Source organism: Castor canadensis, chromosome 5 (genome assembly GCF_047511655.1).
Source record: "Castor canadensis chromosome 5, mCasCan1.hap1v2, whole genome shotgun sequence".
In the NCBI taxonomy this organism is placed as follows: domain Eukaryota; kingdom Metazoa; phylum Chordata; class Mammalia; order Rodentia; family Castoridae; genus Castor; species Castor canadensis.
Genome location: NC_133390.1, coordinates 155,701,156 through 155,773,244, shown reverse-complemented (window position 1 = coordinate 155,773,244; position 72,089 = coordinate 155,701,156). Strand labels below are relative to the sequence as shown.

Sequence of the window (72,089 nt, the reverse complement as noted above, 5' to 3'; positions counted from 1 at the left end):
CCAGATGCTCCACAACTGATGAATGGATTAAGAAAATAAGAAAATGTGATATATATATATATATATATATATATATATATATATATATATATACAATGTGATATATATATATATATGTATATACAATGTGATTTATTCAGTCATAAAGTAGAATGAAATTATGTTGTTTGCAGGTAAATGGATGGAACTGGAGGACAAAATGTTAAGTGAATAAGTCAGGCTCAAAAAGTCAAAGATCACATGTTTTGCCTCATATATGGAAGCTAGGCCTGTAAGTTAAAGTTAAATGTAAACATTAATACATATATGAAGGAAGGGGAGAGGAGGGAGAACAATGGAGTGGGGCAAATCTAAGATATTGTAAGCACATATGTAAATATCACAATGTATTCCCCCATGCAACTATTATATATATGCTAATTAAAAAGACTTTTGCTGCTTATTAATTGAGCTGTTTATCTATTTGCTACTCAGTAGTAGGAGTTTTAGTATTTTGTTTTTCACTTTCATTTATGTAGAGAAATTCTTAACTTTCTCTTCTGACTTCCTCCATGATACACTTTTCATTCAAAAGTGTACTGCTCAGTCTCCACCCATTTGTACAGTTACTAAAATTTCGTTTGTTGTTGCTGTTGACTTATTTTATTTCATTTTAATCAGAAAATATGCAGGACATGATTTAAGTTTTTTGAACTTACTAAGGCTTATTTTCTAGCTTAATAGAACTTTCTAGGGAAAGTTTGATATGCTAATGAAAAGAATGTGTATTCTGCAACTGTTTGATAAGTGTCTTTTAAGTCCATTTGAGCTATAGCATAAACTCTGACCTTCCTTCCTTGCTTCCTTCCTTCCTTCTTTCTTTCCTTTTCTTTCTACTGAGAATTGAACCCAGGGTCTCACATATGCTAGGCAAGTGCTCCTCCACTGAGCTATATCCCCAGCCCTTCTTATTTTTTAAAATTTTAATTTTGAGATAAGATCTTACTAAGTTGCCCAAGCTGGCCTTGATTTTATGATCCTCCTGTTTCCACCTCCCAAGCAGTCAGGATTACAGATATGTGTCACCATGATTGGATGATTCTGATGTGTTTTTTTTTTTTGATCTTTTTTGCCTGTATGATGCAGGGTGGTGATCAAAGTGGGGGTGTTGAAATCCTTCGCAGTTAATGTATTGGAGTCTATCTATCCCTTTAGGTCTATTAGTGGTTTTTTAATATATATAAAATTGAATGTTCTAGCAGGTCTCATGCCTATAATCCTAGCTTCTTGGGAGGCTGAGATGGGGAGGATTTGAGGCCAGCCAAGGCAAATAACTTGTGAGACCCCCATCTCCAAAATAACCAGAGCAAAATGAACTGGAGGTGTGGCTCAAACAGTAGAGTCCCTGCTTTGCAAACATGAAGCCCCGAGTTCAAACCCCAGAATCACAAAAAAAAAAAAGTAAAATTGGATGTTCCTACTTTAGGTGCATATAGACTTCCAATCATATCTACTTATTAAGTCAGTCCCTCGGTCATCACATAGTTCTGTTCTTTGTCTCTTCTTACACTTTTTTTTTTCATAGAGTTTATTTTCTTGGATATAAGTATAGCTACTCCAGCTTGCTTTAGGTTTTCATTTGCTTTGAATATCACTTTTTAATCCTTCTACTTTCAGTCTGTGTGTCTTTACAGCATATGGTTAGATCATATGTTTTTATCCATTCATCCAATCTGTTCTTTTTAATTGGATAATTTAGCTGCCAATTAAAGGTTGATAAAGGTCTGATAATTGATAGATGAGGACTTAACTCTTGTCATTTTGTCAATTTTCTTCCAGCTATTTTACATGCTTTGTTCTTTTCTTCCTCTCTTGTTCATCTTTGTGGTTTGATAGTTTACTGTATTAATAGTGTCTGATTCTTTTCTATTTCCCTTTTCTGTATCTGATCTTTTAGTGAGACTTATATTTTCCCCTGCTTTCATGATGGTAGCTATCTTTCTTTCATTTGTAGATGTAGGACTCCCTTAAGCATCTTTTGAGGCCATTGTGGTGGTCATGAATTCCTTTGGTTTTACTTATTTTGGAAGGTCTTTATTTCTTCTTCATTATTGAAAAATATCCTTTCTGTGTATAATGATCTTAGTTGGCAGTTATTTTCTTTCAGGACTTCAAATATGTCAATCTATTTCCTCCTGGCCTATAGAATTCTTGTTGAGATGCCTGATGTTAGTCTAATGGGAATACCTTTAAACACAAGTTGTTGCTTTTGTCTTGAAGATTAAATTTTTCTTTGTCTTATACTTTTGACATTTTGACTGTAATATGCTGTGGTGAAGACTTTCTGGTCATGTCTGTTCAGGGTTCTATTAGCTTTCTGCATAAGGGCACCCATATCTTTCTGAATATTAGGGAAGTTTTCCGCTCTTATTTCACTCAGTATTTTCCATGTCCTTAAGTTTATTCTCCTTGTCTTAGCTATACTAAAAGTGGAGATGTTTATTCTTTTAATGGTTTCCTGAAGGTCTTGAATAATCCATTCACTCATTTTTATTTTTTATCTTGTTATTTTCTTTTATCTGATTTTTGTCAAAAGGTATGTCTTCAATTTCAGATATTTTTTCTTCCATTTAATCTAATCTATTTTTGAAGATTTCACTGTATTTATTATTTGACTTGTTTATTATTGATTTATTTCTAATACTTCTGTTTGGTACTTTTTCAAAATCTCTCTGTTGAATTTGTCATTCATATTCTTCATGTCTTCATAGTTTCATTTACCAGCTTATCTGTATTCTCTTGGATCTCATGAGCTTTTTAATAATCATTTAAATATAAATCATCCAAATTATAATCTTTTAAATTTTTATTAGGCATTTCATCCATTTTTATTTCTTTGGGATCTGTTACTAAAGTTATTGTGTTCTTTTGGGAGAATCATATTACCTTTTTTCCATATTTCTTGTGCTCCAGTGTTCAGATTTTCACATCTGATGAATTGGGTAACTCTGCCACTTTTATGGGGTAGCCTTCTTAGTAAGCAACTTTGTCCTAAAGATGGGTCTTGTGGTTTTAATTTGCATTTCTTTGATGATTAGTGAATTGGACACCATTTTCTTATACCCATTTGACATCTGTATTTTTCCTTGGAAATTTGACCATTCAGGTCCAAAAGGGAAACCATCTGGCTTAAAGATTTCTTTCTTTATGCTATTGTGAAGGGAATCCTACATCTACAAGTGAATTAATTTGCCTTCTTGAATTAGGTGTATGGTTATTCAGGTTATCTACTTCACTGTCAGAGTGTTTGGATATCTTTCAAGGAATTGGTTTAATCTCATCTATTTAATAAATACTATGGGTATATAATCCATTGTATTCAATTATTCTCTGTTTAATGTTGATGGTATTGGTAGAAATAATCTCTCTTCAATTTTGATAGTGGCAATTTGAGTCTTCATTCTCTTATTATTGCTTAACATGACTACAGGTTTATTAATTTTGTTTTTCAATGAATCAACTTTGGGTTTTATTGGCTTTTCTCTATGGCTTTCCTATTTTTCAATGTCAATCATTGTGTTCTAAATTTTAACATTTCATTTCTTCTGCTTGTTTTATGTTTAATTTTCTCTTATTTCTCCAATTTTCTAAGGTAGATCTTAGATTACTGATTTTTTTCAGTGTTTCCTTTCTCCCAGTATTTCATCTGATTTATATTTCTGAATGGGATGAGAGGTGATGGGAAAGTGCAATGGGAAGATAAGAGTATAAATAAAACCTGTTTTCCTATTTTCACCCCATCTCCTAAATCTTTTCTATTTAATAATTGATGAAGTTTTATAAACCTACCAACTAAAAAAGTGTTTTCCTTCTTTCACAGGGATTCATATTGGGTTAAACACCCAGAACAAAAGACAAATACTTTACCGGAGGTCAGAAACTATTGGTTTGCCACAAATGGTAACTTTACACACTATTCTGCTGTCATTAGGTATGTATAAGGTGCTGCATGTGGACCAGTGGAAGCAACTGACTCCATCTAGGTTTAGGGAAGAATTATTTGGGGGCATAGTTCTTTCCATCAGACCCTACAGTTTTAAGAGATATATCTCATCTCATAAGACTTCCCTTTCCTTTAATAATTTCTAAAACTGTTTAGCATTGTGTCATTCACAGTCAGTGATGCAAATTAATGGTCTAGTGATCTGGGTAGCATAACATTCTTACCCTCTCTGGTTCATCACCCATGATAAACCAGTACAGGTGACCGTTTAGGGTCTTATCTATATAAAGAGCTCTGAGTTCCTTGGAACATACAGCTTCCTCTCTCCCAGGAGCCATGAATTTCCCAATGCTGACCTTCATTATCTGTGGGTTGCTAACTCAGGTGACCAAAGGTAATGGAGCCCTATAAAGTAGAGATGATGAAATTAGGATGAATTATTGCACACAGCCTCCCCCAGTGTCTTGAAGGAAAAGGCAAGTCTGACAAGAAATAAAGAGCAGCAGAATGGGTCTCATTTTGGCAGCTCCATGCTTCTATTCTCTGAGATTCTTTTTAAGAGGCCTCTGGTAAGCTGAGATATCCTCTGAGACATTTCTCTGAAAGGCAAGAAATGCTCTGAGTTGCCTTATCTATCTTTCTGTACAATTACCTAGTGTTGGCTTGCCCTCATATCACTTCTACTTTAACTATTTTATTGTGTCCCAATTAATCTAAATCTTCCTACCATCTTGAATTCTTCTTTGTCTTGAAAGTATGTTCATAGGAGGTCCTCATTTTTCATGTTCTTAGATACAGCAGACAAGGAGGATCTTCTGATTTTAGGGCAATATGAAGGGCTTATTCCATCATTTTAATAATCCTACTTTTGAAAATCGACTATTTCTATTGAAAAATAGTACTTACCATTGATTTATGTGTCAAGAAATTGATAGGATTACAAGAATTTAAGTAACAGGAAAATGCTCTCCAATTTAAGAACACTAGTTATCCAGTCTTCTCTTTCAGAATCAATCAATACCAGTTTCTTGTATGTACTAAGACATGTAAACATATATTTACACATTTATACTTTTTATGTTTTTAAATCTTTGTTTGTAAATGAGCCCTGTGGGTTCATTCAGCCTGTAGAGTAACATCTGTTAGAGACTTAAACATAAGCCAGCTTCATGTTTTTGATTGATAAATAAAACTTTCAGGGGATGAATGGATATCCTTGCTATTTAATTATGTCACTACTGCTGGAAAACAGCTTTTTAATGATTACAAACAATTCTGCAAGGAAAACTTGTAAACTAATGTACATATTTCTGTTTGTGACAGGAGCACACACACACACTACCAAACTACCCATTAAAAGGTTACACTGCTTTTTTGCTCCTATGACCATTTGTGAGTGTAATCTCTGCATATACTCACCAGGAATGTTTTCCTGTTATGTTTTTCCAAGTTTTACAGTCTTGTAAGAGGAAATGGAGCCCTCTCATTGCTTGAGTTTGGGGCACTTTTCAGTGTAAATGAACTTCAACTTTTATTCCACTAGATTCCCAAACTCCCTGTTACTGATTTTTATGTACTTAGAAAAATGACATGTTAAATTTGAAGGTGATATAATTTTCTTAGAAAGATGTTTTTCACTTCCATGAGGTGGCTATGAATAGGCCTGTTCTTTATATGTTGTTCACAGGGAGACATAATAAGTATGCTAAAGAGTTAGTGTCTGTATTCATTTCTAATTATTAACTATTTGTTGAAGTTTTTAAAAATTTTGAAATTGTAAGGAAGTAAAAATAAAGTTTTTCTTCATTGTTCTCCCTTAGTGTCCTTAGTTATCATTTGAATAAAAATCTGTAGTTAATTTGTAAATTTCTTATTATATCATTAATATTTTCCCACTTAGCAAATATTTTTCAAAAACCTTATTTTTTGTGATTTTATAAATTTCCATAAAATGAATGTTTTGTAATTTACTTATCCAAATTATTTTGCATAAATAAGTGTATATTTTAAATACAAGGATAGTTAACAAAAATTTTCTTATATGTAAATCATTCAATACAAAATTCTTAGAAATGATTCTTCTTGTTTGCTTAATCTACTGTCAACTTTTAAACATTTGCAGATACTATAAATGAAAGATTATATTGGACTAGTCAATTTTCATTTATGTCTGAGAAATGGACAAGTCAAACTTCAAAAACAATTAATTATGTATTTCAACTTTTCTACAAATCACTTATGCCTATTTTTCTCTTTTGCTTTGAAGGGCTGGTTTTAATTCCTCTTGATTTATGGTTTTCTTTTTGTTTTCTCTTATAGGTTCGGTCTTAAAATTTTGACTATTTAGTCTCTCGGCTTTATTTTAAGTGCTTTTAGGTGACATAGCATCTGATGATTTGTTAAGTAACTTTTCATCATGCCAAACTGTCCATCAATAGATTGTTATCAACTAATGTATTTAATATTAGCTGATTCTGCGTCTGATAATTTTTTGGCTGCTTGACTTTCCTGCCTGAAAAGACACAATTGTTCTTAGTATCTTCTAATATTTAAATTTTAAAATATTGATGATAAAAATCACATGTCCAAATGACATGAATTTTGGACTATTGAAGAGCTTTGAGGAAAATGACTGTTGTTTCTCTGAAAAAATCCATTGCTTAAGCCAAATTCTTGAAATTGTCTTTGACTTTTCTATTTCTGTGTCCCTCATATCTATCAAGAAGTCTATGTCAGCTATCTGAAAGTTACTGAAAGTTAGCTATTCCCACTGTCTTATTGTTATCTCCATCATCTAATGTCAAGCTAGCACTGTATGTGATCTTATATGGGAAGTCAGATCATAACGTTTTCTGCTCCAAACTTTGTGAAACTCAGACCAATATCCTGAGTCCTTGCAGTGATCCACCTGGCCTTACATATTCTGGCCCTTACGACCTCTCTCACCTTTTCATCTACGATTCTAATGCTTATTCAGTTCACTACAGCCACACTGGCCCTAATGCTCTTCCTCAAATATGCCATACTCATGCAACCCATAGAGTTCTGTGTCCTCTGTACTTGCCTCACACACTGGCTTGGCTAATTCCTTCACTTTCTTAAGTGCCTAATACCTTGTCATATAGACCTATATATTCCTATATATATATATATATATATATTCCTATATATTCCTGTTTAATGAACTGTGCCATGTACTCCAATTACCCTTAAGTCTGTTCTTTCTTCTTTCTGCAAACTATTTATCACCCCCTTATTACTTACTTTTTATTGTCTTTTGTCCCCTGCTTGAAAGTAAGTGCCATGCGATTTTGTATTTTTAGTTCACAAGTGGGACCAAGGGCTTTGTGGTGCCTGCACCATGCTAGGAGCTCACAACTTTGATAAGTGTATGGCTATAAACTAAATTTAAACCTGCAGGTAAGAAGAGATGGCAGTGAGAAGCAATTTTGAAGAAGAATTGGCAGAGCATAAGAAGGAAAGGAAAGTAGGACTGGTGGAGTGACTCAAGTGGTAGAGCACCTGCCTAGCAAGTGTGAGGTCCTAAGTTCAAACCCCAGGACTGCCAAAAAAAATTGAGGAAGGGAGGAAAATATAAGATGATTCAGAATTAAAATTTTGACATGCTGGGAGAAAAAAGAAAAGATGTAATCTTCACAGAAGTGAGAAATGAAGAAGCAAGGTTAGTTTGTCTTGGATTAAAGAAGTAGCAGAGCTAAACTTGAAACTTACAGGAAATTTCATAAAGTGCAAAGTAAAATGACAAAAGATAGAATAAGTTCACTGGAGAAGATGGGCCACAGCCAACATTTCCCAGGGGAAGAAATATGAACAAACCATTGTGAGCTTAAAATATGTTGGCATGTGTAACAGCTACTACATTAAATGCAAACAAGGTTGTTTTGAAATGACTTGCTCTTCTGCATGCATTCTAGGCTTTCTCCACTATGCAACTCCTGCTCTAGCTACCTCAGAATCCCTGGAGAATATAGCTTGAGAAAGATGATCCTATGGTTTGCTTGATCAATGAGCATACAATGGAGCATCCTAATCACACTTTAAATTCATATCCTCATCCTTCACCTGAATAACCATACTGCTTAGAAATCCTACATTTCCCTGATGACCTAAACTTTCCTTTCCTAAACAACTGCTTTATATTGACCTTTGATTGTCTTTAATTCTCCCGCTCATGGCTCTCCCTCTATGTTTATAACTTTATCCCACACTTTGGATTAAGCAGGTGTTTTCCTTCAATCTAAGTCCCTCAGAGTTCTGTCTGTGACTCTCCTGATGTGTTTGCTCAAGGTTCCCCTCTGGGCCTGGGGTGGCCCATGATCCTCTCCAGGTGCAGGTTGGGTAAGGTGCCCAGTGGTTGACTAAGGCTCTGGACCTGATGCAGTGGCTGGAAGGGTGGTATGGGGTGGCTGCAGGGAAGCAACAGCAGCTCAATGTGGGTAGGACAGGTCCCATAGCATAGCAACTCTAGTGGCTCAGAAGCAAGCCTGGGTACAGGGAAGCTCTGGCCTGCAGCAGCAGGGATGAGGGGCAGGTGGACCAGCACATGGCAGCAGCTAGGGTGTGAGTTAGTGGAGTGGCTTCTGTGATGCAAGGAGTCTCCACCCAAGAAAGCAGGATGATGTCTCCCAATTCAGGGTGGGTCTGGGTGTGCTGCCGTGTGCATGCTGTGCTGGATTATCCTGGGTGGGAGACTCAGGGCACAGGACAGTCCAGCTCATCCCACACAAGGAAAACACCTGCTTCCTTGGAGGAGTCCAGCCACTATACACCTTCCCATCAAGGAAGCACTGACTCTTCTTTCTTCTTTCTCTCTTTCTTGTTTATATATTTATTTTTCTGTTCTTATTTTTTCACTTTCCCTGACTGTATTGTCTTCCTTTGTAATAATTATATTGTGTTCTCATGCATTATTATTTCTTACATCTTCATCCCATACAGTTCTCCTCCTCCCTTGCCTATCTTCCTTCTTCTTTTCCCAAACCCTTCTTTTTACTATTTAATTTTTAATACCTATGCCTTTAATAATTTTTAAACTCCTAGTTTGTCCTGAAAGAACCCTGGTTCCTTTCTTCTGTAATCATTTTGGAGGTGTAGTTGGTGTTTCCAATTGTTTCTTACTACATTTAAATAACTGGTTTGGTTTTGAATTATAATTTCATTATTGCTGAATGCTTTTTCTCCTCTGAGTGGCAGTGAAAGAGATATTCAACCTGCCAGATGCACAAATTGTAATATAGAAATACAATAGGAAAAAGAAAGACAATATCACTCCTCCAAATGGTCACACTCCAATAACCAAATCCAAAGATACTGGAAGGGCTAAAATGCTAGACAAAGAACTTACAACTTTACTTTTGAAAATGATCAATGACCTCAAAAAGGATTTTACCAAATAGATAAATGAAGTAAGGAAATCAATATATGACCTGGACAAGAAAATCAGCAATATGGACAAGAAATTCAAAACAGTATTGAGATTTTCTGAGGAAAAAAAACAAATGGAAATATTGGAAATTAAAATTCTCAATAAGACAAATTTGACATGCAGTAGAGATTATCACCAGTAGGCTAGAACTAGCAGAAAAAAGAATATCAGGGATTGAATACAATATTGGAGAAATATTATACTCAATAAATAAAGAAAAAATAAGCATGACCACATCTTCAAGAACTCTGGGGCATGATCAAAAGACCCAACCTAAGAATCCATGGGGTAGGAGCTGAGATTAAAAAAAATAATAAAGGCATAGAAAACCTATTCAATGAAATTTTCATTGAAAACCTATTCAATGAAATTAGAAAATTTCCCAAATTTTGTGAAACATATGGACACTCACAAACAGGAGACATTTAGATTCCCAAATAGAAATCACCAGAAAAGAACCTCTCCATTCCACATTAGAGTTAATATACAAAAACTACAGAACAAAGAAGGGATATTAAAACTACAAGAGAAATATGTCAATACAGGTCAAGAAGTCAGAATTACCTCAGCTCTCCCAGCAGAAACTCTAAAAGCCAGGAAAGCATAGAATGATCTATTTCAAGCTCTGAAAGAATATAACTGTCAATCAAGATTATACATGCAGCAAAGATATCTTTTAAATTTAATGGAGAAATAAGGACTGTCCAAGATAAGCATAAGCTAAAGGAGCTCATGTCCACCAAGCCTGCGTTGCAAAAGATACTTAAAGGAATACTTATACAGATGAGGAAGAAAGACAGTCATAAGCATGAGAGGTCAGGAAAAAATACATTTCACAAGAGGAACAGATGAACACATGAACATTAGAAAAGAATCAAACATGTTCAACTCAACAAACCAGCAAAATCCCAAGATGAATAAGTATGAAAGAAAGGAATAAACAACACTTGAATTACTCTGGGAACAACAACAGAATCACAGGAAACAAAAAATTTCTCAACAATCACACTAAATGTAAATGGTCTTAATTATCCAATAAAAAGACATAGACTGTCTGAGGGGTTAAAAAAACAAAATCCAATTATTTGTGGTCTGTAAGAGACACACCTCCCTGGCAAAGACACACACAGACTGAAAGTGAGAGGATGGAAAATGATATACCAAGCAAATGGAAACTGAAAGCAAGCAGCAGTAGCTACACAGCAGATTTCAAGCCTGATTTTGCCAGAAGAGAAAAAGAAAGGCAATCCATCAAGAAGATACAATGATTGAATTTATACACACCAAATGTTGGTGCATCAAACTTCATTGCACATAAAAGGACAGGTGACAGATGGATAGAAAATAACTGCAGGTGGTATTCATCAAGTGATAGATCATCCAGCAAAAATCAAAAGAAAAACTTCAGAGTTAAACTGCATGATAGAGCAATTGGACTTATCAGACATCTACAGAATATTCCTGTCAACGACTGTGGAATACTTTATTTTCTCAGCAGCTTATGGAGCTTTTTCCAAACTACATCATATTTTAGCCTTAACAAATACAAAGAAATTGAAATACTTTCTTGTTATCTTTTCGGATCATAATGGGAAAAATTAGACATCAATAGCAAGAGAAACTAGAAACTACATAAGCACATGGAAATTGAAAAGTAAAGTTTTGAATGATTGGTGGGTCATTAACGAAATCAGGGAGGAAATTAAAAATCCTAGAATTGCTGGGTGCTGGTGGTTCAGGCCTATTATCCTAGTTACTTGGGAGGCTGAGATTGGGAGGCTCATGGTGCAAGGCCAGCCCAGGCAAACAGTTTGTGAGACCCCGCTCCAAAATAACCAGAGTAAAAATTGGAGGCATGGCTCAAATGGTAGAGTGTCTACTTGGCAAACATGAAGTCCTGAGTTCAAACCTCAGTCCCATCAAAAAAAAAAGTCTTAGAATAAAATGAAAATACAATTTAACCAGAATCTATGGGATACAGTAAAGGCAGTTTGAAGAGGGAAGTTTATACCTATGAGTGCCTAATTAAAAAATAAGAGAGATCTTAAGTAAATAACCTAATTATGTCCCTCACACTCAGAAAAATAAGAACAAGCCAAACCAAAAGCAGTACATGGAAAGAAACAATACAGATCAGAGCAGACATTAAGTAAATGGAGACAGAAAAACAACACAAAGAATCAATGAAACAAAGAGTTAGTTCTTTGAAAAGATAAGTAAGATTGACCAACCCTTAGCCAAACTAACCAAAAGAAGGAGGGATAAAGCCCAAATGAATAAAATTATACATAAAAATGGAAGATTATAAGGATACCAATGAAATTCAGAAGATCATCAGGGAATATTTTGAAAACTTACAGTCCAACAAATCAGAAAATCTAGAAGAAATGGATACAGTTCTAAACACGTATGATTCACATGATTTACCAAAATTGAACCAATAAAATATAAATAACTTTAAACAGATCTACAATGAGCAATGAAATCAAAGCAGTAATAAACATCCAACCAAGAAAATTCCAGGACTGAATAGATTAATCTTTAAAGAACTAACACCAATGCTCCTCATACTATTCCATAAATAGAACAGAAAAAAACACCCCCCAAATCATTCTATGAAGTCAGTATTACCCTAAGATCAAAGCCAGTCAAGAATACTACAACAAAAAAAGAAAACTATGTATCAATATCCTTGATGAATATAAATGCAAACAATCTCAATGAAATTCCTAGAATCCAAAATTCAACAGCACATCATAAAGATCATACACGACAAAGAAGCTGGTTCCATTCCAGGATGTAAGGATGGCTCAACAAATCAATACACATAATACAGCATAAATAAAATCAAGGACAAAATTCATATTATCATCAAACTTTAGTTTAGCTTCTTTTCTTCCTACCCCTCAGAAACTGCTCTTCGCGGGCGTACCAGTGACCTTCCTACCACTATATGCAAAGAACGCTTTTCTGCCTTCATCTTTCTCACCTCTCAGCAGAACTTGACCACTGGTGACCACTCCTTCCTGTAAGAAGCACTCTCTTCCCTTGCTTAGTCTGACTGTATCTAATACAACTCTCCTTATATGCTTTTGGTATTTGCTGTTTTCATGCCCACCATATCAGTCTGCCCCACAACTGTCATTGTCCCATTGCTTCACAGAGTGCTTGCAAAATTCTCCCATACAGGACATTCCAGAAATGCTAGAAAGTCATCATCTCACCCTGGGAGCATCTACCAATCCTGAGTCAGTGCTGGATAAACACTGTGGGTTCCTTTGGCCCTCCTTATGATCACTAGGCTTTTGGGGAAGCATGACTACCTGAGTTCCCCAGGGCATCATACTCTGGTCAGTTCCAGTGGTAACTGGCCTGATGACATATCTTTTTTTGATTCCTGACTTACCATTTCCCCACTTATTGGGGAGAGAGGTAATTGCCTTTCAACTAAACTATTATACTCAAATCTTTGCCCAGGGTCTGCCTTTGGGGAAACTCAAACTAAATTCTAGTATCTTTTTCCTGCTTGCTTCTGACTTATTGCCTTGTTTCATTTGAGTCTTCCTCCTGTCTGATCTCTTGATATTGAAACTCACTAGAATTTAATCCTACATTTTTTTCTAATATTATTCCACGGCTTTATTTGTGTAGGTGTAAATGTATCTATAAGCAATGGTTCCAAAATTTACACCTACAGTTGAAACCTCTTTTCTGAGATCCTTTAGGTATATTCAACTGCTTTCTTGATATCTTAGGATTATCATATTTTATATCCTTCCCAAGAAAATATTTGATCCCACCATTTCCTTTTCCCCAAAGTCTCACTCATCCCCTAGGTTTTACACTTCAATGAATGACAATATCTCTAACCACATTTATCCCAATTCAAATATCTGACAATTCACCTTGGTTTCTTCATATTTCTCTTGCATTGTATCCAAACACTTATTGTTTTACATCATTCTGTTTTTTCTACAATAACTTCTGAGTCCCCAGTCATAGCCACCAGTAGATCATAACTAGAAGAACTGTGTCTAGCACATATCCCCGATTTTAGTCCTTCTGGTCCTTCATCTAAGCTCCTGGAATCCTAACCAAACTAAAACAGAGTTTTAGTCAATACATTCACGTCATGTTCTGAAAAAAATTAAATCTATTACTTACCTAAAGGGACTGGGCTATCTGGCCCTGCCACTCCAGGCTCTTTTCCTCTTGTGATCCTTTGTTCTTTGAACATTACACTTCAGACTAGTCATCCATCCCCAAGTCTCTTAAGTACAGTAAAGGATTTCCTCAAGACTAAGACTGAACATTGCCGATCTTTCCTGAGCAATCTTTCCTCCTGTGTATGTGGTTGACTCACTTCACCTAAGTTCAAATATCATTCTTAAGTGTGTCTGTTCTCCCTACCTGTCTTCTTTTTCTCTTCTTCTTCTTTCTTCCTTCCCTCCACTACAATTTTTTGAGGGAACATACCACAGTTTTTAAATATGTTTTGTATTTTCTTGTTTATCTCTCTCAATGGCTTTTAGTATTTGTCATCATAATAGTGTAGATAGCAAAAGTAGTTGTTATAAATTTTTGATTGAATGAAGTTGTTATGTTGATGCTGGTTTAAAATTTGACCTACTCTTCACTCCTTGCAGCTGGCTGGTCTGAATCAAAATGCTGGAAGAATGATTTAGGGCACTGCAGAAGACGATGTTTAGATGATGAAAGGTACATACGTCTTTGTAAGAGCAAGGTATCATGTTGCATTCCCATAACTTCATCACCTGTATACACTCTCAAACCTCCACCTCCCTTGTTCCATCTAGAGAATATAACCATTGATTTGAGTGAATTGACACCTTTTCCTTTATCGCCAATGTCCGGGATAAATGATGCAGTAACATTTAATGAAAACAAGATTACAGAATCCCCAAATACTTTGACTGTTTCTTCCCAGTCTGTCCCATCACCTTCTAGGATACCTCTTGTTGATTAAATACCATTTCCTTCTGCACATGGGACAACTAGAAATACTGTTGGAAAGAAAATTCAAGATGCTGATCCTACCAATGCAATTTCACTGGGAGGATTCCATCAGAGATTGGACGGCCACAGGGATGGACATAAGTGCTAAAGCCAAGACACAAGCCAAGCCTTAAGTTAGAAATGTGTAGAAGATATGAGAATTCTCTTGATTGGGCTTAAATTCTTTATCTAGCTTCTTCTGACTTATTAAAATGTAGTGGGCTAGTTTTGGTCTCAGGTGAACATTGGTGTCTGTTTTATTATTATTTTAATCATACATATTTATGGGCTATCATGTAATAATTTGATGCATGTATACAATGTACAATGATCAAATCAGGTAGGTAACATATCCTTTTTTATAATTTTAAAATTTTTTGAAATGCATGTTGTATTCGTTACTTTTCTTGTCACTGTGACAAAATACTTAAGCAGCCTAAGGGAGGTAGGATTTATTTTGGCTCAGTTTCAGAGGTGTCAGTCTGTCATGGTGGGTAGAGTATGGTGGAGCAGAGCAGATCACATCATGGCAGCCAGGAAGAGGCCAGTGAAAGCTATTATCCCCAAAGAACTCCCCCCCAATGACTTCCTTCCTCCAACAGGCTTCATCTCCTGCGTTTCACCACCTCAATATAACATCCATTATGTTATGAACCCATCAAGGAGTTAATCCATCTACCATTTTAGAGTGCTCATGGTCCAATTATCTCTAGAATGCCGACACAGAGACACGCAAAAGGTGTATGTAATCTCTTACACATCTTTCTTTTTTTATTGTTTTATTATTCATATGTGCATACAATGCTTGGGTCATTTCTCCCCCCTGCCCCCACCCCCTCCCTTACCACCCACTCTGCTCCCTCCCTCTCTCCCCCACCCCCTCAATACCCAGCAGAAACTATTTTGCCCTTATCTCTAATTTTGTTGAAGAGAGAGTATAAGCAATAACAGGAAGGAACAAGGGCTTTTGCTGGTTGAGATAAGGATAGCTATACAGGGAGTTGACTCACATTAATTTCCTTTGCATGTGTGTTACCTTCTAGGTTAATTCTTTTTGATCTAAACTTTTCTCTAGTTCCTGGTCCCCTTTTCCTGTTGGCCTCAGTTGCTTTAAGGTATCTGCTTTAGTTTCTCTGTGTTGAGGGCAACAAATGCTAGCTAGTTTTTTAGGTGTCTTACCTATCCTCATACCTCCCTTGTGTGCTCTCGCTTTTGTCATGTGCTCAAAGTCCAATCCCTTTGTTGTGTTTGCCCTTGATCTAATGTCCACATATGAGGGAGAACATACGATTTTTGGTCTTTTGGGCCAGGCTAACCTCACTCAGAATGATGTTCTCCAATTCCATCCATTTACCAGCGAATGATAACATTTCGTTCTTCTTCATGGCTGCATAAAATTCCATTGTGTATAGATACCACATTTTCTTAATCCATTTGTCAGTGGTGGGGCATCTTGGCTGTTTCCATAACTTGGCTATTGTGAATAGTGCTGCAATAAACATGGTCTTACACATCTTTCAATCCAGTCAAACTGACAATGTCATACATGTACATGTACATGAGATACCTCATTGTGACACTTCAACACATGTACACAATGTATACTGATCAAATCGGGGAGGTTAATGTTTCCATCTCCTTATCATTACTTTGTGTTTGGAGGTTTTGAGCTCTCTTTTCTAGTTATTCAAAAAAATATTCTAGATCATTATAACTGTTATAATTATAACTGTTTTGGTGCCCATTATCCAACATCCCTCTATCTCCCCATCACCCATCCTTCCCAGCCCCTCCTAATTATTATTTAACATTCAGAGTGACCTTTTTTAGTATCTACCTGTGAGAAAGAATGTACAGTATTTGTCATTCTTTGTGACATTTCACTTAACATAATGCCATCCACTTCTATCCACTTTTCTGCAAATGATAGGATTTCATTCTTTTTAAGGCTGAATGTGTCATTATGTTTAGATAGCACATTTTCTTTAATGTGTCAAGCTTAAGTCCATGTAGTACCTATTGTGAATAAAGCAGCAATTAACATAGCGTGCAGGTATCTCATTAGTGTGCTCACTTCGTTTCTCTGGATGTATAGACAGAAGGTGGACAAATCATATGGTAGAGAGAGTTTCAGCTTTTTTTTTAGAGAGTTTTAGCTTTTTTTGAGAGAGTTTTAGCTTTTTTGAGAGAGTTTTAGCTTTTATGAGAGAGAGAGATCTCCATACTGCTCTTCATAATGGCTCTACTAATTTACATTTCTGCCAACAGTGTATGAGTGTTCATTTTTCTCCAAATTCTCTCTAGCATTTGTTATTTTTGTTATTGTTTAATAAAAGCCATTCTAACTGGGGTAAGATGATAGCTAATTATACTTTGATCTTCTATTCTATAATGTCTAATGATATTGTTTTTCATATTTTCATTTGCCATTTGTATTTCTTTTTGTTATTTTATTTAGGATTTATTAATGGTGTACAAGGAGGTTTCATGTAAAAAATGCTCACCATCTCTAACCATAAAGGAAATGCAAATCAAAACCACATTGATTCCACCTCACCCCTGTTAGAATAGCCATCATCAAAAACAATACCACCACCAACATGTGTTGGCGAGTATGTGGGGAAAAAAGGAACCCTCGTACACTGCTGGTGGGAATGCAAGCTGGTGCAACCACTCTGGAAAAAAATTTGGAGGCTTCTTAAAAATCTAAACATAGACCTGCCATATGATCCAGCAATATCACTCTTGGGGATATACCCAAAAGACTGTGACACAGGTTACTCCATAGGCACCTGCACACCCATATTTATTGCAGCACTATTCACAATAGCCAAGTTATGGAAACAACCAAGATGCCCTGCTACTGACGAATGGATCAAGAAAATGTGGTATTTATACACAATGGAATTTTACTCAGCCATGAATAAGAATGAAATCTTATCATTCGCAAGTAAATGAATGGAACTGGAGAACATCATTCTGAGCGAGGTTAGCCAGACTCAGAAGACCAAAATTCGTATATTCTCCCTCATATGCAGTCTTTAGATCTAAGGCAAATACAGCAATGTTGTAGGACTTGGGTTACATGACAAGGGAGAACATATACGGGAGGTACAGGATTAGATAGAAAACCCAAAACATGAAAGCATTTGATGTCCCCACTCCAAAGGAATTAATACAGAAACAAAGCGACAGAGGTCAACATGAGAAGGGGATCAGACCAGTTTAAAGATCAGTTAGAGATGAATCAACCTGGGTTGTAACATATTTGTACATGAAAGCAATGCTAGGAATCTCTCTGTATAGCTATCCTTATCTCAACTAGCAAAAATGCTATGTCTTTCTTATTATTGCTTATTTCTACTCTTCAACAGAACTAGAGAAAAGCACAGAACAGGTTCTGCCTGGAAGAGAGGGCAGGAGAGGGTGGGGTCGGAGGGCAGGGGGAGAAATGACCCAAACAATGTACACACATGTGAATAAATGAATAATAAAAAAGGAGCTTTCATGTGAAAAATCCATATATGCATACAGTGTATTTTCAGCAAGTTCACCTCCTCTATTATAGTCCGTAACTCCTCCCTCTCCCTTAAAAAATAATATTTGGTGGGTTTCTTTATGCTCTCTCCATACATATATAAGTAACATATTTTGATCATCTTCATGCCCAGGAACCCTCTCCATTTCTCTTTCCCCTCCCTTTAACTACCACAGTGACCCTTTTGCACTTGAGTCCCATTATTATTTTTCATCATTTTAGACCAGGATTCCACATACGAATGAAAACATGGGATGAGTGGCTTTTTGACCATGGCTTATTTCACTCAGTATTATGATCTCCAATTCCATCCATTTTCCTGCATACAGCATAATTTCAGTCTTCTTTATGGCTGAATAATAGTCCGTTGTGAATATATACCACATTTTCTTTATCCATCCACCAGATGTTGAGCACCTTGGCTGATTTCACACTTGTCTATTTGAATAATGCTGCAATGAACATGAATGTGCAAGTATCTCTCTTGTGCGCTGATTTATACTCTTTTGGATATATGCCCAAGAGTAGTATAGCAGGGTCATAATGTAGGTCTGTATTTATTTCCATAGTGGCTAGACAACTTACACTCCCACCAATAGTGTACTATAAAGACAGCCATTCTGACTGGGGTGAGATGGAATCTCAATGTAGTATTGATTTGAATTTCCTCTATGACTAAGGATGTTGAACTTTTCTTCACGTATTTATTATCCATTTGTACTTCTTATGAGAACATCTGCTTAATTCATTTGCCCATTTATTAATTTGATTATTTGTTCTTTTGGTGTTTAATTTTTTGAGCTCTTTGTATATTCTGGCAAAGATTTTCTCCCATTCTGTGGGTTGTCTCTTCAATGTGGTAATTCTTTGCTTTGATCTACAGAAGTTTAAAATTTGATGCAGTCCCATTTGTCAATTCCTGTTCTTATTTCCTGGGTGATTAGAGTTCTATTTAGAAAAGAATTGCCTATGCCTTTATCTTCAAGAGTTTTCCCATAATAGCTTCACAGTTTCAGATTTTAAGTTAAGATCTTTGATCGATTTTGAATTGATTTGTACAGGGTGAGAGATGGGGTCTAATTTTAGTCTTTTGTATATGGATAACCAGTTTTCCAGCAATATTTATTGAAGGTGCTGTCTTTAACATATGTCTTGGGCTTTGTTGTCAAAAATCAAATGAATATAGCTGTGTGGATTTATCCCTGGGTCTTCTATTATGTTCCATTGATCCTCATGTCTGCTTTTTAAAAATCATTTTAGGCCTAAATTCCACATATGAATGAAAGTATGTCTGGTTTTGTGCCAATACCAAGCTATCAAAAAAAAAACTATGGCTTTGTAGTATAATTTCAAGTCCAGCTATAGCAATACTCCTTTTCTCAAGATTGATTTGACTATTCGGAATTTTTTCTTTTTTTTTTTTTTGCTTCCATGTGAATTTTAGGATTTTTTTTTTTCTGTGAAGAATGACAGTGGGATTTTGCTGAGAATTGCTTTGAATTTGTAGATTGTTTTTTGGTAGTATAGCTATTTTCACAATATTAGTTTTGGCATTCCATGAGTATGGGAGGCCTTTCTATCTTCTTATGTCTTCTTCAATGTCTTTCTTCAAGGTTCTCATAGTAGAGGTCTTTCATCTCTTTAGTCAGGTTTATTTCTAGGTATTTTAGTTTTTGAGGCTATTGTGAGTGGAACTGTTTTCCTCATTTCTTTCTCAGACTGTTTATTTTTGGTATGTGGAAAAGTTACTGGTTTTTCTATGTTAAATTTGTAACCTACTACTTTTCCAAAGGTGTTGATTAGATAGAAGTTTTTAAGTGTAGCAATTAAGGTCTTTTAAGTATAGGATTATATCATCTGCAAATAGAGATAATTTGACTTCTTCATTCCCTATTTCCATCCCTTTTCTTTCTTTCTCTTGCCTTCTTGCTTTGATTAGGAATTCCAGTACTATATTGGTTAAAAGTAGAAAGAGTCAGACCCTGTCTCATTCCTGACTTTAGAGGAAATGATTTCAGTTTTTGCCCATTTAGTATGATGTTGGCTATAGGTTTGTCATATATACCCCCATTATGTTGATATCTGTTCCTTCTATTCCTAGTTTTTTCAGAGTTTTTATCATGAAAGGATGTTGAATTTTGTTAAAGACTTTTTCTGCATCTATTGCAATGATAATGTGATTTTCGTTCTTGATTCTGTTTATGTGCTGTATTACAGTTATTGATTTATGTATACTGAACCCCATCCTTGCATCACTGCAATGAAACTGACTTGATCATGGTGTATGATCTTTTTAATATGTTGTTGAATTCAGTTTGTAAGCATTTGCGAGTTACTGCATCTCTGTTTATCAAGGAAATTGGTGTACAATTTTTGTGTTGTGCTCTATCTGATTTGGGTATCAGGGTGGTACTGGCTCCATAGAATGAGTTTGGTAATGTTCCTTTTCTTTCCATTTCATGGAATAGTTTGAGGAGCATTGAAGTTAGTTCTTTTTTTAAAGTCTGGTAGAATTCAGCAGTGAATCCATCTAGTGCTGGGCTCTTCTTTATTGGGAGACTCTGTATTACTGCTTCTATCTTGTTGCTTGTCATGAGTGTGTTTGTTTTTAACCTCTTGGTTCAATTTTGGTAGATCAAGTGCCAATAGAAATTTGTTCATTTCTTCTAGATTTTCCAGTTTATTGGAATATAAATTTCAAACTGCTCCCTAATAATCCTTTGTATTTCATTGGTACTAATTGTGATATCAACTTTTTAATCTCTAATTTTATTGATTTGAGTTCTTTCCCTCTTTCTTTTGGTTAGTTTGGCTAAGAGTTTATCAATCTTACTTACCTTTTCAAAGAACCAACCTTTTGTTTTATGGATTCTTGGTATTGTTTTTTAGTCTCTATTTCATTAATTTCTGCCCTAGTCTATAATTTTTCTTTCTGGTTTTGGGTATGAATTGTTCTTGATTTTCTAAGAGCTTGAGGTATATCATTAGGTTATTTATTTCAGATCTTTCTGTATGTTTTTATGTATGTGCTTATAGCTATAAACTTTCACCTTAGCATTGCTTGTGTTGTATCCCAAAGGTTCTGGTAAGTAGTGTTTTCATTTTTATTAGATTCTAGGAACACTCTGCTTTATCTCTTCAATGACCCAGTAGGCTTCATCAATGTATTGTTTAGTCTCCAGGTATTTGAACATTTTCTATAGTTCCTTTTGCTGTTGACTTTTAATTTTATTCTATTGTGGTCTGACAGAATGGAGAGTGTTATTTTTATTTTCTTGTATTTGTTAAGATTTACTTTATGTCCTAAAATATGATCTATTTTGGAGAAAGTCCCATGGGCTACTGAAAAGAATGTGTATTGTGAAGTAGCTTGATGAAATATTCTGTAGATATCTGTTAAGTCCATTTGATCTATGGTGTTAATTTTGAGATTTTTTTTTTCAATTGTAAGTCTGGATGACCTATCTATTGCTGAGAATCGGATATTGAAGTCTCATATGATTATTGTGTTGGGGTCTAGCAGTGCTTGTAAGCCCAGAAGTATTCATTTAATGAAATTGGTGCTCCTACAGTTAACAACTGTTATCTCCTTTTGATGGATTGTTCTCTTTATTAGTATAAAGTAGCCTCATTTGTCTGTTCTGACTAATTTTAGTCTAAAGTATGTTTTATCAGATGTATCTTCTATGGATAGGATTCCTTTAAGTATCTTTTGTAGTGTTGGTTTAGTGGTCATGAATTCCTTTAGTTTTTATTTATCATGGAAGATTTTTCTCTCTCTTTTAATTGTGAAAGATAGCTTTGCTGGGTACACTAGTCTAGGTTGACAGTTGTTGTGTTGTTAAATCTGATATTATTCTAATGGGTTTGCCTTTATATGTGACTTGTCACTTCTTTTTTGTAGCTCTCAATATTCTTTATTTGTTCTGTATATTTTCTGTTTTAATTACACTATGTCTGTGTGTTTCTTTTCTGATCTTGTCTGATTTCAAATCTGTATGACCCTCTTTTTTTCAAGATTGGGGAAATTTTCTGCTATTATGTTATTGAATAAATTATTTATGCCCTTAGTCTGTATCTCTTATCCTCCTTCTGTATCCATGATTTGTAGGTTTGGTCTTTCAATGGTGTCCCAGAGGTCTTTCATATTCCATTCATATTTTTTAGTATTTTAGAATTTATTTTTACTAATCTAATTCTTCTACTTTATCTTCAATCTCTGACAGTCTATTTTCAATTTCTGTTCTGATAACTAAGGTTTCTATTGAGTTTTTATTTGGGTTATTGAGCTTTTCATTTCCAATATTTCTATTTGATTTTTTTCAAGATTTCTATAGATTTATTGAAATCCTCTTTAATATTCTGTACTGTCTTCTTTCATTCAGCTATTTGTTCAAGTTTTCTTTATTCTCATTGAGTTTGCTCAACAGCTTATACATTTTCTCCTTAATTTCACTTGTCATTTAAAATTGTTTTTGTTTGAAATTTCTTTCTCCTCACTATCATTTTAAGTCCTTTATTGTGGAGTTGTTGGCTTTTGAAGGAGACATGTTGACTTTTTTTATGTTATTTATGTGTCTATGTTAAGATTTATGCATCTAGAGTGAGGTTTTGATTGGAGACTTCATTCTCCTGTGACTTTTAACTTGAGAATTTCTCATAGATTATTTAAGACTTGGTAATTGCTGATTTGTGGTACATTTTCTTGTTCCTATATTGGGAAGGTGTCTCAGTAGTCAACTATTCAACTCCACTGCTCAAGGCGCTGTATGCATTCCCTTTATCCACTCAGGGAGATGAAGCTTAGCTGCAAAAGCTCTCAAGGCTGATAAACCACAACCTTAAGGGTATAGCAGTCCCTAATGAAGACTAGTCACTGCTAATAATTCAGTGTCTTAGAGAAATGTAGGAGCAGAGATGAACCTTTGTGATCTAGGAAGGCCTTAGTTAATAAGGGTGGTAATGAAAAGGAGATAGGGTGAATAACTCTAATGACTGATAAAATGTGTATGGTTTTATAATGCAGAAAGGGCTGGTGGCTAAGCTTAATAGAAGGATTAATGAAGAAGTGGGTAATATAGGTAGAAGAAATCTAGTTAATATTATGTTATGGAATAGAGTGGGAAGAAAAATGGAGAGAATTAAACAAAAAAGAAACAAAAAAACCAAAAGGTGATCTGGCAATCTAATTAACTGTTTAAAGTATAGATATCAAAGAAGGATTGGGGTGGGGGATAGAGATAGAAGAAAATATGTGCAAGAGAGCAGTTATAGTTGTAGATGAGAGGAAAGTTATAAATGGGGAAGGGTGTTAAGAGAGGGAAGGAGAAATTATGGTTAAAAACTGAATACTGGGGCTGGGATGTAGCTTGGTGGTACAGCACTTGCCTAGCATGCACGAAGCCCTGGGTTTGAGCCTAGCACCAAAAAAGAAAAGACAAAAAAAAAAAAACCTGAATACTGAAGGGCAAGTGTTATTGCTGTAGATTATTTCTAGGCTCTCTATTGTACTTCATTTGTCTGTATGTGTTTTTATACATGTATATACTCTTTTGGTTACTAAAGCTCTGCAATATGTCTTGAAATCAGGTATTATGATACTTCCAAATTTGTTCATTTTTCATATTATTGCCTTGGCTGTTTGGGGGTCTTTTGTGCTTCCATATGAATTTTTGAATTTTTTTCAGCTTCTAAGGATTGTCATACATATTTTGATGGGGAATTACATTGAATCTGAAAATATTTTAGGTATACGAGCATTTTAACAATATTTTTCCAGTCTATGAACACAAGAGGTCTTTGTGTGATGTGTCTGTGCATATATTCTTCAAAGTTTTTTATCAGTGCTTTGTAATTTTTCTTGTAGAGGTCTTTTACTTCATTGATTAAATTTATTCTTGGGGGGTTTGGTAGCTAATGTGAATGGGATTGCTTTTATGACTTCTTAGTGAACTCATTATTGGTGTATAAAAGTATTTGTTTCTTATGTTGGTTTTGTGCCCTACAATTTTGCTGGATTTTTTTTATCAATTCTAATAGTATTTTCATGTCTTTAGATTTTTCAATATATAGAATGATATCATCTCCAGACAGGGATAATTTTACTTCCTTCCTTCTTATTTGTATGCCTTTTATTATTTCTCTTGTCTAAGTGCTCTGCCTGAAACTTCTAGTACTATATTAGATAAGAAGAGTGAGTGGACATGCTTTTCTTGTTCTTGATCTTATAGAAAATGCTTTCAGCTTTTCCCCCACACATGATGTTGGCTGTGGGTTTGTTATATATTGCCTTTATTATTTTGAGGTACAACCTTTCTATACCCAATTTGTTCAAAGTTTTATCATGGAGGAATGAGGAATTTTATAAAATGATTTATCTGCATCTATTGAGATAATCATATGATTTCTATCCTTCATTCTGTTGATGTTATATACTACATCTATTGATTTGTGTATGTTGAACCATCTTTATAATGCCTATGATAAATTCGAATTGAACACAGTGAATGATCTTTTGATGTACTGTTAGATTTGATTTACCAGCCTTTTTTTGAGAATTTTTGCATCTGTGTTCATCCAGAATATTGATCCATAGTTTTCTTTTTGTTGATGTTGTTGGTGGTGGTGTATCCTTATGTGGTTTTGGTATCAGGGTAATGTTGGCATCATATAATGAGTTTTGAAGGGTTCCTTCCTTTATGATTCTTTGGACTACTCTGAGAATTGGCATTAGTTCTCTTTGAAGATTTGGTAAAATTCAGTAGAGAAAAATTCTGTACATGAAGGAGAAGGCAGGGCAAGATGCAGGTCAGAAGCTTCCTTCATCCAACTCCATGAGTGAGAAGAGTCAGTGTAAAAAAGAAGAGACTATAGTCTAAAGAGAGGAATAACATTATTAATCACAAAAGAGGGTCAGGATGACTGAAAAGCACAGAGAAAAAGAAAGCTAACAGAGAAAAGTAGGCAACAGTCTGCACCTCCAACTCTGTACTTCCAGGGAGAGGAGTAACTGAAGTCACAACCACAAGATAAGCCAGGTGGCCCCGATGACAAACTGGAAGATCTGGCCATGGAATAAGCCTATATTTCCTTCAAAACTTAAGCCCAGTGTGGGAATTTGGTGTGACATGGACTGCTCTCATGTGGCAGGCTAGTATTGGAGATGAAAGAAATTTTCTCGCTACCCATATCTCAGAGTGCTATAACCAGGTGCCATTTTGAAAAGGAGCCTACTGTTTGAGACTCAGCTACTCTGGGAATTTGAAAGCAAGGAACAATCACAGCTCAGGGAGCCTGGGGACAGTCTGTGACAGTGTCTGGTTGGTTAGAAGCAATAGGTGGGGCCATGGAGAGGAGGAGGGACTGATGTAGAGCCACTGAGAAGTTTAAATAGCAGGAATCTTGGTCAGTGAGAGGTGCAGTGGTCAGTGGCTCCACCATCTCTGGCAAAGAGAGATACCCATCACTTGGGGATCACTGCAGAAACAGCCAATAGCAGATTATTGCTCAACCACCCCCTTATGGCTCCATGGGGTTTGGTGCCAGGTGGGACTGTGAGCATTGAGGCCAAGTCCTGCAGATCACTCAATTTCCCTCCAACAATATAGAAAAATGTTGGAAGGGGTCTGAGACTGGAGGGCAGAATACTTGAATCTCTCAGTTTACCCCCTCCAGTGAGAACTCAGAGCTTTGTTTGCTCCCTACCACTCTCCAATGTATCTAGGGTACACTCATGGACTTGGATGCTTTATGTCTACAGGGAAACAAACTGGAGGATTTACAGAGAGAGTAGGAACCTACTCAAACCACAGGAAGCAACGCTCCTTGTGTGATCAGCAGCAGCTCAGTACACAAAGAAAGGGATTTTCTCAAGTGAAAGCAGCCAAACTTTAGAAAGTAATTTAGCCTACCTGTGTAAATTGTTTACTGAAACAAAACAGCAAAAGTGGCCTAGTTGAACTTTAGACCAGAGGAATGAACTGGGCAAAAGGTACCTTACATTAAAATATTTTAACTCTACTTTCTCACCAATAGTAACAGTGTGCCCTGGCCATATTATTATGTCCTAGAATGGCAGGCTTTTTGAGAATCCTCTAAGTAGACTGATATTACCTGTCAAAATCCTTCCACTGACTTAAGTCAGCACCAGTGGCCCCTGTCACTTATGAACAAAACTCTGCTATCTTCCACATCTTTAGCCTGGTCCTTTCATGGATGGAGGTATGAACATGCAGTTCTTCTCCTGAACCTCTGTGATGTTACACAAACCTTGTGATATGCCTGAAAGCTCAACACAACCAGATCTCAATGTTCCAAGAAAAGGATAATTAGTTTGACCCTACAGAATGTGCCAATTTTGTTGGAGAACTCAGTGTACCCTTTGAGATTTGCTGAGGCATAAATATGTTCTTGGAATTTTTATTTATTTGCACCTTATTATATTTTATTGTGTCCAAACGATAGTAAAGGAGCAGTAATATGCACATATAAACTACTTCTCCAGACCAATCAAACACACAGTTGTCAAATGTGACACAATCATTTAAGCAGTATATTTTTGGTGGGCTCTCTGGGAGGGAATCCTTTAAAGGAAAAGTGGAAGATTCAAGGATCCAAAGTAAGCACTCATTTGTCTTTGCCCATCTTGTATTAATAGTTTTAATACTAGGTGGATTAAGAATTAAAAATAAAATGTATACTAGATCCAAGATGGTAGAATAGAGGCCCCCAGAACTCATCTCTTCCACAAAGAATAACCAAAATAATAACTATACAAGGTACCCAATAAGTTCCCACTGCCATTTTCTCCTGTACCATGCTAAGATGCCTGTTAGTGACAGGACATGGAAGGAACACAGTTCCCATTGCTATTCACACACAAGGGCCTGCTGAGGGGACCTGAAGAAACTACATGGTTCTGGAGATTCCCCTGAAACTGTAAGAACAGCATAGCTTGTAAATTCGGGGGGAGAAAAATCCTTGAATCCAGCCATTACCCTACTTCTATATGTGTACAGCCAAAGAGAGCCAAGAGGAACTTTGCCCCACGCCAGCTACAGTCCCATTCCCAGGTGTGCGCTGCCACCAGCAAAGAGGAAGACCATGATTCCTGATGCCATCCCAGGGTTGTGGTTCCCAATCCTGCCTACACAGACTCTTTGTCTGACCACACACTCTGTTTGGACTGAGTATGAGCAGCATAAAGAGGGCACTATGGTTCCTGCCACAGTCTCACCTGGTGCAAAGCCTATGCCCAAACCACTGACTAGTCAGAGGACAAGTGCTTTAGGCCCCTCACCACCACTGTTGGGACTGCCAATGCCAGAGACTCTTGATGGTAGCAATAGTGTCAGAGAAAACCCTCATTGCCTGATAGGGGCCACCACATCCCTTGTAGAAGTGGCCACACATTGAGCACCTCACACTCACTGCTCTCTGCACCACACTTATGTGAATGCTACTATTGTGTGGTCTGCAGAGAGTGTATCTCTCCAGATCTGCCATATATGCTGTTATGCACTGTGTCCAAGTCATTAATCACAGTCAAAAAAAGCTACAGGGACACTATACTATGGTGCCCAGCTATAATCAAATCCAGCATTGCATAACAGACAACTGACACATTTTCAGAAAAAAAATAATTTACTCAGAAGCCCACCCCATAAAAGAGATAGTGATAAAGTCCATGAGATGTGAAATTTCACTGTAGGAGTACAAGAAATATGAAAAAAAAGACAATGTAATAAGATGCCTTCATAATAACTCTAGCAACAGATCCCTAAAAATTGATACAGATGAAACAACTGATAAGGAATTTAAAAGAATTACTATTTTTAAAAGTTAAATGAGATCAAAGGGAATACAGCTAAATAGTTACATAAAATTAGGAAGACAATGCAGGACATGAATGAAAAATTCAGCAAATACATAGAGTACCATGGTAGAGTTGGAAAGGCTCACCATCTCTGCACGTCACACAGGAGTGGAGACACTCCAACAGATGAAAAAGAACCAAAAAGAAATCTTATTAAAGCTTAATAAGTTAAAATTTAAAAATCAGTTGAAAGACTTAACAACAAACTAGATCAAGTGGAAGAAAGAATATTTGAACTTGAAGAGGTCTTTTGAAATACCCCAGTCAGACGATAGAGGAAAAAAAAATAGAAAAAAGTAAATGAAGATAGCATTCACGACCTATGAGACACCAAGAAAAGAAAAAACACCTGCATTTTTTGGAATACCTGAAAACAAAGAGGAACAGTAAAGGGCATAGGAAACCTATTCAATGAAATAGTAGCAGAAAACTTCCCTAGTCTTGGTAAAGATAATGGACACATGTATAGGAGACTTATAAAACCCCAAATTGACATGACCACAGAAGATGTTCACCATGACATAGTATAGTCATATTGTCAAAAGTACAAAACAAAGAAAGCATTCTAAAATCTGCACTAGAACAGCACCAATTCACATTTATGTGCCTCTCCATTAAACGAACAACAGATTTCTCAAGTCAGGATTACTACAGGCCAGGAGGAAATAGAATGAAATATTGCAAATCCTGAAAAAAAACCTGTCAACCAAGAATACTATACCTAGTAAGACTATATCCATCATAAACAAAGGAAAAGACCTTTCAAAATAAGCAAATAGTTGGAGAGAATACCCAGTATGTGTAGGGATGATTACTCTCATAGCAAATAATAAGAGCCAAGGGCAAAACAGGTTCCAGTCTGTGCAGACTATGGAGGGGTACCCCTATGGGAACAGGCTGGTCCAGAAATGTCTAAAGCAGCAGCAAAATTCACCCTTTGTTGCACTGCTGAGAGGTGGCCACCATCAGCACCTTTCTGTGTACTTAAAAAATAATTGGACTCATACTGTAAATATAACTTTAAATTCTGGTATTTTTCATCTAACAATATATCATAAGTATTTTCCAGTGTCATTAACACTTTGCATAAATGTTTTAATGCCACCATAATAATCCATAGTATAGAGGTAGCATAATTAACTTAAATATTTCAATACAGTTACCTCTTGAATCAAGTCCAAGTTCCTCTCCCCTCCCCTCCCCTTCCTCTTTCCTTCCTCCCTTCTTTTCTTTCCCCCCTTAGATAAACACTGAAATAAACATTTTTCTACAAAAAAAATAAGCAAATAGTGAGGGAATTCATGATGTCCAGACCAGACTTACAAAAAATGTTGAAGATATTCCCATATGCAGAAATGAAAGAAAACTAAATATCATTGTGAAAGTAAAAATCTCACTAGAAGAGCAGATACAAAAAAAAAATAGGAAAGAACCAAACATTATCAATACAGTAAACCATCAAACCATAAAGAGAAACAAGAGAGGAAGTAAAAACAAAATATGCAAAATAACTAGAAGAAAGTCAGGTAAATGACAAGGGTAAGTCCTTGTCTACCAATAATCTCCAATTAAAAGAAAAAGATTGAATGAGTGGACCTGAATTTTAAAAAATGGCCCAGCCATATGCTGTATACCAGAAACTCACCTCACCAGAGCAGACAAACATACACTGAATGTGAAAAGACAAAAAATAACATTCTAGGATAATGAAAACCTAAAGCAAGCAGGAGTAGCTGTACTTGTGTCTGACAAGATGAACTTTAAGACAAAAACTGTAAGATGAGATAAAGGTCACTAACTAGGGGTCAAGGGATCAATTCAATGAGAAGATATAATGATTTTAAGTCTATATGCACCTAATGTCAGGCCATCCCATTTATTAAGCACTATCAGACCTAAAGGGAGAGATAAGCTTCAATATAAAAATAGTGGGAGACTTCAATATTCTGTTCTTATCAATGAACAGATCATTCAGACAAAAAAGTCACAAATAAAAAATATCAGAAGAGGGTACCATAGCATGCAGCTGAAGTCTCAGCTACTTGGGAGGCTGAGGCGGGAGGATTGCCTGGAGCCCACAGGTTTGAGATCAGTCAAGACAACATAGTGAGACCTCATCTTAAAAGAAAAGAAAGAAAGAAGGAAACATAAGAATTAATACTATTGGTCAAATGAACTTAGCAGATGTTTATAGAACAACTATAGAATACACATTTTTTTTCTTAGCCTATGGAACTTTCTCCAGAATAGACCATATATTAGACCACAAAGTAACTCTTAACAAATTCCAAAAAATGAAATCATATTCTACATATTTTGTGATCACAATGAAATAAAAAGTCGATAACAAAAAAATTTAGTAATTGTACAAATACATGGAAGTTGTACAACTTATTTTTAAATGAACAATGAGTCACTGAAGACATTGAAAGAGAATTTTTTAAATTCTCAAAGCAATGAAAATAACATACAACATAACATAGCAAAACTTATGTGATACAGCAAATGGAGAACCAAGAGGGACGTCAACAGCAATAAGTGCCTACATCAAAAGAAATAAACAACCCAGCAATGCACAACGATTTATAAAAGCAAGATAAGTGGCTGGGTGTGGCTCAAGTGGTAAGAGTGCCTGCCTAGTAAGCTCAGAGCCCTGGGTTCAATCTCCAGAACCATAAGGAAAAGAAACAAGGAAAGAAGGAAGGGAGGGAGGAAGGAGAAAAGCAAGAAAAAACAAACTCAAAATCAATAGAAGGAAAGAAATACAAAAAATATAATAGAAATAAACAAAATGGAAACTGAAAAAGATTGGCTTTGGTTTTTGTTTTATTTTGTCTTTTTTGGTGTCAGGAATAGAACCCAGTGCTTTGTACATGCTAAGCAAATACTCTGCCACTAAACTACACCCGTGGCCCCAAGAGTTGGGTTTTTTGAAGAGATAAACAAAATTGACAAACTCTCAGCTAGACTAACCAAGAATAGCAGAATAAAGACCCTAATAAACAGAATCTGAGACTTTAAAGGAGTCATTACAAGCAATGCCACAGATGTTATTATGAACAACAATACTAACAAATTGTAAAACCTAGAAAAATGTGTAAATTTCTGGTCCCATGTGACCTACCAAAATTGAGCCATGAGGACACTTTAAAACATCCGAATAGACCTATTACAAGTAATAAAATTAAATCGATAATAAAAATCTCCCAAAAAAGAAAAGCCAAGCAATGGATAGGCCTCACTGTTAAATTTTACCAAACTTTTAAAGAACTAATGTTAATTCATCTCAAACTATTTTAATGAATTGTAAGGGAGAGAACCCTTCCAAACTCATTTTATGAGACCAAAACCAGAGAAGGACCCAACAAAAAAAAAGAAAGAAAAGTAATGCCAATATCCCTGATGAACATAGATCAAAATTCCTCAACAGAATAGTAGCAAATTGAATTGAAGAGCATCAAATAATCATTCGTCATTGTTAAGGGGGTTTCAGCCTAGTGATTTAAAGACAGTTCAATTTATGCAAATCAATATGTAATTGCATTATCACATCAACAGAATGAAGGATGAAAAATCAGATGATCTTCTCAATAAATGCATGAAAAGCATTTGATAAATTCAATGTTCTTCCATGGGTAAAATCTGTAAAAATTAGGAATAGAAGGAATGTACTTCAACATAATAAGTGACAAACCCAAAGCCAACATCAAACTGAAGGGAAACACTGAATACATTTCCTCCATGATCAGAAATAAGACACAGGTGTCCACTCCCACCACTCTTACTGAATATAGTCCTAGAAGTTGTAGTCAGATCACTTAGGCAAAAAAGGTAATAAAAAGTATACAGAGACAGAGGGAGAAATTCAAATTATTCCTGGTTGCAGGTGACATGATTCAATACACAGTAAACCTAAAGATTATTAAAACTGAGTTTAAAAATTCAGTAAACTAGCAGGATATAAAATCCATACACAAAAATCAGTAGCTTTTCTACATCTAAATAATGAATTTGCTGAGAAAAAAATAATGAAAGCAATCCTACAATAGCCACTCCAGAAAAAGGCTAGGAATAAATTTAAGTAAGGAAGCAAGAAACCTCTACAATGAAAAATATAAAACACTGATGAGTGAAACTGAGGAAGACACACACAAAATGGAAAGACCTCTCCTGTTCATGGATTGGAAGAATTAATGTTGTTAAAATGTCCATATACCCAAAATAATCTACAGATTCAATGCATCCCCATCAAAAAGGCAATGACATTCTTCACAGAACTGGAAAGGACAATCCTAAAATTCATATGGAAACACAAAACACCTCCAAATAGCAAAAGCAAGAATGAGGAAAAAGAACAAAACTGAGGGCCAGAATACATAAAGAACTCAAAAAAAAAAAGAGCAAATAATTTAATCAGTAAATGGGCAATGGAACTGAACAGACACTTTTCAAGTGAAGAGGGACAAATGACCAATAAGTACGTGAAAAAATGTTCAGCATTCTTAGCCATTGAAATGCTAATCAAACTGCACTGAGATTCCGATCATTTGGTTAGAATGACTGTCATCAAGAAGACAAATAACACAAAAACTTGTGAAGATGCGAGGGGCAAAGAACCCTTATACACTATTGGTGGGAACGTAAAATTATCCAGCCACTGTGGAAATCAATATGGTGGTTCTTCAAGCAATTAAAACTAGAACTTCCACATGATCCAGTCACACCACTTCTGGATATACACCCAAAACAATCAAAGTTAGTTTATTGACTACCTTTGTAGCGGTACCTACACACCCACATTTATCATGACACTGTTCACAATAACCAAGTTACAGAATCAGCCTAGGTGCCCAACAACAGAAGAATGGATAAAGAAAGTGTGGTGTATATACACAAAGGAGTTTTACTCAGCCATAAAGATCAGTGAAATTATGTCATTTGCTGGGAAATGGATGGAGCTGGAAATCATGTTAAATGAAATAAGTCAGTTCTCACAAGGACAAGTATTGCATATATTCTCTCATTTGTGGAATCTAGAGGATAAAAATAAAAGGTTGTGGAGTAAAAGAGGGACAACTAGTGATGTAGAAAAGGAAAGAGGAAAGGGGAAGGGAGAAGGAGGAATAAGAAAGTACACCAAAGTACATTATATGCATGCATGGAAATTCCATAAGGAACTCCTTGCTTTCTGCAATTCACATATACTTATGATAAGTTAATTTAAATAAAAAATCCTTTAGCAACACCAAGGCATGGTAGTTCTTGCCTGTAATTCCAGCCCTCAGTAGATGAAGGCAGGTGGATCACAAGTTTAAGGCCAATCTGTTGTAGAGTTGCGTGTTCTATACATGTATATTAGAGCCAGTGAGCTGAAAGTGTCATTCAGTTCTTTTATATTTTCCTTCATTGTGTCTGTTCCATTAATTCAAGAGTGAGTTACTGTAAACTCAGTCCATAATTGAAGATATGCCTATTTTTCCTTGAAGTAATAGTAGGTTATTTTTTAAAAATGTTTTAGCTAAGTGTAGTGGTGCACACCTATAATCCCACACTTAGAAGACTGAGGCAGAAGGATTGTAATTTCAGGCCAGCCTGGGCTACATAGTGAGACCCTGTCTCAAAAAAAATTTTATTAATACACATTAATTGTAATGTATTCTAATATTACAGTAATTGTAATATTAATAGGGTTCAGTATTATTTTTCTGTACATGCATATAGTGTATGCTGATCAAATCCAGTCTCCCTTTTCCTGCTCCCTATCCCTGACCTGCTCTAATAATCACTATTCTGCTTTTAGGTTGACTTTTTTAGTTTCCACACATGAGAAAGTACTTGTCCTTCTGTGTTTGGCTTATTTCACCTAACATAATGTGCTTCAATTCCATCCATTCTGCTGCAGGTGAGAGGACTTCATTCTTTTTTTATGGCTAAGTAATACTTCATTATGAATATATACCAAATTTTCTTTTTCTGTTGATGGGCACCTACGCTGATTCCATGCCTTAGCTATTGTGAATAGTGTCACAATAAACACGGTGTGCAAGTGTCTCATTGGTATGATGACTTCATATCACTTAATTTGGATATATACCCAGATGTGGGAGAGCTGGATCATAGGGTAGACCTATTTTTAGTTTTTGGGAAACACCAATACTGTTCTTTATAGTGGCTGTACATATTTACATTCTCACGAACAATGTACAAGCGCTTGTTTCTGTAAGTCTTCTCCTGAAAGTGTAGACAAATCAACATTTATCTGTTTTGGGTTTACCAACAACTTAACTGTGACACAAAGGCACAATCTCTAAAATATCAACAAATTGGATTTCATCAAAATAAAAGATAATTAGGAAAATGAAAAGACCAGTGATGCTCTGGGATAAAATATTTGAAAATCACATATTCAACAAAGTTCCTGGGTGTGTAGAAGAAGTAATGGAATTTAGTAAGAAGAATAGAAAATATAGGGGGAAGATTTAACAGATACTTCACCAAGATATGCAGATAGAAAATACTGTATGAAAAGGTGATCAGTATTTCTAGTCGCTAGAAAAATGCACATTGAAATTACAGTGAGATTCACGAAAATGGCAAAAATAAAAAAACTAACCATATCAAGTGTTAGTAATAGTAAGGAGAAAAATGAACTCTTAAATATTGCCAGTGGGTATATAAAATGACATAGCTACTTGGATAACAATTTGAAGATTTCTTTTCCTTTTTTTTCTTTTTTTTGCAGACCATAAAAAAGTATTCATGGGAACTGTGACACATAGGGTTATTACAGCTACATTTTATATGGAACAATTACTTATCAGCTTGATAACACTGCTGGAAACTCTTTGGACAGAAACGGCAATTTTCAAAAGAAAAACATGCTTAGTACACAAATGTTTAGTAAGTAAAACATGCACCTGCCTTATGTCTCAACCATTCTACTCCACGCTGGTTACCCCAAAAAATGAAAGTTATGTTCTAAGACTTATACACAAATATTCAGCAGCAGTTTTGTTTGTAATAGGTAATACGTGGAAACACTCAAAATTTCTATTAAGGGCTGATAGATAAAGTGTTCTAAACGCATAGTAAGAAATATTAACAACGGAAATAAATGACATATATGTGCATTTCAAAGTAATCACTTTAATGAAAAATGCCAGGCAGAGAAAACGTGTATGTTATATGACTTCATTTATATAACATTAAAGAAAATGCAAAAAAAAAGTTATAGGGGCGCAGCATGTCAGTGGTGACCTGCGTGTCACGGAAGTGGGGGAAGAGGGAGAAAGGAAGAAAAGGATACCAAGAGCCAGAGGAATCTATTGAGGAAACAGGACTTACGCATTACATTTGCTCTGGTGATGGTTTCCTCACATCATAATTTCAAACTCATCCAATTGTACATTTTAAATAGCACATTAGTGATAGCTCAATAATTTTTAAAAATGAAAAACTTCTCACAAAGGAAAAAATCCTCTAGGGCCTAGGAGCTTCCAGCCACAATCCAATAATCACTCAAATAATTTTTAACACAAATAAAATTCTCTTCGAATGCCTACCTAAAACTCTATCCAATTCAGAGAAAACAACCATTATTAGAATAATGTGTGCTTTGCACTCTTTTAGTTAATTCATTTACTTACCTGTACCTATATATAACTTTTTCACATAAAGTTACACTCATTACCATGCATCTGTTCTAAAATATTGCTTTTTTCTCTCTAAGGTGTGTTTAGAAAAACCTTTTTTAATAGAAACACAGTACTAAATCAATCATAGGGAGCCACCTGATTCTATGATGTTCTATAGAGAGACTCAGATGTGAACTTCAAGACATCTTTGTACACACCTTTGAGCACTGATTTAATTAGAAAAGAATTTCTAAATTCTGAGATTATCAGTAAAGTGTTAACTTGCTCAGTTAACAAACAATAGCTCAGATTCTTCCCTGAAGAGCATAATATGCAAAAAACAGATAGAAATTATATGCAGAAAAGAATAATAAGTGGTAAGTTTTCTGGAAGACATTATGTTTTAGTAGGAGACATGGACAGGTGAATAGATTGTTACAATGCAGTAAGATGAACACTCTGATAGAAACCAAGTAACTGTGAAAAAAAAAAAAAAAACAGGTCAGGGTACCCAGCCTTGGGAGATCAGCATAAATTCTCTCTGTAATTCTTCCTCTGCAAACTGCCATGCTCTTCAACAGGCTTACACCTTCTCTTCTCCATCTTTCTCCTTCCCTCCAGGCATGCCTAGCACAGGGCTCTTGGACAGCCATGCCTCAATCACAGTACTGGCCAATAGACTAAGGTTATGGTTGGGACAGCTGCCTAGATCCTCCTGTTCTCCGGGCTGGGTCCAACCCTCCCTCCTTAGGAGACAATAAAGATCTGTGTTCAGCGTCATCCTGCAGAAAGTTCTGGACTCCACAGAACCTACTGCCTACTGTGTTTTGGCAGTCATGAAGCGCCTATCATCCACCCTTGCAATCTTTATGCTCCTGGCCCAATTGGTTACAGGTAAACACAGGCTCTTGGGGAAGAAGAAATACTGGCCAGCCTAGAACAGGAGTCTGTCCAAGGAGCCCTGATATCAAATGTCTGTGGGAGTGGGGGCAGGGCTGTTACTGACAAGGGCTGAAATTTTGTCCTTCTTCGGAGCACCTCTGTCCCAAGGCACTTCAAGACTCTCAGCATAGAGCAGTGGGGGAGGGGAATGAGATCCAAGGGTAGAGGTGGATCTGACGTTCCAGGCTTCCCTCTGTTCTGTCACTTTAGGGCCAGACCAGTCATGCCTTTATAGGTCCGTAATATTACTTCCTCCAGTGTTCTTGGCCTCCTAGAACATCTCTGATTTTGTTCTTCGTTGTGGTTAACCAGGGGCAAGGAAGGCTGTTTCCACTTTTAGGACTGTAAGTTGGAAAAGAAAAGAAAAATATTGTGGGTGAGCATGTGAACGTATTGGAATTCTATAGAAGATTTCAGCTCTACCGCTGTAAACATTCCTTCTTTTTTTGTTTTAGTTTACTTTATTTTTTGAGACAGGGTCTAGTTACGCAGCCCAGGCTGGCCTTGAACTTTCATTCCTCTTGCCTCTGCTTCCTGAGTGCTGGGATTACAGACATATGCCACCACGCTTTATTTTATTTTTTGCAGTGCTGGGGATCAACCCCTTGCAGTTGCTAGGCATGTACTCTATCACTTAGCTACGTGGCTAGCACTATTTCATTTTTCATTGACACAGTATTGTGCATTATTTGTGGGTTATAAAATGATATACATATTCATTGTGTAATGATCAAATAAAGGATAACTGGCTTATCTACCCCTTAAACATTTATCATTTTTTTCTCATAGTGCTGGGGATTGTACACAGGGCCTCAAGCATGCTGAACACATGCCCTACCACTGAGCTATACCCCAGCCTTATCATTTCTTTATGGTAGGACTATTCAAGAGTCTCTCTTCTAGCTACTTTGTAACATACAATACACTATTGCTTATTACGGTAGCCCTCCTGTCCAATAGAACACTGGAACATATCCCTCTTATCTACCTCCAATTCCATACTTTATATTTATAAATCCTAAATGGGAACAATGGAAATGTTTTAGAAATAGAGAAATTGGTACAAAAACTTCATCACTGCTTACATTCTTTTTAAAATTGTAACCAACTAATATACAAGTTTGTAACCTACTGTTTATCTTTTTTAGGTGGACTTTTAAAAGCTTTTAAAACTTAAGATTGTATCAGGAAACTTTTCATAGATCTTTATTCCTTGAAAATACAATTTTCAGTAGATAAGTTTATGTTCTGTCTTATTTTTGTGCTAATATTCACTTGGAGAGTCCCTTATTGTGTGGGTTGGATCTTTTTTATCTAATATGTGATTATTATAAATAACATTGCACAACTTTATTGATGTATCATTGTGAGCCTTTCTATTCTGTAGGTAAAATTTAGAAGCTTCATTGGTCAGTCTGAGGGTATTATTTCTTTTAAGTTAAGTGGAATATATTGTCAATTTTCATTATTAGTGTATTTGTATTTTTAACAGTTGTATTTCTTGTTTCTTGCAAATATTCCTAATGTATTGGTTGCTTCTAAACTTTTATTTATTTAAGGCACAGAATTTTCATTTGCATGATGTCAAATCTATTAGGATTTCCTTTGCATTCTTCCATGAGCTTAGAAACAGTTCTTCTCCTTGAGAACAATTATTCACCTATGCTCACTGTTTTCCATGATTTTTTTTACATTGGATTCAATTCCATCTTTTATACAAGGTAAAAAGTAAGAAACTGACTCTTTTGAGTACAATTTCCTAATACAGAGTCGCATAACAACTCTGCGAGCTGCCTCTAGAGAGAATAGTGTGTGTTCCCTGAAGTTCACAGAACTACTACATTTGATAGTGGGTAAATGGATGCTAGTAACAGTGTGAAGGTTATCTCAAAAGGTGTTTCAAGCCAATTGCATTTTTGGAATTCTATAATTTTAGACTGCATTGGCAACGCACCTCACATACTTGCCATGATATCCTCTTTTTAAACTAAAGGGCCCTGAGAAAACTCCTCATGTCCCTTTCTAGACAAACACAAGTAATTTGGGATCATACTGTTGTTTAGCCAGGCCTACATCAAGGTTTAGAGGCACCATAAATGCATACATTTATCCCAGGGCCCAAGGTTAGAAAGGTAGTAAACTTAATCTGAGGTTTTCAGTTACTTTTCCCAGCTATAGAAAGCTAAAAAAAAACATTTGAATGTTATCTCCATAGAGATATAAGGGGCAGTGAGAAAGAAGGGGTGATAGAAGGAAGAGCTGGAGATAAGTTTAAGGGCAAAGACTGTCACGGAGGGCCTTTGAAGATATACAATAGTAGAGAGAGGAGACAGTGTAAGAAAAGTTGGTTAATCCTCAGAAATATCAAATTCTTGCCCTCTCCTGGCCTTTGCATATGCTGTTCCTTCTTCTTTGAACACTCTTCCTCTAGACTTCCATACAGCTGTATCCTTTCATCCTTTATGTCTAGATTTCAGGGTCATCATTTCCTCAGTGCTAATATCCTCAGTGGTGTCATGCAGAATATAATCTCGGGAGTGAGTGGTGTGTACTCTGTGTGTGCACATATTCACTTAATCCTCAGAAGGGAGCAAGCAGATGATAAGCAGTGTTAGTAGTGGTGACAATCAGCACTCAATAATGATTGCTTAATTCACTGACTGGCTGTTACCTCACACTATGTCTTTCATTTGTTGCACTTATCTCAATTTGTAGGTATTTTGTTTATTCAGGTCATTGTTCCTTTTCCTTCTCCCGCTCTCCAACGTAAGATTTTCAGACATTGTGTTCTTGTTCTTCTTTCATTTCCAGCATCTTGCAGAGTTCCCGACATAGTAGGCACCTGTAACATATTTGTTTATTGAATAGATTAGTGAGTTAGACAATGCAAGGAAGAGTTCCAGCATCTCTTCAGGGCCTCTGTGTGTTAGGACATGTGACGAGATATTTTATATCTGCATATAATACGGACACATGTATAGGCCCTTCCTGCACGACACCTTTTTAATGGACATAATCCTAACAGAGTAGAACTTATTTTTTATATTCAAAATGCTATAGAATGTACTTGTATCTCAACAGCAGATAGACATGTATAGAGAAGTAGATATAGACACTGAAAATTTTATATTTGCCTTTCCATAACTCAATCCATTTTTAGCAAGACAATATACAAGACAAGTCTAGAGTTACACTGTAAATACAATTTGTAGAACCTCAGAAACATGGAAAGACATTTTGAAAATCTCGCCAATTATCAACAAAAGCCATGTGTGTTTTTGGCAACGGTGAGAATGACAGCAATGCTTTGAGCACTTCCAATTTTAAAATGAAATTTTCACATAACTTCTAGTTAGGTGTTTATTTTAGGAGATTGGTTGTGGATTTTGTGTTCATGTGTAAAAGACAGATATTTTCCCATTTAAAATAAAGGGAACTAGGTGTCTGATTGAGCATTTGTATGCAGAATTCTAATTTCTGAAATGGGGGTCCATTCACATATAAACAATTCTGTATGTGTACGTATTTATAAAGTCTCATTTAATCTTCAGATCAGATTTTCATGATTTGGAAATATATATATATAAATAAAACTATATATATATATATATATATATATATATATAGTTTTATTTTTTGGTGATAAACATCTCAGGTGAACACTTGGTATAATTCCTTTATGCAGGTAATTGGTATGTGAGGAAGTGTGCAAACAAAACAGGAAATTGCAGGAAGGCGTGCAGAAGTGGAGAAGTGCCGATAGAGCCTGCTACGGGGATGTGCAGCAAACAAAAACAGTGCTGCATCTTGACAAGCCAGCTGTCTTCTTGTGGTGGGAGCACAAAGAGTACTGCAGCTGCTCCTGCAGCAGAGACTGCGGGGGACTCTGTTGCTGCCACCACTGGTGGCACCGCTGGTGGTGGTGATGGTGGTGCCACTGATGGTGGTGGTGGTGCTGCCACTGGTGGCGATGGTGGCACCACTGGTGGTGGCGGTGGTGCTGCTGCCGATGGTGGTGATGGTGGCGCCACTGTTGGTGGCGGTGGTGCTGCCACTGGTGACGGTGATGGAGCTACTGTTGCTGCCACCACTACTGCTACCACTACTACTGCTGCAGAATGAACACGGCAGCCTCTGTCTCCTGATTAAAACAAAGAGGCTTATGCTGGTGTTGATCTACTCTCTACACCCCTCCCACTGTGCCTCCACTCAACCATGTTTTCAGAGACCTGATGTCTCCATGCACCAGCACCTCCCAAATGAGACAAAGGTCAGGCACAAATAGAGGGTTAGTCTAAAACCCCCACTCGGGATAAAAGCAGCAGCATCGTTAACAGAGACAGCCCAACATTAATAATGGTAATTATCATTGAACTTTAGGGTGCATTGGAAGTATCTTGAGGGACTGCTGAAACACACGCCTGCCTCACTTCTGGTTCCTCATCCTATGGCTGAATCTGAGACTTTGCGTGGCTCACCAAGTCACAGGTGACGCTAGAATGACTGAAGGCCTCTTGGAGGTGTGATTTTCTATAGATCAAAGGCGATATTTCCTATATATTTTTGAAGCATTAGTACTACGACAGCATCCCACACAATGCTTTAATGATCATTTTCTAGACTTCTTACAACAACCACAGGCTATAGGTGTGATATTCTCCCTTCACAAAGTGGAAATTTGAGTTCTAATCATTAGAAACCAAGGACAGACTAAACTGACAATATCATGGTATTGTTCAATTTTCTCCTCTCCCCAGAAATCCTCAATTTTGGCTTCTAACTTGGATTAAAGGAAGGGATATCGTGAACTCTCTAGTTGGACCTGAATACTGGGATGGCACTCCCTTTATGAAATCAGATTTTTCCTTTAAGAGCTCTGCCCACACCAATAAGAGAACATGACTGGGTTTGTCACAGTCATCCCTCCATGCCTCAGGACTTGAGAGTTGGACCGGAGAACAGGAAATGTGGTGGCCTTCATTTTCTGGACACCTGCAATAATCATGCTTGCTTTTGTTGGTCTCAACCTGTCCATTTGTGAAATTGGCATGACAAGATTGGAATGAATATTTTGTTCTCTTCTCTTGTCAAACTGATATCCTTCTGATTCTAAAAACATGAAAGTAGCGTATGCCTTGTGGGGTCTTCACCTTTGACCTCATAAGAAGCCAAAAATTTAGAGACCTAAAGCTGGGAGAAAACTTTGGTGGAAGGGTCCTCTCCACTACAGACACAAGTCCTTGAGTGTCCCCATAGAATCCTCCTCCTTCTTCCTTGATTTCAGTCCAGTTACTAATAGATCCAGGAACATTCTACCATCTCTAATATGTACCATGATTCCTGACTCCACCGCCACTACACAGGTTCTGCTTTCAGCCCTTGCAGTAGCCTCCCCATTGATCATTCTGTATTCCATTCACACATACCCCTTTCTCCACAATGATAGCCAAAGTCAATTTTCTGAAACACGAATCTAACCTCCAGTCTGCCCTCTAGCTACTTTGCTCAAACATCCTAAGCCAACTTTTCAGTCCAGCCTTCATTGTTCCTTGTGTTCAGAACCTAGATTACATTGTAAGTTTTACCTTCTATCCCTCTCCCACAGGGCATCTTCCATTTCTGCCATACGTACTTATTTGACATTTACTTGAGCTTACCAGATTGCTTCTGGTATCGAACTTTTGTACATACTCTTCTCTCTCTGCTAACTCCTGCCTGGAGTGGTTTTTCGTCAATAACCACACCACTCTTCCCAAAACAGAGCTGCTGCCACTTCTTGGGCTCCATTATTATGGTTTATCCAGGATTTTATGTCATCACACACACACACACACACACACACACACTTTAGGGTCAGACATATCTGAGGTCATTTGTGGTCCCACCCATGTTCCTTCTCAGACTACAGAGTGATTTGCCATCTCTGAGCTTACATTTCTGAACATAAAGAAAAGAGAACATATCTACTCCCAATGAAGGTATTTTGAGGGTTACAACAGCGAATATTATGTTAATCACACCACAGAGACTTAAGTCAAAAGCAGGCTACTGATTCCTAGATGAGGGTCAACAAGACACATTTCCCTAGGGCCCTGCTCACAGGGCCATGGCTACCATCTAGGGGCATAAGTGATTATTAGATATGTTTCACCTGGGGGAAAACTCATTACCCTGTAAAAAAAAAGAGCAAGTGGGGTGGGGGTTGTGGGCTACCTTTGAATAACCAGATGGGGATTTAACAGCTCCTGTTGGTACTTGCTGTGCTTTCTCCTTTCTTGATCACTCTCTTGAAAGAATCTTAGAGCTGTGATCACTTTGATTATGGAGAGGGAATCTAATCTCAGTGCTGACATGTCGTCCTGTCCTCTTACCCTTCCTTCAGACCATGCTTGAACTTAGGGGGCAAATAACCTTTCCCTGCTTTGGGATTGACTCATGGAGTCTGGGTGTTAAGAAGAAAAGGAATGTTCACTGTGTGAGAACCCACAATGTGCTGAGTGCATTAATGCATCACTTTATTGAACAAAATAATGGTGCAATAAGTATGCTAACATGATCAAAACTGAGCAGCCAGGAGCAAAACACATCTAAGGTTGCATCTAGGTTTTATCCTTGCTATTCTTAGTCATCATTTGCTCTTTATCTAAATTTCTTTGTTGGTTAGACAGATATAATTACACACTTATCTCTTAGAATCACTCTAAAACTTAAACTAGGTAAGGCACATATGGCACCACTTTCTGGCACCCATGAAATGCTAATAAACTTTAAAAAGCAGGTGAGATACAGGCAATTCTCATTCAAAATTTAAAAATTAAGGTAAAATATAAATATGCTGAACTTCAGAGAAGAGGAGTTTGCACAAAAACAACTATATTTGGAAGCCAAATTTGTCTTGCTCCTAAGTCCACCTCTCTAGTGCATCTCCTACTAATCCTGAAGATGTTCTCAAAGCTGACTACTGCCCCTTTAGCCTGTCATTAGCTATAGCCATAGATTCCCCAAGAATGAGCTCTTTAAGTCATGCATTTGCATATCTGTGTGCATTCAGGACCTATGGTCTTTGAATTCATCTCTGCCTTAAATAAATTGTAAGACATTTGGATTTCAATGGCCATTAATACTTAATCTCAATGGGATATTCACTCAAAAATCTGAAGCCTTACGAGCCTCACCTTCACTGCTCAATTCCTGAAGGCATTCTGGTCTTATGAGCTCTTGCCAGAATTGCCCAGTAAGTTCTGCTTTCAACAGCATAAAGCTTCTCCAGCCTGCATCTCCACACTTTTCTAAATTCTTACCACAAACCAATTACAAAGACTTCTCAGCCACATCATCAGTAGTCAGAGCACTGACTCCCCTTCTCCGATACCAGCTTTCTGTATTAGTTGTTCTTCTCATCACTGTGACGAAATCCATGCAGAAACAACCTAAGGAAGGAAGGATTTATTTTGGCTCATAGTTTCAGGGATGTCAGTCCACCATAGTAAGGACAGCATAGCATAGAAAAGCATTTCACTTCACAGCCAATAGGGAGCACAGCAAGGGAACATGGGAAAGGCAAGACACAACCCCCAAGGGCATCCCCTCCCCAGTGACCCATCTCCTCCAATTCAACCCCACTCTTCACCACTCTTCACCACTTCCAATAACATGGTCATATTATGAATCCATCACGGATTAATCAATTCATTGGGTTAAAGCCCTCTTGATCTAATCCTCTCTGAAAACATTCTCACAGATGCATCCCGAATCCCCTGGGCATTTCTTAATCCAACCAAATTGGAAATCAAGATTCACCATCAAAACAGAGATAACAAATGCCCTTCCCTGCTGGTTCCATGTCAGTGAAAAACAAGTGGGGAGATTAGGTTTGTACCTTCAGTCACATCTAGTGGTAGAAAAGGTTTAGGGCAGCACTCTCCTTCTCAGCCACCTAGTTGTCATGATGACCAAGACATGGTCTCCACTTCATCCCCAGGGATTGGGGAAGGAATCAACCCTCTTTCCAGCTGGTGAGTGGAGAACGACATAGGATAAGAGGGTGCTGGTGGATGAGTGTCTTTAATCTAGAATAATGTTAAAACACAATTTTTAAAATTGAATGAAAAGAAATGAGAGGACCATGGACAACCCACACATGAAACAGGCCAGTTTTGATATGGCAAACTGAACTACAGTGTGGAATGCTAGATTTTTTAAAATACAAATTTTATGTATTTAAGATATATAATATAATGTTCTTATACACATAGACATACCAAATGACGACTGTCAAGCAGTTTAACACATCCATCTCCTCTCATAATTATATAGCTTTTGAGATGAGAGCACCTGAAATCTACTCTCTTAGCACATGTCCAGCATAGAGAACTGTGTTACTAACTCTAGTCTCCATGCAGTACCTTAGTTCTCTAGACTTACTGATCCTATATACCTTTTGACCATCTCATCCCTTCTCCCACCCTGATAACCACTGTTCTGCTCTCTGCTTCAAGGTATTGACTTTTTAAAATTCTAAATGTAAATGAAATCATGCAGTACTTCTTTTTCCTGTGTCTGGCTCATTTCACTTTGCATAATATCTTCCAGGTTTATTTGCATCCTCATGAATGGCAGCTCTCCTTTTTCAAAGCTGAGTACTACTCCCTTGTAGATGTATACCACAATTTCTTTATTCACTTATCTACTGGTAGACACTTAGCGTAATCCCACATATTGGCTATTATGAAATGCTGAAATAAACATGGGAACATAGCTATCCCTACATGGCAATAATTTCATTTACTTTTGTTGTATAACAAGAAGAATTGATGGGTCATATGGAAGTTCTGTTTTCCATTTTTTCAGTACCTCTGTAGTGTTTTATATAACAAATGTAACAATATGCGTCCCCAACAATAGTGTCCAAGAGGTCTCTTTTCTTCACATTCTCACCAAAACTTGTCATCTCTTGTCTTTGTGGGGAAAGGGGCTGGGAATCAAACCCAGGGCCTTGCACATACTAGGCAGGCATTTTATCACTGAGCTCTATCCCAAACTCTTGTATGTTTTGTTTGTACTTTCTTATTCTTTTCTTATTGTCTTAAGTTAATTCTAATTCATATACCTGGTCTTCAAGCCCTGATAGTCTGTCTTCCACTTGATCCAGTCTATTGGTGAATATTTCAACTGAGTTTTTATTGGACTTATTGAGATTTTTATCTCCAAATTTTCAATTTGATATTTTTTCAGAATTTCTCTTTATTGAATTCATGTCCTGCACTGCCTTCTTTATTTCATTCAGCTATTGATTTGTATTTTATCTGTGTCCTCTTTGATATCATTGATCATTCTTTTAAATTATTTTACTGCAATTTCATCTTCTTCACTATCATTAAAGATCATTGCTGTAGAAATGTTGATTTCTGGAGGAGTCATTTTGTATTATTTTCTCATATTTCTTGTGTTTCTACATTGGAATTTGTGCAGCTGGGTCTTAGTCATTGGATGAAGGTCTTAATATCCCATATTTTTCAGTTGAAATATTCACAATGCTTTGACAGGACTGATGGGGGCAGGACTGAGGTACAGTTCCTCACCCCTGGTCAGAGGCATAGCTCAGTAGCAAAACATACACCTAATGTGCTCAGGCACTGGATCTGATCAAAGCCCCACTAAGAGAGAGAGGAAAAAAAAAAAAACTAGCTGCAGAAACAACCACAATTGATAGACAAACCCACTGTGAAAGTAAACAATTTAAAACAATCACCACCACAACTCCAGTACCATTACAGGAATAAAGGAGTAAAGGCAATACTGTGTGAACTAAGAAGATACTACTTAGTAAGGCTGGCAATGGAAAGAAAATGTGAGAAGTGATACTAGCAAATAGTACTAGAAAAAAGGAGAAATAAAAGCAGAAGTCAAAGGGAGAAAAGTAAATAGAAAGGAATAAGAAGAAATAAGAATAAAAGAGGTAGAAAAGATCCATCAAAGGAAAGGGATAGAAAGAGAAAAACAGCAAACAGCCAAAAACAATGAAAATCAAGAGGAGTTGTAGAAGAGGGAAATAGAGAAAGAAGAATTGAGAGAGAAAGAGCAGATAGAGAGAGAGAGAGAGAGAGAACTGAACTGATCTCCCAGCTGAGCTCTTTTTTTTGGTGGTACTGGGGTTTGAACTCAGGGCCTCACACTTGCTAGGTAGGTACTCTACCACTTGAGCCATGCCCTAAAGCTGATCTAATTGAAGAAAGACAATAAAACAGTGGAAGGGAGAAAAGAGAAGGGGGAAGAAGACAGGATTAAAGTTTTAATATTAAAAACAGACTGTAAACCGACTACCAGTGGCTCACGTCTATAATCCTATCTACTTTGGAGGCAGAGATCAAGAGGATTGTGGTTCAAAGTCAGTCCTGGCAAAACCTTATCTTAAAATATTCAACACAAAAAGGGCTGGCAAAGTGGCTCAAGCAGTAGAGTGCCTGCCTAGCAAGTGTGAGGCCCTGAGTTCAAACACCAGTGCCACCCAAATAAAAAAAGTTGGATGTCGTGATTCACATTATAACCCTGACACTTAGGAGGCCTAGGCAGGGAGATTACAAGTCCCATGCCAGCTTGGGCCTTATTTGAGAGCTCATCTCAAATAAGAACAAATCAAGAGAAGAAGAACTAATCAAGACAGGAAAGTACAAAATAGGTCAAACAAATTAGATATTAAATGGGAAAATAATGTAAGAGAAGTATAAAAGCAAAGAGAAAAAAATGTGTAAAAACAGAATTTAAAATTTATATGTAAATACTTAAAATCATTCTAATTTTAGAAGTCTGTATAGAAAAGTGAACAATCAGGAAAAAAATAAGAAAGAGGAGGAAACCGAAATAAATTTAAATTTAAAAAGAGGACAGGTTTCAAGTCCTCTAAGGATGACAGGTAGTCTTACTAGTAGCCCAGGCTGGCCTCAAACTTGTGATCCTTCTGCCTCTACCTTCCAAGTGCTGGGATTACAAGTGTGGATCACCATGCTCAGTGAAAAGTTTTCTTGATATTTTTGGACAGCTTGTTGTATATAGAAATGAGGCTAATTTTTTTTATTTGATACAGGGTTTTCACTATGGCTTCTAATTTTCATATGCTGACTTTCTATCCTGCAACTTTACTGGATTTATTATTTCTAACAGTTCTTTTATGACATACACATATCTTTAAATCATACTTAATCCTAAAATTAAGATAATAGCAAGTCATACTTCTACCTAACATAATACAGCTGAAAATCATACAAAGTTCAGAGGTAAAGTTGCTCTTCTCCATTAATTTAAATACTATGATGTAAAGTAGTATTGATTGATCTTCTGAGAGATGATAAACGAGTAAAAGAAAAAAATATTTTAACATTTTAAAATATTTTAATATTTTAAATAAATAATAAAATAAATAATATTTAAAAATAAATAAAATATAATCATTCTATTAGAACTGTTAACTTTCCTGATTTCTGCACCTGGTCATGTGATCACAGCTAGGCTCTACAACTGCCTTCTTCCATTGCTCATTCCATATTCATTTCACCCTCAGTTGGTTACAGTTTTTCCTCTGTTGTATGGTCCAACCCTTCATTCCTGAAGAAGTTGGCCCTGGATTGGGTTGTTTTAATTTTCCATTGACTTTAATTACAGCACATAACAGAACTATGAGGAACCAAAAGGCAACGTTTGCATTTTAGACATAGCCTTTCTTGCCCTCATTGTATAGTGGCAACCCAGTTTCCCCTTGACGATTTCAGTCAGTACAATAGGCCCCTTTTGCCTATTGATCAGAAACATAGGAGTCCAAAGTGGTTAATGGAAGTGCCAAGTTCCAGGTCAATGAAATCACTGCGTCTCGTCATGGAAGCATTCCTCCAGGCCTAGTGGTGAGTGGATCATTTCTCATTTCTATCCCGGGTCCATGAATGCTGGTTACCAGAAAAGAATACCATATGCTGAATGCTATCTAGAGCACGGGTAGCATCTTGAAGGACATTTTCCCCAGCAGGTATTGTCACCTACCTGGTTCTGTTGCTGAGTGCTCAAAAGGCTATTCCACTGATCTATTCACCCATGATAATGAACATGCTAAGATGGGATTCCAGGAACTCGGGCCATTGCCATGCTTCATTTGCTTTAAAGTGAATTCCTTGATAAGAAGCAGTGCAATTTATATCATATCTACTGTTTTATTGCATGGTTCTTGGTACATAATAGAATCTTGACAAATGTTTCTTGAGGAAGTGGGGGGCGGGTCTTAGTTAAAATAAATGAGGATTATAATCAGGGCTCTTGTTAGAACAACTTTAAAGTTTTCTGCAGAAATACTCTGGACTGGGAGTGGTAGAACACTTGCATAGTGTTTGTAAGGCCCTGGGTTTGAGTCCTAGCACCACAAAAAAGGGGGACAGAAAGAGAGAGAGAGAGAGAGAGAGAGAGATTGAAAGGGAAGGTGAAAGAGAGAGAGAGAGAGAGAGAGAGAGAGAGAGAGAAAGGGAGAAAGAAAACAAACATCCTATTATCAGTTAAATGCATTGATGTTTAGTTAGCTGTGTTCCAATTGAAGTTGGGAGACCTCTGCTGGACTCCCCTCAATGCAGGAGGGTTTGAAATTACATCAGTTTGGGTAAAGAAAAGAACTCCACAGGTTTTATTCTGTATAATTATGTAAAGGAACATCCTCAGATTATACTTTTCTATAGAACAGAGATACTACCTTTATTCCTCTGGAACATTCTGCTCTCTCCTGTCTTCTAGTTGATATATATGATCCATGTAAGCATTGGTTTTGATGTTGACCATGTAACCAAAGATTCCCAGATGACAAAATTTTGGAAGATGTGAGAAAAATCTCCCAACTATGAAACATATTTTAATACTTGTGAGACACCTGGGTCACACTCATTGTTATCATCAAGTAGCTAAGATCTAGAAAAGAAAATAGAATAATTACAATAAGACTTTCCAAAGACAATCACACACAAATAGGGAATTATTCTGCTCACATTCTCTCATTCTCTCTCTCTCTCTCTCTCTCTCTCTCTCTCTCTCTCTCTCTCTCACACACACACACACACAAAGGTCACTGATGACATCTAAAGAACGTATACTTTACATCCCAGCCATGCTTTATTGTTGAAGAGTTTTAAATATTCTATAGTTCTGAGCAGATGACCTTGAATCAGAACCAGCTAAGTGACATCTTCTTCCCAAACACGAGAGACCTACTATGATCAGATTTCTAGAGATTTTTCTTAATGGAATTTGGATGCATGTCTTGATTTCTATTGCCTCTTTCATTCTTGGAGGTGAGTACATGGACTCCCTTGGTCCAGCTGGGTAGACAACCAAAGTAGGGAAACTCAGACTCTTCCCACCAGCAGTCTGCAACCTACAGAATGGCACTAGTTGTGGTGGGATGGAACACTCTGTGTCTCTGAATTCTGTGTGTTGGAGGGGATGGATGAAGTGAGTCACCTCACATTTCCTGTGCCTGACCACATGATGTGCAGCCCACAGTTAAGAACTTTGGTTGCACACTTCATACCACGCCATCTGTTCTGGTCCAGTGCAGAAGAATCCAAGACTGAGGAAGGTGACATAGTGTGCAGTTTCCTGGACCAAGAGTTTTGATTACCACCACCACTGGGAAGCCTGGCCATGAGTCTCTTCCTGATCATTGCGGTTCTGCTGCTCCAGAAACCCACAGGTAACCCAGAGCTTTCCAGGGCCTCACTCAAATCAACAATGGGATGGAGTATTTCTAAATGTCTGAAGGAATTTTATAGTCCACAATATGGGGAGATAAGATTCCCAGGGAGGATTGAAGCCTATCCAGTGATACCAGGAATCCCCTCTTCATTGGGCCATCCACCATGGTCTGTCCTTAAAAATGTGTATTAGCATACCAGGTACAGTGGCTCATGTCTATAATCCCAGCTACTTAGGAGGCAGGCATTGAGAAGATCATTAGCTTAGGCAAAAAGTTAGTGAGACCCAACTTCTCTGGTTATTAAAGAGATGCAAATCAAAACAACACTTAGATTTCATCTGACCCCAGTTAGAAAGGCCATAATCAAGGGTAATAACAATGAATGCTGGTGAGGATGTGGCAAAATAAGAACCCCTATACACTGCTGGTGGGAATGCAAATTAGTACAACCAGTATGGAGATTCTTCAAAAAACCAGCAATAGAATGTGATGTGATCCAGTGATACCACTCCTGGGCATCTACCCTGCAAGGCAGGACGCAGTAGAGACACCTGTACACCGATGTTCATCCCAGCACTGTTCACAATAGCCAACTCTGAAAACAATCCAGATGCCCTACAACTGATGAATGGATCAAGAAATTGTGGTATTTATACACAATAGAGTATTACTCAGCCACAAGGAATAATAACATGGGGTTTGAAGGTAAATGGACGCTTAGAGACATCATGTTAAGTGAAGTTAGTCAGGATCAGAAACACAAAAGCCGCATGTTTTCTCTCATACATGGAAGATAGATCCAAAGATAAACATATACACAAAAATAAGCATGATCATATACAAACCCAGATGTAGAACATGTTTGTAACACTGCAGCTACTCTGTGGAACTCAGGGAAAGAGGGAGGGGAAAAGAGAATGATAGAGAATCAGTAATATCACATGCCATAAGATGTAAAGGATATAAGGACATGCATTAAAAACTGCTGAAAAACAGGGGTGGGAGGTAAAGGGGTAAGGGCATACATTGAGACACCTCTTTGAACATCAACTTAAATATTAATAATAAAAATCAGGACTGTAAAATAAGCACAGTGTGTGGGGGGGTACTAGTGGGAGGGGGAAGGTGAAGGAAGGAGATTAAGGTGATGGTATATGGTAGATGGATTTCATATACCTATGTGAAACAGAATTAAAAAACCTCTTGCAATTGCTTTAAGGGGGTTAGGAAGGGGTTTGGGGGGAGAGATGATGGGGGCAGCGTAAAAAATGTACAGTCTGTCTGATCAGAGTTGTCACTTTGAATCCTCCCCATATAATGAATATATCCTAGTAAAAAATTTATAATGAAAAAAGGACTGGCAGAGTGGCTCAACTAGTAAGAGCACCTGTCTGGAAAGCCTGAGTTCAAACCCCAGTGCTGCAGAAAAAAAAAACACTTCCAGGTCAGGTGTGGTGACACATGCCTCTAATCTCAGCACTTGAGAGGCTGAGGCAGGAGGATCATGACTTCGAGGTCAACCTGATCTTCAAATATGCATTTTAGCCTATTATACTACAGTGTCTCAGTAGTGGATGAAGCACAAACTTCAGAGTCAGATTTAAGAAACATGCCTCCCATCCTCCCATGTCTACTCTTTTGTCAACTTTAGATAAGAAGTGAGGACTCGATGAGCCTGTTTACCCATCTGTGGAGAAAATGACCCCTGGCTCACAAAGGTTTCATTAAATGATAAGCCATTTGTGAAGCACCTAGCAAAGCACTTGCCGCATAACAAGAACTTGAAAATTAGAGTTTCCTTTTCTAATTCAAAACCATTACCTTTAATATTTGCCTGTTATTATAAGAATGGTCTATCCTTGTTCCCTAAATTTCTAAGACTCAAAAGAGTTCTAGAACCTGGGGTTATAGGGATCATCCATGTTTATAGAAACCAAAATTTTAAGTTCCCAACCCTTAGATCACTGAAAGCATTTAAGATCATTGAAAGAGCTGGGCAGGGTGGCACATGCCTATAATCCCAATACTGAGGAAGTGGAAGCAGAGGGATCATGAATTTGAGGCCAGCCTCAAGTTACCTAGACAGTTCAAGGCTAACCTGAGCTATATAGTAGACTGTCTCAAAAAGCAAAAGATGACTAAAGGAAAAAAAATACATATTCAAGTGAGCGGAGGTCTAGAACTGACACTGGAGGAATTCTTGCCTCTGGAGAATGAGAAGTCACAGAAGGACAAAATAAATCCAAGAATGAGAAGGACATCTGGATTATCGTGATGACACAGCAACCAAAGAAACATGCCCTGGCAGTGGTCTGCAATACTAAGAATGAATAGAAGGGGGAGATTATTGAAGGGGAAAAATGACCTGACTGGGAGGCAAGAAGTGATCCTTAGCCATGTGGTGATTTTGAACCTAAGAACATAGTTTGACTCTGACATAAAAACAGAGCAACAAGTTGTTGTTCTCTGGGCATCAGAGTGGGGAAGTAGTAAGGACATAGTGCCCTGGAAGCATTCAAGATGAGGAAGATTTGCTAAGGTCCCCAGATGGAGCAGCGTTCCACAGTCTTAAATCGAGGATTCAGCTCCTTTATTTTCTGTAACCTAAGGGATGTGGAAGGTTCCCCAAACCTTGCAAGACCTAAGTATGAATGAACCAGTTAAATGTAAACACTGAGTTTCACCTTGATAGAGAGCGTTCTTTGGGATATTAGGAGAATAGGATTTGTGAATATTCCATCCCCCCTACTCCCTACAAACCTCTTCTGCCTTTCCAGTAACCAAAATCACACTCAGTTTCACTGACCTTGCTTGTTGTTCTTCTCTGTGCACAGTAACTGAGCAACTGAAGAGATGCTGGGATAACTATATACATGGATACTGCAGGAAAATATGCAGAACGACTGAAATACGTGAGATTCTATGTCCAAACGGTAGATATTGTTGCCTCAGTATCAAGGAACTAGAAGAACGTAAAAAAATTACAGAGCCACCTCGTCGAAAGCCACAAACATATGCATTTACTTTTCCTCAAGTCAGTGATGCAGAAATGGAAACTCCCTTAACTCCCAAGACATTTTCTATATAAATCAAATACAGTTTTCTGTTCACTCATTTTTCTCCTTATTAATACCCTAAGGTAATGGAATCCAGGCCTTTTTCCTTCTGATTTCTTGAGCTCCAGAATGGCTTTCAAACACATCACACTAAAGATTAATTGCCTGTTTTCTGATTCATGTATTCTTTAACTCAGCATTTACTATCTAGCAGATAATGAATTGATAGCAATTACAAACAGTGCTCTAAAACAATAACACAACAATCCTGTAACATGGAGGACTAGGGGTGCAGCTTACATGGTAGAGTACTGGCCCTGAGTTCAATCCTAGCACTAAACAAACAAAAAACATCTATATCATAGGATATTGGAATAAGAAACTCAAGAAAAATGACATGTAATTCAGGAGAAGGTAAGGTGGAGTATTTCATGGGTGTGTTTAAGATTAATATGATGCCTTTGTAGAATTTCAACAAAACTTATTAGTAGGGAAGGCAATTGGAGTGCAAAGAATGGCATCATCAAATGGAAGGGAATTGGTAAGGCTAGGATATTTGTGAACTGTGGGGAAGTCTGATTTTCTAGGTCCTGTGAACCAGTAGTGAGCTGGGAAGGGCAAGATAAGTAGGAGTCCACTGTCATGGACTCGCTGCATAACATGGAGGCAAGCATAAACAAAAGACTCTGACAGACGTCTTTAGAGAATTTTGTTGTTGTTGTTCTTTTGGTATTGGGATCCTTCGGAGTTGGGTGAAACATAAAACACCTAGGTATTGGTCTGAATTGCAGCATTGTATGAGTGTTTACTGCTGCCTTGATATGCAAGACAACAAAGCAATAATCCATTGTATAGTCCTAATGCTTAAAGATGTACTTTTTTGTGGAGTGTAGTTTGAACTCAGGGCTTTGTACTTGCAAAGCAGGTGCTCTATCCCTTGAGCCACACTTCTGGTCCATTTTGCTCTGGTGCTTTGAAGATGGGGATCTCATGAACTATTTGTGTGCTCTAACCACAATCTTCCTGATCTCAGCCTCCCAAGCCAAGTAGCAATGATTACAGGCGTTAGCCATTGGGACCCATTCAAGATGTACTTTTTGAATATGATTCATACGAACTTTCTTCTTCAGCTATATCTCACCTTCGTTTTCCAGTATACTCTCTTATATCATTATCATGTCACCATAACAATTATGGCAGACTTCAGATTTCATTCACACACTAATTTGTTGCATGCCACTCCTAGAGAGCAGAACTGAATCCTTGTCAAGGACTCAGTTCCTTGACGGAATAAGGACGGTAGCATGTCTCCCATCATGATTCTAAATTGTTATGAGCCAGTAACTGCTGTATGCAGTCCATACATCCCCTTCTCAAATGGGAGAGTATGGTTTTAACATGACAAAATAAATATCACATAACATATTAGTAGTATAGTAAAAATAACATATCATTAACTGTCAAGAAAAGTGAAATCCTGTCATTTGCAGCAAAATAGATGGAACTGGAAGACATTATATGTAAATAAAATAAGCCAGACACCACAAAGAAAAATATCATATATAAATATGATATATTTATTTGATTTATTTATCTGATATGATATTTTAATCTGATATGATATATCAGATTTAAATCTGGAATTTAAAAACCATTTGAATGAGAATAGTGATTGTTAGAGGTTGAAATGTAAAGGAGGAGATAGAGGGAGGTTGAACAATAGGCACCAAAAGATAGCTAGAAGGGACCAGATGTGTGGCTCATCATGGTAATTCTAGCAAGCAGAAGGTGGAAATGCGAAGATCATGGTTTGAGGCCAGCCTGGGTAAAAAGTTAACAAGACTGCCATTCTCAATAGGTAAGCCAAGTGTTGTGGCAAATGCCTATGATCCCAGCCACACAAGAGGCTATACATAGGAGGATCATGGTACAGCAAAAATGTGAGAACGTACCTGAAAAATAACTAATGCAGAAAGGGTTGGGAGCATGGCTCAAGTGGTAGAGCACCTTCCAAACAAATGTGAGTCCCTGAGTTTGAACCACAGTACCACAAAAAAGATGAGATAGATAGATGGATGATAGATAAAGTCCTGATGTTCCACGGCACAGTGGGTGAATATACTTCACAATTGCCTACTATATGTTTTCTTGAAGAACCAGAATAGAGAACTCAAAGGCTCCAAACATAAAGAAATGATAAGGAGATGGAGATTCTGGTTACCCTAATTGACCAGTATCCACTGTGTACATGTGCTCACACTGTACCCCATAAATATGTATAATTATTACACATTAATAAAAAGAAATAATAAAAGAAAGAAAATGAAAACTACTACATACAATATTTAAAATAGATGTGAAATGATTCCTTATTAAAATAAAATAATTTTAAATAGTTTATGAGTAAGATTTTGGAAAATGCTCTAAGACAGATCCAAGAAAAATGAGGTATCAATACTTCCTATACCAAAAGGGTGAATGATGAAAGTATGGGATTTCTATTTAATTTTGTATGTAAAAAGAGGAGGCAGACAAATATACATGGACCTAACAATACTGACCACATCCACTTCTCCTGTAAGTATTGAAGGGATACAGTGTAATGGGAGAGGGGTGCAAAATAAAATTCGAGGATTAATTTATCTGTTTGACTGGAGACACTTCTCTGGTCAACACTAACTCAGCCAAAACGGATTATTGTATCTAATTTATCAGTGGACCCACACAGAGTAGAGGCCACATATAGATTAAAGACAATGGGCCACACCCACCTTTGACCAAATGGGCCCCTCCCCTCAAAGAAAACACACCCCTGTGACATTGTATTAGAACTCTGAAAAAGAGAATGTTATTCTCAAGAGCTGACTTATGTGAACCTTATTTTTACAATTCTGTCAGAATTAGTTTTGAAAATAGCTATAGATTAGCTTCCATGGCTCTGAAGTCCCCAATAAAACTTTCTAAAATTCTGCAATGAAGTCCAGTCATTGTTGCCTTATCCATCAGAATTCTCAACAGCCACAACGACTAAAGGGACGATTCTTGTGTTCTCTTGGAATTTTTACACCTCCATCTAAACATTTGTCCCTCTGTCCTCCCAATGAAACAAAACGGTGAGCCGCTCATGGAGGAATAAGGCCTATCTAGCTCTGTCTTGTATGAGTAAATGCTAACTCATAAGTTATATATAACCAATGCTCTAAGCACAGCAACATCCACTGGTGTCACCACAGAGGTTTCTGTTTCGTTCATCTGGAGAGCATTTCCTGCCATAATAACACTACAATCTTATCAAACTCACAATTTGCTTCTTAAATATGTCCCTGTCGCTTATAAGGCTCTAAATGTTCCACCATCGAAACAAACGGAATATTCAATGCTTCCAAACACCCATGAGTACCATTTGTCTAAAAACTGTGTCAACTAGATAGATGTGCAACTGCTACTGAAAAAGGAGATGGAGAAAGCTCATTAAATGAACCTCAAATGATATATTCAAATTATTTTGTCTTCACTGCCCATCAGATCAGCCCCAATAAGTGTTACGAAATGTTCAAATATCTTTTCTCCCTCTAATAAATTCTTAGTTCTTAGTATGCAAAGAGAGGAGAGGGAGAGAGAGAGAAGGGGGAGGGGTGGAGAGAACATTCAGATTTTCTTAGACATAAAAAATTTTATTTCTAAAAAATGAGGAGAAATACCTAAAATTCAGTGAAATATCATCTTCCTTAGAAGTAGAAGCTATAACTTCCACCTCTCCCAATGTGTTCATTTAATCTCCCATTTTGTAAGTGTTACACCTTGAATGTGGCAGCTATCAATTCATGATTGGTGTCCAAAAAATGAGTGAATACATCAATAAATAAATACAGGCAAAAGCACAGGACTTTATTGTGTGGGGAATCACATTCACAGAAGGAAGCAGGTAAACTCTTGCGGCATGCTGCTAGGTTGGACAGCACTTCTCAGTTAGGACAGGTGTAGTACAAGGAAACAAGTGCTCTATTTATATACTAATCGTGAAATATGTGACAGTGGGTAAAATAATGTAGTCTATCACTTCCTCAGACTTCTCATTAGGAGGCTGAGCTGGCTGTTGGATTTGGATTTGTTTTCTGTTTTCCTCTTCATCAACACAACATAATTGCGCATGTAGACACCCCACTTCAGCTATTTCCCCTACTTTGCATCTCTTCCTGCAGTAGCCTGCAACGTTATTAAAGCATCTTTTGGGACGTGCCCCATCTGCACCTAGGAAACAATATGGAGCCGAGGTTAGTTTCTGCGGGAGAGCAGAAGGGATGTGTGGTTCCCTACAAGTTATCTCCTCCTATGGTCCCAAAATGAACCTTATGCAGGTAAGAGGAAATCAGAACCCCCTCCTTGAAAATCACCCAAATTCGGGACATTCTAAACCCCAGCTCCTGGCCAATGCCCAGTTGGCTGTCAGAACATTAGAACACATGATACAAAAGAGAAAAGACCTCAATTCCTAGTTACGGACTGGAGCTATGTCTTGTCCCAAGGACCCTGGCAAACCTGACTCTGCTCCATGTTTCAAAGTCAGCATTCCTTCAGCCCTCAGTCCCCAGATCACATTAACTTGTCACTATTGACACAACTTAGAGCCAAATCATCTTTTTAAAAGAACATCAAAACCAAGCAATGTTAGCACACATCTGTAATCCCAGATACTTTGGAGGCAAAGGCAGGAGGGTTTCAAGTTTGAGATCAGCCTGGGCAAAGTAGCACGAATGTATCTCAAAAATAAAATAAGCTGGGGCTGTGGCTCAAGTGGTAGAGAGACTGCCTAGCAAATGTGAGGCCCTGAGTTCAACACTCAGAGCCACAAATAACAACAAAAAATGACCTGGCATAATGGCTCATGCTTATAATCCTAGCTACCCAGGAGGTAGTGATCAGGAGAATTGCAATTCTAGGTCAGCCCAGGCAAAAATTCATGACTCTTGATCTCAACCAATAAAAGTTGAGCATGGTGGAGCATGCCTGTCATTCCAGTTACATAGGAAGTATAAATAGGTGAATCATGGTTCAGGCTGGCCTGAACGTAAAAGTGAGACCCTAGTCAAAAATTAACTAAAGCAAAGAGGGCTGGGGTGTGGCTCACCTGCCTAGCAAGGGTGAGGCTCTTATGGAACCCCAATTCCATCAAAACTAAACTAAAATTTTTTTAAAAGGCTAGACACATGGATCAAGTGGTAGAGCATGTGCCTAGAATGTGTAAGGCCCTCGGTTCAATCCTCAGTACTGAAAAAAAAGAATAAGAACATTATGTACAGGACTTTTAAAAAGTTGGCCATGTGGCTGGGTTCTACACTCACTGATATGGAGAACAGAAATCTCCTTTTGCCAAGATCTCTTGGGTCTTAGCCATAAATGCATTGCGAATTCCTTCACCTCTCCAGCCTGTAGTACTTCTCAAGAATTTGGCTTCTCCCCTTTTCACCTGATCTCAGATAAATGTATTGCCCAAGGATCAAACTCAATTCCATGAATACCTATCCCCTTGAGATCCAAATTGTCACCTATTCAAAGTAACGCACTAAGGTACTAAATTTCTTATATCTAAACCTTAATTTGTCCCTCTACATAAAGTATGGCCACAACCATGGAATAAAGATGGAGAACAGAGATGTGTTCTGTCCATTCTAAACTTCATAGTCAGGGAACATCTTCAAAGATTAGAGAGGTATATCTTGAGGGCCACAAAAAGACAATGTGCCTTCATCCTAGCAAGGAGAAGGAAACCATCAGGGACAGGGCTCCTACCATGAACTTGGTGCTTCACATTTGTAGGCTCCTGTGGTCCTCACATGAACTAGAATCATTACACTCACCTGACAGAAGAGAAATTTGAGATTCAAAGGGAATGATTCACCTAACTCATAGTTAATAACAAAGACATATTTTATCCTCACATGGAACCATGTGCTATTTTCATTACTATGATAGCACAGACTGAAAATGAATTTGAGGGGAAAGGAAGATGGTCAGGCTCTTGGGTGAAAATTGGATAATGGGTTCATGACTACTTTTAGCAAGGACTCCTGAGTATAGCCCTGTCCTCCCTGCTTGCTCTTTTCTAAGGCACATCAAGTCAGACACCCAGGAGAATGGGTATTTTTTATGATATTGTAGCTATCACCAATCTTAAGGGTCCTGTCCCCATTCTTAAAAGCAGTAATATCTCCTATAATTTTATGGTACATTTGGACAAGTTACCTGTGAATACCACAAACAGCAGAATAATGAGAACCAGAAACAGCTTCATGTTTACAGACTTCCCAAGAGAAAGACGCAAGAGAACTTCTTTGTCCACTGGTCCGTATCACACAGTCTTTCAGGATAAGTCACAGCTCCAAATGCTATTAGTATTCCAAGATCTGGTTTTAACTCACTTAGACAGACAGGAAGTCCAAGTCCCCCCTTACATCCCCAAATATGGAGCTCACAGTCACAGAAGTTCCATCCCATCATGCCTACTCCCCTTTTCTCATGAAGCAAACTCCGGAAACTATGATTTCTCTGCCTGGCTGTCAGCCCATTTGGGTCAAGGTTGACTGGTTATATGTCCTGGTTTGGAAGGGACATTCTTGGTTTATCCCTATTCATTACCTCTCACTCACAAAAGTAACACAGTTTGGAAGATAAATCATTAATTAATCAAAGTGGACACATAGCCCATCCAATAATAATATTTAAAATTCATGAAATGTCTAGACAATCACTCCAGGAGTGTGCTAGAGAGTAAAATAAAAATATTTTATTGAAACATTGCAGTTATATGTGAAAATAGAGAAAGAGTAGGTAATGGGAGGTTAATCTGATTAAAGCATGATATATTCATTCTGAAATACCAATGCATAACTCCCTTGAACTATCCATATACACTTAAAAAATGAAAGACAGAAAGATAAAACAGGTCCTGTCCAGGGGTGGGAACAGTAGGAGGGAGGAGGCAAAGAAGATGAAGGAGGGTGAATATGTAGGATATATTTTATATTCATGTATGAAAACAGAACAATGAAACCTGTTGAAATGGTTCTAAGAAATGGGGAGAGAGGATGTGGGAAAACAATGGAAGGGGTGAATCTGATTAAGATATATTGTAAGCACATATGTGTGTCATCATGTATATCCCCTGTACAACTATCATATGCTAATTTTTAAAAATCAAAGGTTTATTTTGGTTCATAGTTACAGAGGTTCCAATCCAAGACAGAGTGGCCTCATTGCTTTGGGCCTCTGGTGAAGACAGTACATCATGTCAAAAGCACATGGCAGAGCATAAAAAAATGCTTACATGTGAGAGGAAGCAAAATTAGAGACAGATAAGAAAAAATCATAGTCCCACAATGCCCTTCAAGGACACAGTATAAATGTCCACATTTATATGGACATTATGTATGTTCCACAACATCCCAATAGCATCACCCTGGGAGCCAACCCTCCTTCAACACATGACTCTCTGGGAGATACTCATTTGAACCATAGACCATGACAAGTATATGGGCTTTCCTATAACGTATGGGACCCAACTCTCTGAGGGTATTTGGATAGGAGTTAAGCACCATTAAATAAGATTAATATTCATGAAAGATCTTTGTTATAAGCACCCTTTCATGTTCCTTAATGAAGCTCTTGGGGGGCAGGTCAATTTGACAGTTGTCAGACCCTTCCCTTCTGCCAGCCTAGCTGCCTTGAGCAAGGAGCTGTCAACTAAACAGCCCCTCCTTTGGCAACAAGCAGACTGTCACTATAATAATTTAGCTGCTTTGAACACTTAAGGGATGCCTTGAGGAAGCTACACTCTAGCTATAAGAAACACTTCAACCTGGGCTGCTGGTCACCACTTCTGCTTCAGGAGGCCTTGTTCCAGTCACAACTGCTCCAGCCTTCACCAGCACTGAAAAACTTCACTTTAACCATGGCAAGCCTTGGTGATCTGCAGATGGCCTCACCTGCAGCTGCTCAAGAGGGCCTTGCCCTTGGCTGCTCCAGATCTTGTAATAATAGTCCTCAATTAGGACAGGAGAAGGAGGAGCACCAGCTGTAGTGACTTAGTAAAAAGCTTATGATTGACAAAAAGAAGCCTATACCTATATGAGGTGTGTTACTGGTCCTTATACAAGGCCTGCAGTTGGAGAACTGGAAGTTGTGCTGTGATTGGTGAGAATTTCACAGCCAACAACAGGTATACCATGTCCCTTCTCTAATCATACAAACAGCTTGAATGACACTCTTTTTTAGTTAGCCTGGGAGGCTTCTTTCCTTTGTAGTACCCCATAGGGTTATTACATTAGGCCCAACTAACAACTTCTCCCAAATGGTCTTTTGCCTACTTCTGGTCCTTATCACAGGTAGAATGGACTGAGCTAGTGATACAAAAAAAAAACCAGATGAAAATTCTGCATTTCCAGCCCCTGCAGCAGAAGTAGCAGAGAAGAAACAGCTGAAGAACTCCCAAGAGTCACCAGGAGCTGAGGGCCCAGCAGCTCTGAGATGTTACACTAGGAGGTGTTTCAATAGACCAAGAGAGTGACCAAGGGAAGAATCTGCAAGAATCTAAGAAAGAGAGCAGAAGTATTGAGGTGAGAGACAGCAGAGAAGCTGAGGCTATGGAAGACAAGAGGCAGCAAAGCCAAAGAGGAGCCAAGACTGCAAGGACTGCAAGTCCTGGTTGCTAGAAGAGGGCTTCCAAGGGATAGAGACGTGAGGGTGCTGGCACCCAAAGCACAGGAGCTGTGGCTCTGGCTGCTGGATGTTGGCAAGCTGAGCCTTGAGCAATAAGCCTATGGCTTTGAAGGTTGGGAGTCATAGGCCTCTGGTTCTCAGAGCTTAGAGCTTTAGCTCGGGGTTTGAAAACCCAACCTGTGAGCTTTTGGAACTCAAAGCCATAAACTCAAAGCTTGATTTCTGACATGAGAGGTAAAAGAACACCCAGTCAGCCATTTGTAACAAAACCAAACTACATATTGATTACGCTGTCAATTTGGAGATGTTTGATCTCATCTTTCTCTCTCCCTGCATTTTTGGATATTATGTAGTTTATAGAGCTTATCTATGGGAACTCCATAGTTCCACACAAACCTGTATTCTAACTACTAGGAACCAATAGTATCACTAATATTTTCCTCATATCCAGCATAGTTAATCAGATGAACACCTGTATTAGCCCCTACATAACTCCTTGTTGTGATTTGATAGGAAGTGACCCCCGAAAAAGGCTCATGTAATAAAAGGTTAGTCCCTAGCTAGTGGCACTATGTTGAGAGATCCCAGAAACCTTAGGAGGTGGGATCTAGATAGAAGAAGTAAGGAGGCAGGTCACTCAGGGTAAATTATCCCTGGCCCCTTCTTGTTGTACCCTCTCTGCTTCCTGTCCACCAAGATGTAAGAAAAACAATCTTTTCCATCAAAGTATATGTCACCCTCTTAGATTACTTAAAATTCCTCAGGTCGCCATCTTAGGTGACTTGCATTGTTTTTTTTTTCTTTTATTATTCATATGTGCATACAAGGCTTGGGTCATTTCTCCCTGCTGCCCCCACCCCCTCCCTTACCACTGACTCCGCCCCCTCCCTCTCCCCCCCACCCCCTCAAAACCCAGCAGAAACTATTTTGCCCTTATTTCTAATTTTGTTGTAGAGAGAGTATAAGCAATAATAGGAAGGAACAAGGGTTTTTGCTGGTTGAGATAAGGATAGCTATACAGTGAGTTGACTCACATTAATTTCCTGTGCGTGGGTGTTACCTTCTAGGTTAATTCTTTCTGATCTCACCTTTTCTCTAGTTCCTGGTCCCCTTTTCCTATTGGCCTCAGTTGCTTTTAAGGTATCTGCTTTAGTTTCTCTGCGTTGAGGGCAACAAATGCTAGCTAATTTTTTAGGTGTCTTACCTATCCTCACCCCTCCCTTGTGTGCTCTTGCTTTTATCATGTGCTCATAGTCCAATCCCATTGTTGTGTTTGCCCTTGATCTAATGTCCACATATGAGGGAGAACATACGATTTTTGGTCTTTTGGGCCAGGCTAACCTCACTCAGAATGATGTTCTCCAATTCCATCCATTTACCAGCGAATGATAACATTTCGTTCTTCTTCATGGCTGCATAAAATTCCATTGTGTATAGATACCACATTTTCTTAATCCATTCGTCAGTGCTGGGGCATCTTGGCTGTTTCCATAACTTGGCTATTGTGAATAGTGCCAAAATAAACATGGATGTGCAGGTGCCTCTGGAGTAACCTGTGTCACGGTCTTTTGGGTATATCCCCAAGAGTGGTATTGCTGGATTAAATGGTAGATCAATGTCTAGCTTTTTAAGTAGCCTCCAAATTTTTTTCCAGAGTGGTTGTACTAGTTTACATTCCCACCAACAGCGTAAGAGGGTTCCTTTTTCCCCGCATCCTCGCCAACACCGCCAACACCTGTTGTTGGTGGTGTTGCTGATGATGGCTATTCTAACAGGGGTGAGGTGGAATCTTAGTGTGGTTTTAATTTGCATTTCCTTTATTGCTAGAGATGGTGAGCATTTTTTCATGTGTTTTTTGGCCATTTGAATTTCTTCTTTTGAGAAAGTTCTGTTTAGTTCACATGCCCATTTCTTTATTGGTTCATTAGTTTTGGGAGAATTTAGTTTTTTAAGTTCCCTATATATTCTGGTTATCAGTCCTTTGTCTGATGTGTAGCCGGCAAATATTTTCTCCCACTCTGTGGGTGTTCTCTTCAGTTTAGAGACCATTTCTTTTGATGAACAGAAGCTTTTTAACTTTATGAGGTCCAATTTATCTATGTTATCTCTTAGTTGCTGTGCTATTGGGGTTTTGTTGAGAAAGTTCTTACCTATACCTACTAACTCCAGAGTATTTCCTACTCTTTCCTGTATCAACTTTAGAGTTTGGGGTCTGATATTAAGATCCTTGATCCATTTTGAGTTAATCTCGGTATAGGGTAATATACATGGATCTAGTTTCAGTTTTTTGCAGACTGCTAATCAGTTTTCCCAGCAGTTTTTGTTGAAGAGGCTGCTATTTCTCCATTGTATATTTTTAGATCCTTTGTCAAAGACAAGTTGGTTATAGTTGTGTGGCTTCATATCTGGGTCCTCTATTCTGTTCCACTGGTCTTCATGTCTCTTTTTGTGCCAGTACCATGCTGTTTTTATTGTTATTGCTTTGTAATGTAGTTTGAAGTCAGGTATTGAGATAACTCCTGCATTGTGCTTTTGACTGAGTATTGCCTTGGCTATTCGTGGCCTCTTGTGTTTCCATATAAATTTCACAGTAGATTTTTCAATCTCTTTAATGAATGTCATTGGAATTTTGATGGGAATTGCATTAAACATGTAGATTACTTTTGGGAGTATCCACATTTTTACTATGTTGATTCTACCAATCCATGAGCATGGGAGATCTCTCCACTTTCTATAGTCTTCCTCAATCTCTTTCTTCAGAAGTGTATAGTTTTCCTTGTAGAGGGCTTTCACATCTTTTGTTAGGTTTACACCTAGGTATTTGATTATTTTTGAGGCTATTGTAAATGGAATTGTTTTCATATATTCTTTCCCAGTGTGTTCATTATTAGTGTATAGAAATGCTAATGATTTTTCTATGTTGATTTTATATCCTGCCACCTTGCTATAGCTATTGATGATGTCTAGAAGCTTCTGAGTAGAATTTTTTGGGTCTTTAAGGTATAGGATCAGGTCGTCTGCAAATAGGGGTATTTTGACAGTTTCTTTACCTATTTGTATTCCTTTTATTCCTTCTTCTTGCCTAATTGCTCTGGCTAGGAATTCCAGTACTATGTTGAATAGGAGTGGAGATAGTGGGCATCCTTGTCTAGTTCCTGATTTTAGAGGGAATGGTTTCAGTTTTTCTCCATTAAGTATAATGCTGGCTGTAGGTTTGTCATGTATAGCTTTTGTAATGTTGAGGTACTGTCCTTCTATTCCTAGTTTTCTTAGAGCTTTTATCATGAAATGGTGTTGGATTTTATCAAAGGCTTTTTCTGCATCTATTGAGATGATCAAGTGGTTTTTGTCTTTGCTTCTGTTAATGTGGTTTATTATATTTATCGATTTTCATATGTTGAACCACCCCTGCATCCCTGGGATGAAGCCTACTTGGTCATGGTGAATAATCTTTCTGATGTGTTGTTGAATGCGGTTTGCCATTATTTTGTTGAGGATTTTTGTGTCAATGTTCATTAAGGAGATTGGCCTATAGTTCTCCTTTTTGGAGGTGTCTTTGCCTGGTTTGGGATAAGTGTAATACTGGCTTTATAAAATGTGTTTGGCAGTTTTCCTTCCCTTTCTATTTCATGGAACAGTTTAAGGAGGGTTGGTATCAGTTCTTCTTTAAAGGTCTGATAGAATTCAGCAGAGAATCCATCAGGTCCTGGACTTTCCTTTTTGGGGAGACTCTTGATTGCTGCTTCAATTTCATTTTGTGTTATATGTCTATTCAGGTGATTAATATCCTCTTGCTTCAGTTTTGGATGGTCATATGTATCTAGAAATCTGTCCATTTCTTTAAGATTTTCAAATTTATTTGAATATAGGTTCTCAAAGTAGTCTCTGATGATTTCCTGGACTTCCATGGTGTTTGTTGTTATCTCCCCTTTTGCATTCCTGATTCTACTAATTTGGGTTTTTTCTCTCCTCATTTTAGTCAGGTTTGCCAGGGGTCTATCGATCTTGTTTATTTTTTTCAAAGAACCAACTTTTTGTTTCATTAATTCTTTTTATGGTTTTTTTTTGTTTCTATTTCATTGATTTCAGCTCTTATTTTTATTATTTCTCTCCTTCTATTTGTTTTGGGATTTGATTGTTCTTGTTTTTCTAGGAGTTTGAGATGTATCATTAGGTCATTGATTTGGGATCTTTCAGTCTTATTAATATATGCACTCATGGGTATAAACTTTCCTCTCATGACTGCCTTTGCTGTGTCCCATAGGTTCTGGTAGGTTGTGTTTTCATTTTCATTTACTTTCAGGAACTTTTTAATTTCCTCTTTTATTTCATCAATGACCCATTCTTCATTAAGTAATGAGTTCTTTAGTTTCCAGCTGTTTGCATGTTTATTGTCTTTACTTTTGTTGTTGAGTTCTACTTTTACTGCATTGTGATCAGATAGTATGCACGGTATAATTTCTATTTTCTTATATTTGCTGAGATTTGCTTTGTGCCCTAGGATATGATCTATTTTGGAGAAGGTTCCATGGGCTGCTGAGAAGAATGTATATTGTGTAGAGGTTGGATGAAATGTTCTGTAGACATCAACTAGGTCCATTTGATCTATTGCATATTTTAGATCTTGGATTTCTTTATTGATTTTTTGTATGGATGACCTATCTATTGATGATAATGGGGTGTTAAAGTCTCCCACAATCACTGTGTTGGCGTTTATATATGCTTTTAGGTCTTTCAGGGTATGTTTGATGAAATTGGGTGCATTGACATTGGGTGCATACAGATTGATGATTATTATTTACTTTTGGTCTATTTCCCCTTTTATTAGTATGGAATGTCCTTCTTTATCTCGTTTGATCAATGTAGGTTTGAAGTCTACTTTGTCAGAGATAAGTATTGCTACTCCTGCTTGTTTTCGGGGGCTATTGGCTTGGTAAATCTTCTTCCAGCCTTTCATCCTAAGCCTATGCTTATTTCTGTCAGTGAGATGGGTCTCCTGTAAGCAACAAATTGTTGGATCTTCCTTTTTAATCCATTTTGTCAAGCGGTGCCTTTTGATGGGGGAATTAAGTCTGTTAACATTAAGCGTTACTACTGATAGGTATGTGGTGATTCCTGTCATTTAGTTGTCTTAGTTGTTTGAAGGTTGATTGTGTGTACCTAAGTTGAGGTTACTCTCTACTGTCTTGTTTCTTCTTTTCCTGTGGTTTGGTGCTGCCTGCCTTTTCATGGTGAAGTTGGGTTTCACTTTCTGTGTGCAGAATCCCTTGCAGAATCTTTTGTAGTGGTGGCTTTGTGGTCACATATTGTTTTAGTTTCTGCTTATCATGAAGACTTTTATTGCTCCATCTATTTTGAATGATAGTTTTTCTGGGTAGACTATCCTGGGGTTGAAGTTATTTCATTCAGTGCCTGGAAGATCTCACCCCACGCTCTTCTTGCTTTTAATGTTTCTGTTGAGAAGTCTGCTGTGATTTTGATGGGTTTACCTTTGTATGTTACTTGTTTTTTCTCTCTTACAGCCTTCAATATTCTTTCCTTAGTTTCTGAACTTGTTTTAATGATGATATGTCGTGGGGTAGTCCTATTTTGATCTGGTCTGTTTGGTGTCCTGGAGGCCTCTTGCATATGTATGGGAATATCTTTCTCTAGATTTGGGGAATTTTCCGTTATTATTTTGTTGAATAGATTACACATTCCCTTTGCTTGCACCTCTTCTCCTTCTTCAATGCCCATGATTCTCAAGTTTGGTCTTTTGATGGAGTTGGTGAGTTCTTGCATTTTCTTTTCACAGGTCTTGAGTTGTTTAATTAATAGTTCTTCGGTTTTTCCTTTATTTACCATTTCATCTTCAAGTTCTGAGATTCTGTATTCTGTTTGTTCTATTCTGCTGGATTGGCCTTCTGTTTTGTTTTACAGTTCTGTTTCATTCTTTTTTCTGAGGTTTTCCATATCCTGGCTGGTTTCCTCTTTAATGTTGTCTATTTTTGTCCTGCGTTCATTTATCCATTTATTCATTGTGTTCTCTCTTTCACTTTGGTGTTTATACAGTGCTTCTCTAGTTTCCTTTATTTCTTCTTTTGCTTTTTCAAATTCTCTATTTTTGTTGTCTTGGAATTTCTTAAGTGTCTTCTGTACATTTTGGTTGACCCTATCCAGTATCATCTCTATAAAATTCTCATTGAGTACCTGTAGTATGTCTTCTTTTAAATTATTCTTGTGGGCTTCATTGGGTCCTTTGGCATAGTTTATCTTCATTTTTTGGAGTCTGGATCTGAGTTTCTGTTTTCTTCATTCCCCTCTGGTTCCTGTACTAATTTTTTGCTGTGGGGAAACTGGTTTCCCTGTTTTTTCTGTCTTCCCATCATTGTCTTTGGTGTTATTACTGTCCCTGTACTGTGTGCAATTAAGTATTTTCTAGCTTGTAATAATAACAATGGTAATATTTGGAATGGAAGGGTGAGCTGAGATGGAAAGCAAGAAGTTAAAGAAAAGGGGAAAACAAATACACAGACAAGAGGAAGAAAGCAGAACAAGGTTTCAGAGAAGAAAGTTTCAAAGGTATAAACAGGGAGTGTTAGTGTACTAATTGACAGTAAGCTGAACAGACATTAGAGAGACAGAGAGAGGATTGAAAATCAAAAATAAAAAAAAGATAATAAAAATAAAGAATAAGTAAATGAAAGAAATATCTATACATAAAAATGAATTAAAATAAAATGGAAAATAGAAAATTAAAAAAAAAAAAACACCAAAAAACCTCCAAGTTCAAATGCAGTGAAGTTTCAGTCTTAATAATTTGGGTGTCTGTCTCAGTCTCCAATCCTGGAGATGGTGCCTCAGAGGTTGTTCTGTAGTTTTTTTTTTTTTTTTCATTTTTCTTTTATTATTCATATGTGCATACAAAGCTTGGTTCATTTCTCCCCCCTGCCCCCACCCCCTCCCTTACCACCCACTCCACCCCCTCCCTCTCCCCTCCACCCCCTCTATACCCAGCAGAAACTATTTTGCCCTTATCTCTAATTTTGTTGTAGAGAGAGTATAAGCAATAATAGGAAGGAACAAGGGGTTTTGCTGGTTGAGATAAGGATAGCTATACAGGGCATTGACTCACATTGATTTCCTGTGCGTGGGTGTTACCTTCTAGGTTAATTCTTTTTGATCTAACCTTTTCTCTAGTTCCTGGTCCTCTTTTCCTATTGGCCTCAGTTGCTTTAAGGTATCTGCTTTAGTTTCTCTGCATTAAGGGCAACAAATGCTAGCTAGTTTTTTAGGTGTCTTACCTATCCTCACCCCTCCCTTGTGTGCTCTCGCTTTTATCATGGTTGTTCTGTAGTTGTCTCATCAAAGGGGACGCATAAAGTAGAACAAAACTACACACACACACACACACACAAAACCAAAACCCCACCAAGTGTCCCAAGTTCAAATGCAATACAGTTTCAGTAAGTTTTTCCGCTTGCGGGTGTAATTCAGTTGTTCTCTCATGAAAGGTAGGGAGAAAAAGAGAAAAAAAGAGTCTGGAGATAGTTCTGAGAATGGTATCTGCAGCTGTGGCTTGCCTGCCCACTGCTGACAGCCTGCTGTTGCTGGAGGTGTTATTTATGCAGATCTCTGGGGTGAGCTTAGCACTCACCTGGCCCCGCAGGCTTTGTTTGTTCAGAGTTCTCCTGTGCGGGAGCCTCTGCACACAAGCTTTCCCCTTTCCAAGCACTGGGAAAGGTGAGACTGCACCCACATTGTCAAGCCTGCGTGTTTATTTACAGTTCACGTGGGAAGTGGGTCTTCCCTCCTCTCCTGTGGCGTTTTCCTCCCTCTGCCACTCTCACCAGCTTTCCCGCTCCTGGTTGCTGGGTGCGCACCCTGCCCCTACTCCCGCCAGAGCCTCTCTGGCCCGCCCGGCTTGTTTATTTACAGTCCCAGGAAGGATTCCCTTCCCCCAATCTTCGGCACTCAGTGCGCCCCACCCTCTTTCCTGTGTGTCTTATATGTTCTTATTGCTTATTACTCAGTTTCTCTTTTTCCCCTGGGTGGAGGTCAGTCTGCCCAGGGGGCTATGCTGCTCTGGCCCAGGCTTGTCTGTGGGAGTACCGCAGTACTGCGAAGCTCACCTGGTCCACGTCTTCCCAAGCCATCTGGGTGCAGGCAACTGGCGGCCCAGGAGCCTTCCTGGTTTCTCTGTTTAACGTGAAGTGGAGATTCTCTGCGCCGGCTGGAGGTGTAGATGGGTCAAAGTTATGCCTCTTCTCAGTGATTATGCCTGCAAAGTGTGTCTCCAGTGTCTCTCCAAGATTTCACTGTAGGAGGCTTGCTTTCTGCTTCCTCCCTCTAGTCGCCATCTTGGAATGAATCCTCAACTTGCATTGTTTAAAGGGTTCCTATTTCTTCTTCTGGATTCTTGTACAGCCCCATTGCCTGCGAAAATTGCCCACCAAAGTATGTGCCCTAACCCATCCCCCAGGCCTTTTAGCCGGTCAAGAAAGATTGTGAACCTTTGACCTGGACAAATCCCAGGTAAGGGTCAGGCACAACTGCATCAGGGATATAAGGAGAAGACACTGTCGGCCATTTTGTGTTCATGTGTCCACTCAGCTGGAGTGAGTACATACTTGCACCCTTTTGATCAAAAGAAATCGCCTTAACAAGATTTTTCTCTGTCTCTCGTGTGTCTGTTTTCAGCACCAGAGGGTCTTTAATTCCAATAATTTAGGGGCTCAGTCTGGGATTTTACATTCAGTCCAGGAAGGGGGGGGGCCCAGCCCTTACCCTGGGAGACATGTCCTGCTGCCTGGTTGCAGCGGCCCTGAAGTTTTGCTGACAACAACGTTCCAGATCTGTGAGTGAACTCGGACCCCAGAAATTCTTGACAGCATGAATAAAAGAGCTCTGAAGACAGGGACCGTGGTGACCATGTAAGTTTGTGCACAGACCAAGACAAGAAACATCATGGGGGGAGATTCCAAGATGGCGGCTAGAGCCGCGCAGAGAATCTCCACTTCACGTTAAACGGAGAACCGAGGAGGCCCCCGGGGCCGCCAGTGGCCGGCGCCCATACGGCTTGGGAAGACGCGGACCAGGTGAGCTTCGCGGTACCGCGGTTCCCCCACAGACAAGCCTGGGCCAGAGCAGCATAGCCCCCTGGACAGACTGACCTCCACCCGGGAAAAAAAGAGAAACTGAGTACTAAGCAATAAGAACAGTTAAGACACGCTGGAAAGAGGGTGGGGCGCCCTGAGCGCTGAAGATTGGGGGAAGGGAACCCTTCCCGGGACTGTAAATAAACGAGCCGGGCGGGCCAGAGAGGCTCTGGCGGGAGCGGGGCGAGCCAGCAACCAGGAGCAGGGACGCTTGTGAGAGGAGGGAAGACCCACTTCCCACGTGAACTGTAAATAAACACGCAGGCCTGACAACGCGGGGCAGTGTCGCCTTTCCCAGTGCTTGGAAAGGGAAAAGCCTGTAGCAGAGGCCCCCCTCCCCCGCACAGGAGAACTCTGAGCAAACAAAGCCTGGGCGACCAGGTGAGTGCTAAGCTCACCCCAGAGATCTGCAAAAATAACGCCTCCAGCTACAGGCTGACAGCAGCAGGCAGGCAAGCCACAGTTGCAGATACCACTCTCAGAACTGTCTCCAGACGCTTTTTTTTCTTTTTCTCCCTACCTTTGATGAGAGAACAACCGAATTACACCTGCAAGCCGAAAAACTTACTGAAACTATTGCATTTGAACTGGGGACACTTGGTGGGGCTTTTTTTTTATTTTTTCTTCTGTGTGTGTGTGAGTGTAGTTTTGTTCTACTTTATGCATCCCCTTTGATGAGACAACTACAGAACAACATCTGAGGCACCAACTCCAGGACTGGAGATTAAGACGGACATCCAAATTATTAAGACTGAAATTGCATTGCATATAAACTTGGAAGTTTTTTGGTTTTTGTTTTTTTTTTAATTTCCTATTTTCCATTTTATTTTAATTCATTTTTATAAATAGATATTACTTTCATATACTTATTTTTTATTTTTTTTATCTTTGATTTTCAATCCTCTCTCTGTCTCTCTATTGTCTGTTCAGCTTACTGTCGATTAGTACACTAACACTCCCTGTTTATACCTTTGAAACTCTCTTGTCTGATACCTTGTTCTGCTTTCTCCCTCTTGTCTGTATATTTGT

At 37.9% G+C, this 72,089-nt stretch overlaps 4 protein-coding genes across 4 annotated transcripts in view; 2 read left to right on the top strand and 2 right to left on the bottom strand.

Moving 5' to 3' along the window:
• The window catches only part of LOC109691787 (beta-defensin 115), a 13,392-nt gene extending 9,165 nt beyond the window's left edge, over positions 1-4,227 (bottom strand). The window contains 1 exon segment of the mRNA XM_020171982.1: positions 4,207-4,227. Within this exon segment, the coding sequence (XP_020027571.1) occupies positions 4,207-4,227 (21 nt within the window).
• A 91-nt stretch (positions 4,228-4,318) lies between these two features.
• Positions 4,319-14,415, top strand: Defb125 (defensin beta 125). Its single transcript, XM_020171983.2, has 2 exons — positions 4,319-4,376; positions 14,075-14,415. Exons 1-2 carry the CDS (start codon positions 4,319-4,321, stop codon positions 14,413-14,415), a joined length of 399 nt encoding a protein of 132 aa, XP_020027572.2.
• Positions 14,416-50,100: 35,685 nt separating this feature from the next.
• Positions 50,101-53,240, top strand: Defb127 (defensin beta 127). Its single transcript, XM_074075254.1, has 2 exons — positions 50,101-50,149; positions 52,987-53,240. Exons 1-2 carry the CDS (start codon positions 50,101-50,103, stop codon positions 53,238-53,240), a joined length of 303 nt encoding a protein of 100 aa, XP_073931355.1.
• A 3,974-nt stretch (positions 53,241-57,214) lies between these two features.
• Defb128 (defensin beta 128) lies at positions 57,215-59,500 on the bottom strand. The gene is made up of 2 exons (XM_020171973.1): positions 59,452-59,500; positions 57,215-57,453 (listed from the first exon to the last, which is right to left on the bottom strand). The coding sequence occupies exons 1-2, from the start codon at positions 59,498-59,500 to the stop codon at positions 57,215-57,217; spliced, it is 288 nt and encodes a 95-aa protein (XP_020027562.1).
• Between the last annotated feature and the right edge of the window lie 12,589 nt (positions 59,501-72,089).

Bases quoted from the DNA above. Each gene is read 5' to 3' on its own strand.
- Defb128 (XM_020171973.1), bottom strand. From the start codon at position 59,500: ATGAAGCTGTTTCTGGTTCTCATTATTCTGCTGTTTGTGGTATTCACA. The intron at 57,454-59,451 runs GTAACTTGTCCA...TCCTAGGTGCAG, and splicing joins GCTGTTTGTGGTATTCACAG to ATGGGGCACGTCCCAAAAGA.
- Defb125 (XM_020171983.2), top strand. From the start codon at position 4,319: ATGAATTTCCCAATGCTGACCTTCATTATCTGTGGGTTGCTAACTCAG. The intron at 4,377-14,074 runs GTAATGGAGCCC...CACTCCTTGCAG, and splicing joins GCTAACTCAGGTGACCAAAG to CTGGCTGGTCTGAATCAAAA.
- Defb127 (XM_074075254.1), top strand. From the start codon at position 50,101: ATGAGTCTCTTCCTGATCATTGCGGTTCTGCTGCTCCAGAAACCCACA. The intron at 50,150-52,986 runs GTAACCCAGAGC...CTCTGTGCACAG, and splicing joins GCTGCTCCAGAAACCCACAG to TAACTGAGCAACTGAAGAGA.